General features: G+C 36.1%; 1 protein-coding gene across 4 annotated transcripts; it reads right to left on the reverse strand.

Moving 5' to 3' along the window:
• Positions 1 to 17,865: 17,865 nt before the first annotated feature.
• Positions 17,866 to 58,062, reverse strand: LOC110653458 (metal tolerance protein C4). 4 transcript variants are annotated; one of them, XM_021809111.2, is made up of 13 exons: positions 57,505 to 58,060; positions 57,376 to 57,430; positions 52,141 to 52,273; positions 51,958 to 52,013; positions 51,481 to 51,595; positions 51,295 to 51,352; positions 51,074 to 51,192; positions 45,141 to 45,260; positions 21,370 to 21,471; positions 21,178 to 21,292; positions 20,828 to 20,895; positions 18,341 to 18,401; positions 17,866 to 18,261 (listed from the first exon to the last, which is right to left on the reverse strand). In XM_021809111.2, the coding sequence occupies exons 1-13, from the start codon at positions 57,794 to 57,796 to the stop codon at positions 18,137 to 18,139; spliced, it is 1,419 nt and encodes a 472-aa protein (XP_021664803.1). In that variant the 5' UTR covers positions 57,797 to 58,060; the 3' UTR covers positions 17,866 to 18,136. The 4 variants fall into 4 exon arrangements, 2 of the variants coding, with proteins under 2 accessions (XP_021664803.1, XP_021664804.1); XM_021809112.2 differs by having other exon boundaries at positions 21,220 to 21,292; positions 57,505 to 58,058; XR_002494569.2 differs by lacking the exon at positions 17,866 to 18,261 and adding an exon at positions 19,542 to 19,707 and having other exon boundaries at positions 57,505 to 58,062.
• Between the last annotated feature and the right edge of the window lie 14,027 nt (positions 58,063 to 72,089).

Here is a 72,089-nt window from a genome sequence, read left to right on the forward strand (position 1 = left end):
GGAGATACATATGTGACCGATGGTGTGACAGCCCGAGGTACTTGATACCCAGTGCCAGTTTACTCGTTTATCCAGTCCAATCGTCCAGTATAGGTTACTTGGGCAACCGAACATAAAAGTGGCCAAATTTAATGAAATAATGAATATAACAAGTACAAAATAAGTAAGATTACAACTGCTCATCGAAAATTTATTTGAAATAAAACATCAATACATTCACTGCATATTTACTTTCTGTTATTTATTTTTATTTATTATTGCACCACTAAGCATTATTGCTTAGCGCGTTGCTTTTGCCACGCGTAGATTCTGGAAATACTGCCCGAGAGCCCAGTAGACCGCAGACTGGGTGAGATCTCCTGCAGCTCTGCATAGTGTTCGTGTCACCTCACCATCTACAGTGCATTGGTAGGACACTAGGTTTCATTTTGGTATTTTGTAACTAACTTTTATTTTCTCATATGTAATTGAACTTATGTAATGTATTTTGATGTTCATGTATATAATGAAAATTGTGGTTATGAATGGAAAATTCGAGTATTTATTTATTGTTTGTATATGAGTACCATGAGAAATGAATGTTTGAGTAATGGAAATATTGTTGAAAATCATATTGAGACTTTGTTGATCAAATGGAGTTGGGATTGTTTGGAAATGATTTTGGAAGTGTTTTTCACAGGTTCCGAAGAATTGTTTTCTCCATTTTTAGCCGATACTTTGCCGTATTTTCTATAAAATTTTCGGAACCTCAAATAAATTATAATTTCAATAAATGACTTAAATGAATTATATTTCACAAGTTATATTCAAAACTATGATAAAAATTAATTAAGAAAAAATAGAGTGTTCCGGTACACCATGCGACATAACTTACTCGGATATACTGTAGACGGGTAAGGGGTGTCACATTTCAGGTTTGGCATCCAAAGTTAACACTGGATAAAGTACTATCTGAATCCTAAGACTTTGGCAACCGAAGTGGGTTCTGTCTGAATTTTTCTCTCTTCTTTTCTAAGGTTCCAAAACATGGTTTCATGGTTCCTAAGGGCCTAGAATAAGATATTTATGATATGTATAAAGTTTTGGGCGAAGAGTATATCCTTCTTGGGACATGTAGTGTCAGAGAATGGAATTGAAGTGGATCCTAAGAAGGTAGAAGCAATAGCAGATTGGCCAAGGCCAACCATAGTGGCAGAGATGAAGAGTTTCCTAGGTTTGGCTGGCTATTATAAGAGATTTGTTCCTGTTTTCTCTAAGATAGTTACTCCAATGAGTAGGTTAACTCAGAAGAATAAGAAGTTTGAATGGAGTGACGAATGTGAGGAGAGCTTTAAGAAGCTTAAGGAGTGTCTGATTTTAGTGCCAGTACTGGTTTTGCCTACAGGCATTGAAGATTTTACTGTTTACTGTGATGCCTCTAAAGTGGGTTTGGGATGTGTTCTCATGCAGAAGGGAAGAGTAATAGCTTATGCTTCAAGACAATTGAAAAAGCATAAAGCTAATTATGCCATTCATAACTTAGAGATGGCGGTTGTAGTCTTTGCCCTAAAGATGTGGAAACATTGTCTTTATAGAGCAAAATGTGAGATTTTTATCGACTACAAAAGTCTCCTGTACATATTCAAGTAGAAAGAGTTAAACCTCAGACAGGGAAGATAGGTAAAACTACTCAGTGATTATGACTATACAATCTAGTACCATCTAGGAAAGGAAAATGTTGTAGATGCCTTCAGTCAAAAATCATTTAACAGTTTGGCTTATATATCTGTAAAAAAATGGCCCATCTTGAAGGAGTTGCACCAGCTGATTGGAGAAGGGTTGTAGCTGGAGTTATCAGCTAAGGGTACCTAGATAGCCTATATGAAGGTGATACCAGTGTACCTAAGACAAAAAAGCGAGGAAACAGCATAAAGACCTTGAGTTGATAAAGATAGCAAAAGCTATACAAAAAGATAAGATCAAGGAGTTATGTTTCAATAGAAAATGAGTGTTAAGGTATGATAATAGGTTGCATGTACCAAAAGACATCTAACTCAAGGGAGACATTATAAAGGAAACTCATAATGCCAAGTATAGTGTGCACCATGGAGCCACCAAAATGTATCAGAACATAAAGAAGGTGTATTGGTGGCCTTTCATGAAGAAAGAGATTGCGTAGTTTGTGACTGCTTATGAGGTTTGTTAGATAGTGAAGCTGGAGCATTAGAAGCTAGTAGTAATGCTTAACCCACTGCCCATTCTAGAGTGGAAATAGGAAAATATGGCCATGGTCTTTGTTGTGGGGTTAGCAATAGCCTCCAACAGACATGACTCAATATGGGTGATAGTGAACAAGTTTACTAAGATTGCTTATTTCATTCCTGTGAGATCTAACTATTCTATAGATAAATTGGCTTAGATTTATGATAGTAAGGTTGCATGAAGCTTCAGTGACAATAATCTCTGATAGAGGACCACAGTTCACATCAAGGTTTGGCACTGTCTTCAAAATGAGTTAGGCACTAGGCTAGACTTTAGCACGGCCTTTCACCTTCAAATAGATGGACTATTAGAAAGGACCATACAGACCTTGGAGGATATACTGACAATGTGTGTACTTGACTTTGGAGGATCATGGCAGAAGTATCTCCCCCTTATTAAGTTTGCATACAATAACAACTATCACTCTAGCATTGGAATGGCACTATATGAGGCTCTCTATGGAAGGAAATGTAGGTCTCCAGTATGTTAAGATAAAATAGTGAAAGAGCCTTAGCAAAAATGGAGTTGGTGGAAGTCACCAATCAAGCCATACTATTAATTAGGGCAAGGTTAAAGACAATAGCCAGTAGATAAAAGAGTTATGCAAACCTCCATCGGAGAGAAGTGGTTTTCCAGGAAGGGGACAGGGTGCTTCTAAAAAGTATCTCTAATGAAAGGTGTCATACGATTTGGAAAAAGAGTGTACATTAGATTATATAAAGTGTTATAAAGGGTTGGAAATATTTCTTATAAGCTAGCTTTGCCACCAGAAATGGAGAGAATCCTTCTAGTGCTCCATGTTTCTATGTTGAGAAAGTTCATGTTAGATCTGATCAAGGTTATAAGTGAACTAGACATGGAAATTTTGGAACACCTTTCTTATGTTGATAACTTATCTAGATCGTAAACACTCAAGTAAGGAAGCTGAGGAACAAAGAGATACCAAAGGTGAAGGTGTTATGGAATTGCTATAACATGGAGGAGTGCACGTGGTAAACCCGCGATTCCATGATACAACAATATCCCCACCTTTTCTAGGTGTGTTATGTTTGCTTTTTATGTGTTTGTTTTAAACATTTGAGGATGAATGTTTTTTTTTTTTTTTGGGGAGGGGAAGGAGAATGTAATACCCACCATTTTTTAATGTCGGAATGTCTATCCTTGATGGAATATTCTAGTGAAAATTAAAACTTCACTGACAAGGGAGTGGCGGTGATATATGAAAATATGTTCATGAATGTGTGTTGAGATGTACAAAATGCATTTAAGAATGAAAAATTGTTTAAAAAAGATTTTAAGCAAGTGTTTCTAGCAGAAGAAGTTTCAACAGCTGAAGTATGCACTTTCAGCAGTCGAAGCCCCATTTTTTTACTCAAACACTCTTTTGGGCAGAATAGACTCTGGCATCCAAAAGCTAGACTATCAGTAGCTAAAAGTCCCTTGACAAAGAGGGTATAAAAAGGAGTTCAAAGCCTATTTTACCACCAAAACACGTGGGGTTTTCTTCTTTTCTCTCTCTCAACTTTGGAGCATACAAGGAGCTCTTGGAAGAGTTTCCTTGTCACACCCTGTCCCTTATAAGGTAGACATGTTCCTGTAGCATACCTAATGAATTACCAAACTCCACCTACAGATAACCCATTAGTTATGCTACAAAGGATTTTAAAATAAACCATAACTTTTTATCTTATCAATTCTTTTGCGGAAAACTGCATGAGAATAGTTAAAATTCCATGTAAACATTCATTGGAAATAATGATAGACTAAATATTACAAAAGTTACATTTTCATAAGTCTCAAAGTAAAATACAAAATAGTTACAAACTCAAAATGACATAGCAATGCAATGCTTTTAAATACAAACTGCTCAATATCCGTACATCCATACATATAGGTACAAAATACATCCAAAAGAATCACAAGGGTATACCTGATGTAAATACCCGCAAACAATACCAAAATGTTGCTTTCAAGTCTCTCACTCGGCAATCTTCTCCTTTCCCTTACCTGCGACAGCATAAAGAAGCTATCGCTGAGTATATCACTCAGTGGTGCACAACTAATAACTTTAAAACTTAAGATAAAACACAATTTGTCAAAGCATAATAAATCACATTTTTCTTAAGCATGAAATCTTCACAAGAGTTCTAAGTTCATAAGAGCCATTTATTTGAATAACATTGCAAATGAGAAATCATACTTCATAAATCACAATTCACAAAGCATTAGTGTTGCCAACACCAACACACAGTTAAGGCCATGACACAAAATTTCACGATCAGTGCCGTGTTGTACACCACGACAAAGCAATCTCAATCTCACTAACCGTTATTAATGAGGGAAGGGCTAGCTAGCTAATGAGCACTTATATAGTCTTACCCCACTAACCGTTATTAATGGGAGACATAATCAATATCAATTACCAACCCCAAGTAGCCGTTACTACTGGAGAGTTCCGAAAGGAACTGTCATGCTAACTGTGATTTCAAAACAGTTTCCAAAAATTTTTCATTCAACAATCACAATTATAAACTAATAAACACATTTAAATTCATCATAATATCCAAATAAAGGTAGCAACACCTAAATTTCTTAAATGCAAGAGAAAAACCATATTTCAGTCAAAGTAAACTTGTTCAAAGCAAACTCATTCAATTTAGCACATTCCAAGCAATTTACAAATTTAAAAACGAAGAAAATGTTAGTTGTGCACAAACCTTCAATGCACTCCTTTATTGTTACCTACTTCTCCTTATCCGTTCCAACTTCTTTTTCTACTGAAAATACACAAATAGAATACCTCAATACCAATCTCAATTGCTGCCAAGAACTCATTATATGCATGTCTAATGCATCCCAAGTTAGTTTTGAAAATTTTTGAATATTTTGGTTTTGGGACAGCTTGGTGCCCCAATATTTGAACCCAATTTTTACCAAGTTTCGATCATAATTTGGTGAGGTGTTCTTCATGAAAATTTTTCATTTAGGTCTTAACTTTATTTTCCTTTTTGAATCCCCTAATTCGGAGCTGTGTAGTTCAAGTTATGCCCAAAACACCATTACTGTTCACGTCACTGTTCATGCTGCAGATTTTGTTCTGGCAGATTTATCGATCCAACTTCGTTTAGCAATTTGACCAAGTTAAGTCCATAATTTAGTCCAATGTTCTGCATATGAAATTTTTTACTATGTCTTAGGTTTCCATCAGTTTAAGAATCGCCTAAATCGGAGTTTTCTAGAGAGAGTTATAGCCTTGCAAAATTTACTATTCATTTGGTCAATTTTAGGTGCCCAGATTTTGGCAGATTCGGTGACCCGAATTCGTTTCACAATTTGATTGAGTTAAGTTCATAATTTGTCCTAAAATTCTTTATGAAATATTCTACTATGTCTTAGGTTTCCATCTGTTCAAGAATCGCCTAAATCGGAGTTTTCTAGAGAGAGTTATAGCCTTGCAAAGTTTACTGTTCATTTGGTCAATTTTAGGTGCCTAGATTCTGTCAGATTCGGTGACCCAAATTCATTTCACAATTTGATTGAGATAAGTTCATAATTTGGCCTAACATTCTTCATATGAAATATTCTACTATGTCTTAGGTTTCCATCGGTTCAAGAATCACCTAAATCAGAGTTTTCTAGAGAGAGTTATAGCCATTGAAACTTTAACTGCTCATATGGCAATTTTGCAGTTTTGCAGATTCAGTAACTCAATTTTGCTCAATAATTTGATTGGGTTAATGGCATAATTTGGGTTTATTTTCTCATGAAAGTTTTAGGACTATACCTCATCTAACTACTGCTAGAATTTCAGGTCATTTTGACCAGCTTAGCTCGAGTTATGACCCAAACACGATTACTGTTCATGTGTACTATTCATACTGCAGTTTTTCAAGTTTAGTCAGTTTGTTCACTAGGTTTTGGTCACTTTTTGGGCATGCTTCCTAAATGAAAATTGTGTCATTTAGTGCCTATTTTCAGTCCCAATTGGTCCCATACCAATTGGACTTGTAAAATTTTATTTTTGGTCCCTCAAAGTTGACTTTTGGTCATGCTTCATACCTAATCCGAATTTGGCTTTGATTTAAACACTTCTAACACACTTAATTGGGTCACAAATGGCCATTTCTTTCCTTAAACTATGTCAAAGACATCATTTAGCACTTCTTTACATTTTTTGTCTCTAAACCCTAATGTTCAAAACCCTAATTTTTCTCCCATTTGGCCAAAACTCTAGTTTAGGTTCCATATATGTTTTCTTTCATTTTCTTATGAAATTTCATCATAAATTAACTTCATTCCAAGCTTATACAACTAATCTAACATGAAAATAAAATTACCTCTAGTTGATTTCTTTCCAACTTCACTTTTCTTCCAATTCTTGTTCTCCTTGCTTTTAATCTCTCAATCAAAGATCTCTTTGATGTTTTCTTTTAGTGGGCTATGGAATTTATGAAGGGAATTTAAGGAAATTAAAACTTGGGAGGGGAAATGAATGAGGGGAAGAAGTGGAAGAAGAAGAGAAAAAGAGAGAGAGAGAGAGAAAGAGAGAGAAGAAGGTGGTGGCCTCTTATGAAAAAAAAAGAAATGAAGAAGACATTTGTCTTCTTATTTATATATATATATATATATCCCCAAAATTAGCTTATTAAAATTATAAATTTTAATTATGTCATAAGGATAATTAAACTTAAATTTTTATTCCTTTCTTTTTTTTTACATTTACACTTAATTTTTCCTTTTAATTAAATAATTAAATTTAACTATCAAAAGCCCATAAGTCTTTCATTTTAATTTTATCGTAATGGAAATGAAAGTTTAAGTTTTCATTTCTTAAATTTTCCCTTACATATTTTTACTTAAATTTTTCTTCAATTTTTATCCCATAATTCAATTCATTAATTTCATTTAATTTAATTGATATTTTGGTCAAAAGTCAACTCTTGAGGTGAATTGACCAAAATGCCCCTCATCGAGTCATAATCCTTCTTTTTATAATACCCGATGAGTCCTTAGTTTTTTTTATTCACTAGAATTTTTATTGTGTCTATGTCAATTAATTTTCTATTTATTTTTTATCCTCAAGGTGTCTTTGAATAGTATTAGTCACGGACCAAAAATGGTACTATTCATAACTCGGAGGTTCGGGGTGTTACAATCTCCCCTCCTTAAAAATAAATTTCGTCCTAGAAATTTACCTAGTCTCAGTCTCTGAATAGTTGTGGGTGCTGTCTCCTCATGTCCTCCTCACGCTCCCATGTAGCCTCCTGCTTGAATGATGGTTCCACAACACTTTGACTCGAGGTATCTGTTTGTTCCAAGATCTTTATGGGCTCTTCATCATATGTCAGGTCTGGATTCACCTCAATCTCCTCTATTGGAAAAATGTGAGAGGGGTCTGATCTGTACCTCCTTAACTTGGAGACATGGAAGACATTGTGAATCTTTTCCAACTATGAAGGCAATGCAAGTCTATATGCCAATGGACCCACTCTTTCCAGAACCTCATACGGCCCAATGAAGTGAGGACTTAGTTTCCCCTTTCCACCAAACCTCATGATCCTCTTCCATGGGGAAACTTTTAGGAACACCTTGTCACCCACACTATACCGAATATCTCTTCTCTTTAGGTCAATGTAGGACTTCTATCTATCCGTTGCAACTTTTAGTCGGTCTCTAATGAGCTTAACCTTTTCTTCTGTCTGTTGCACTAATTCTGGACCAATCAACTTCCTCTCGCCCACTTATTCCTAACACAAGGGAGTTCTACACTTCCTGCAATAAAGTGCTTCGTATGGAGGCATTCCGATGCTTGACTGATAACTGTTGTTGTAGGCAAATTCAATTAAAGGCAAGTGTGTGTCCCAACTCCCTTCAAACTCAATCACACAAGCCCGAAGCATATCCTCCAAAATCTGAATGATCCTTTCGGATTGGCCATCTGTCTGTGGATGGAATATTGTACTGAAGTTCAATCTAGTTCCTAGGGCTTTTTGGAGATTACCCCAAAATCTAGAAGTGAACTTTGGGTCTCTCTCTGACACAATAGACACTGGCACTCCATGTAACCTCACAACATCATCAATATACAGTTTGGCCAATCTTTCTAGGCTGTAATCCATTCTCATTGGCAAAAAGTGTGCAGACTTGGTCAATCTATCAATAATAACCCAAACTGCATCATGATTCTTTTGTGTACGTGGAAGTCCTGTCACAAAATCCATAGTGATTCTTTCCCATTTCCACTCGAGAATTGGCAATGGCTGTAGCAACCCTGCAGGCACTTAGTGTTCTGCCTTAACTTGCTGACAAGTTAGGCATTTGGCAACATATTCTGCAATGTCTTTCTTCATTCCTCTCCACCAATAGTGCTCTTTCACACTTCTATACATTTTGGTTCCACCAGGGTGCATTGCAAAAGGTGAATCATGTGCTTCCTTTAAAATAATCTGCCTCAGTTCAACATTCTTAAGAATGCACATTCTGCCCTTATATAACAACAAGCTCTCATCATTTACTGATAATTCTGGTTTCTTGCCATCCCGAGCCTCTTCCATCAACTTCACATACTTATCATCCTTCTGTGCAACTGCTTTAATTTGTTCTGCCAGCTTTGGCTTCACTTGCCAAGTAGCTACCATCTGCCCATCTTCATTAATCTCCAAATTAGCATGCAATGCCCTTAACTCATGCACCATGGACAATGGAGAAACCCTCAAAGCAGCCATAGTCTTGCAACTTAAAGCATCAGCTACAACATTAGCTTTTCCAGGCTGATAGTCTATCAAACAATCATAATCTTTTATCAGTTCTAACTAGCTCCTTTGCCTCAAATTTAACTCCTTTTATGTGCCCAAGTACTTCAAACTTTTATGATCTGTGTATATATAACATCTCTCCCCATACAAGTAATGTCTCCAGATCTTCAAGGCAAAGATAATGGCTGCTAGCTCCAAGTCATGCGTAGGATAATTCCTCTCATGCGATTTAAGCTAACGTGAAACATAGGCAATGACGTTTCTATCTTGCATCAACACACAGCCTAATCCGTTATGAGAAGCATCACTGTATATGGTATACTCCTTACCCAAAGTGGGCAAGGTTAAGACTGGAGCTTTAGTTAAATGCCTCTTTAACTCATCAAAACTTTCCTGGCATCGATCAGTCCACTGAAATTTTACATCCTTCCTAAGTAGCTTGGTCAGTGGAGATGCTAGTATGGAGAATCCCTTCACAAACCTTCGATAATACCCAGTTAAACCAAGGAAACTCCGAACTTCCGTGACATTTCTAGGTTGCTTCCAATTAAGAATGGCTTCTACTTTGCTGGGATCCACTTGGATACCTTCTGCAGATACAATATGCCCCAAAAATGAAATCTCCTTTAGCCAAAACTCACATTTCGACAGTTTGGCATACAACTGCTTCTCCCTCAAAGTCTGCAATACTATCCTCAAGTGCTTGTCGTGTTCCTCTGCATTATTTGAGTACACCAAAATATCATCAATGAACACCACAACAAACTGGTCCAAATATGGCCTGAAGATAGTGTTCATTAGGCCCATAAAAGCAGCTAGAGCATTAGTCAACCCGAATGGCATTACCAAGAACTCATAGTGGCCATACCGAGTCCTAAAGGCAGTTTTAGGAATACTTTGCTCCTGCACCCTCAACTGGTAGTAGCCCGATCTCAAGTCAATTTTGGAAAATACAGTTGCATCCTTCAACTGATCAAATAAATCATCGATCCGTGGCAGAGGATATCTATTCTTTATGGTCACCTTATTCAACTATCTGTAGTCTATGCATAGGCGGAGAGTACCATCCTTCTTCTTCACAAATAATACTGGTGCTCCCCAAGGTGACACGCTAGGGCGGATGAAACCCTTATCTAACAATTCCTGCAATTGTACCTTTAACTCTTTCAACTCAGCAGGTACCATCCTTTAAGGAGTGATGGAGATTAGCTCCACACCAGGCATAGTCTCAATTTCAAACTGCACCTCTCTTTCTGGAGGCAATCCCGGTAATTCTTCCGGAAAGACATCCGGAAAATCCCATACTGTAGGAATATCTTTAAGATCTGGACTCCCTACCTGGGTGTCTATCACATGAGCTAGATAAGCTTCACATCCCTTTCTAATCATCTTTCTAGCAAGTGCAGCTGAAATGATGTTGGATGGCAATAACTGCCTCTCCCCGTGTATCACTACATTTGCATACTCGAGAAGACCAAAAGTGACTGTCTTTAGTCTACAGTCGATCATGGCGTGATTCCTGGCTAACCAATCCATGCCCAAGATGATATCATAATCTCGGAAGGGCATGTCAATTAAGTCTGACAGGAATGTATGTCCTTGGATCACCAAAGGACAATCCTTATACAATTTGTTCACCCTAACCTCTTGTCCTAAAGGACTAGTCACTAGCACATCATAATCCAATTTCACACAAGGAATAGCAACAGAGAATGCAATACTGGCACTAGCATAAGAATGTGTAGAACTAGGGTCAAACAGCACATATACATCTCTATTAAAAATGGAGAAAGTACCAGCTACAACATCTGATGTCTCAGCTTCATCCTTCTAGCGCATGGTGTACACCCTGCCTGGTGCACCACTCTGCTCTGGTTGGCTCACTGTGCCCTGGCTGCCAGAAGTGTTACCTCTACCCCTGCCTCTGCCTCTACTAGTTGTCTATTGTCCTCTGGAAGCAGAACCTTGAATAGATCCCTGAGTGGTAGTAGGCGGTCCAGATTTGTGGGCACTAGTGCAATCTCTAGCAAAATGCCCACTTCCACCACAGTTGTAACAGGCTCCTATGGCCTTATAACATACTCCTCCATGAGTCCTACCACAAGTTTCACAAGCACGGGTAGGAAAGGAACCCCTAGATGTCTGCTATCCAGATCTAGGTGGCCTCTGCCCTGAGAATCTTCCCCTACTAGATCCTCTGTTACTTGATCCCCCAAAGCTCTTCCTCTTACCCGAATTGTTACTTGGACTTTGACCTGTAGGCTTACTGCTCTTCTCTTTTTCAGTGATTACCTTATCAAATGCCCCTTATAGTTCTATCCTTTCCAATTCAAGGGCCTGTGATATCAACCCAGAGAAGTTGTCATGTTGAAATCCAACCACTTGCAATCTCAAACTAGGCCTCAAACCGTTTGCATCTGTCTCTACTGGTAGTGAGTAGGCTTCCAGCATAGTGGCTGAGGCGAGAAAAGTCTCTCTCATACTCGGCTACAGTCTTGTTCCCTTGCTTCAAACTGAGAAACTCCTGTAGCTTCATATCCACATAGGTATCAGGAACATACTTCTTTCTAAACTCCCTTAGAAAGTCATCCCATGTCAGCACTGGTGGCTCAGCCAAACTGTGGGGAATGGTCTTCCACCCCTCATATGCATCTCCATGCAGCAAGGAAATTGAATATTCAAACTTCAACTCATCTGTGCAGTGCAATTTCTTGAAGACCCTCTCCATCCGTTCTAACCATTGCTCAGCTTCCAATGGGTCCACTGTACCTTTGAACTCTGTTGCCCCATACTTCATTAACTTGTCATATTGTCTGGCTGGGGTTGGTGGTTGCACTAGAGGTGCTTGCACAGGAGCTTGGACTTGTATATTGCCAGCCATTTGCTGAAATAGTGCAGCCATCTGCTGAGCGAACTGAGCAGGAAACTGCATGGGTGGGATGGGTGCAGCCGATCCACTGGCATTCAAAGGAGCTGGGGCTTCCCCTTGTACCTCAGCTGCTACTGATTGCTCTACTGTGTGATCCCCCTCTTCCATATTGAATCACAAGGAATTCTACTCCCTGAGCAACCAACACAAGGAGATTTCCTTCAATTAGTCCATATTTATGATATAATGCACTATATGTATCAATAATGACAATTGAGCAGTTGTACTTATCAAAAATTTTCAAACATGCAATTTCAAAACTTGTATAAAAACCAAAGCTCTGATACCACTAAAACATGTCACACCCTACCCCTTATAAGGCACGACATATTCCCGTAGCATACCTAATGAATTACCAAACTCCACCTACAGATAACCCATTAGTTATGCTACAAAGGATTTTAAAACAAACCATAACTTTTTATCTTATCAATTCTTTTGCGGAAAACTACATGAGAATAGTTAAAATTCCATGTAAACATTCATTGGAAATAATGATAGACTAAATATTACAAAAGTTACATTTTCATAAGTCTCAAAGTAAAATACAAAATAGTTACAAACTCAAAATGACATAGCAATGCAATGCTTTTAAATACAAACTACTCAATATCCGTACATCCATACATATAGGTACAAAATACATCCAAAGGAATCACAAGGGTATACCTAACGTAAATACCCGCAAACAATACCAAAATGCTGCTTTCAAGTCTCTCACTCGGCAGCCTTTTCCTTTCCCTTACCTGCGACAACATAAAGAAGCTATCGCTGAGTATATCACTCAGTGGTGCACAACTAATAACTTTAAAACTTAAGATAAAACACAATTTGTCAAAGTATAATAAATCACATTTTTCTTAAGCATGAAAACGTCATAAGAGTTCTAAGTTCATAAGAACCATTTATTTGAATAACATTGCAAATGAGAAATCATACTTCATAAATCACAATTCATAAAGCATTAGTGTTGCCAACACCAACACACAGTTAAGGCCATAACACAAAATTTCACGATCAATGCCGTGTTGTACACCACGACAAAGCAATGTCAACCTCACTAACCGTTATTAATGAGGGAAGGGCTAGCTAGCTAATGAGTACTCATATAGTCTTACCCCACTAACCGTTATTAATGGGAGACATAATCAATATCAATTACCAACCCCAAGTAGTCGTTTCTACAGGAGAGTTCCGAAAGGGACTGTCATGCTAACTGTGGTTTCAAAATAGTTTCCAAAAATTTTTCATTCAACAATCACATTTATAAACCAATAAACACATTTAAATTCATCATAATATCTAAATAAAGGTAGCAACACCTAAATTTCTTAAATGCAAGAGAAAAATCATATTTCAGTCAAAGTAAACTTGTTCAAAGCAAACTCATTCAATTTAACACATTCCAAGCAATTTACAAATTTAAAAACGAAGAAAATGTTAGTTGTGCACAAACCTTCAATGCTCTCCTTTATTGTTACCTACTTCTCCTTGTCTGTTCCAATTTCTTTTTCTACTGAAAATATACAAATAGAATACCTCAATACCAATCTCAATTGCTGCCAAGAACTCATTATATGCATGTCTAACACATCCCAAGTTAGCTTTGAAAATTTTAGAATATTTTGGTTTTGGCACAACTTGGTGCCCCAATCATTGAACCCAATTTTTACCTAGTTTTGATCATAATTTGGTGAGCTGTTCTTCATGAAAATTGTTCATTTAGGTCTTAACTTTATTTTCCTTTTTGAATCGCCTAATTCGGAGCTATGTAGCTCAAGTTATGCCCAAAACACCATTACTGTTCACGTCACTATTCATGCTGCAGATTTTGTTCTGGTAGATTTATCGATCCAACTTCGTTCAGTAATTTGACCAAGTTAAGTCCATAATTTAGTCTAATGTTCTTCATATGAAATGTTCTACTATGTCTTAGGTTTCGATCGGTTTAAAAATCGCCTAAATCGGAGTTTTCTAGCGAGAGTTATAGCCTTGCAAAATTTACTATTTATTTGGTTAATTTTAGGTGCCCAGATTCTGGCAGATTCGGTGATCCGAATTCGTTTCGCAATTTGATTGAGTTAAGTTCATAATTTAACCTAACATTCTTCATATAAAATATTCTACTATGTCTTAGGTTTCCATCGGTTTAAGAATTGCCTAAATCGGAATTTTCTAGAGAGAGTTATAGCCTTGCAAAGTTTACTGTTCATTTGGTCAATTTTAGGTGCCCAGATTCTGGCAGATTCGGTGACGCGAATTCGTTTCGCAATTTGATTGAGTTAAGTTCATAATTTGGCCTAACATTCTTCATATGAAATATTCTACTATGTCTTAGGTTTCCATCGGTTCAAGAATCACCTAAATCAGAGTTTTCTAGAGAGAGTTATAGCCATTAAAACTTTACTGCTCATATGGCAATTCTGCAGTTTTGCAGATTCAGTAACTCAATTTTGCTTAATAATTTGATTGGGTTAATGGCATAATTTGGGTTTGTATTCTTCATGAAAGTTTTAGGTCTATATCTCATCTAACTACTGATAAAATTTCAGGTCATTTTGACCTGCCTAGCTCGAGTTATGACCCAAACACAATTATTGTTCATGTGTACTGTTTATACTGCAGTTTTTTAAGTTTGGTCAGTTTGTTCACTAGGTTTTTGTGACTTTTTGGGCATGCTTCCTAAATGACAATTGTGTCATTTAGTGCCTATTTTCAGTCCCAATTGGTCCCATACCAATTGGACTTGTAAAATTTCATTTTTGGTCCCTCGAAGTTGACTTTTGGTCATGCTTCATACCCAATCCGAATTTGGCTTTGATTTAAACACTTCTAACACACTTAATTAGGTCAAAAATGGCCATTTATTTCCTTAAACTATGTCAAAGACATCATTTAGCACTTCTTCACATTTTTTATCTTTAAACCCTAATGTTCAAAACCCTAATTTTTCTCCCATTTGGCCAAAACCCTAGTTTAGGTTCCATATATGTTTTCTTTCATTTTCTTATGAAATTTCATCATAAATTAACTTCATTCCAAGCTTATACAACTAATCTAACATGAAAAGAAAATTACCTCTTGTTGATTTCTTTCCAACTTCACTTTTCTTCCAATTCTTGTTCTCCTTGCTTTTAATCTCTCAATCAAAGATCTCTTTGATGTTTTCTTTTAGTGGGCTATGGAATTTATGAAGTGAATTTAAGGGAATGAAAACTTGGGAGGGGAAATGAATGAGGGGAAGAAGTGGAAGAAGAAGAGAAAAAGAGAGAGAGAGAGAGAGAAAGAGAGAGAGAAAGAGAGGGTGGTGGCCTCTTATGAAAAAAAAGAAATGAAGAAGACATTTGTCTTCTTATATATATATATATATATATATATATATATATATATATATATATATATATATATATATATATATATATATATATATATATTTATCCCCAAAATTAGCTTATTAAAATTATAAATTTTAATTGTCATAAGGATAATTAAACTTAAATTTTTATTCCCTTTTTTTTTTACATTTACACTTAATTTTTCCTTTTAATTAAATAATTAAATTTAACTATCAAATGCCCATACGTCTTTCATTTTAATTTTGTCATAATGGAAATGAAAGTTTAAGTTTTCATTTCTTAAATTTTCCCTTACATATTTTTACTTGAATTTTTCTTCAATTTTTATCCCATAATTCAATTCATTAATTTCATTTAATTTAATTGACATTTTGGTCAAAAGTCAACTCTTGAGGTGAATTGACCAAAATGCCCCTCATCGGGTCATAATCCTTCTTTTTATAATACCCGATGAGTCCTTAGTTTTTTTTTTTTTTGGTTCATTAGAATTTTTATTGTATCTATCTCAATTAATTTTCTATTTATTTTTTGTCCTCAAGGTGTCTTTGAATAGTATTAGTCACGGATAAAAAATGGTACTATTCATAACTCGGAGATTCGGGGTGTTACATTCCTTGAGTTTTTGAAGATTTGGAGTTGGATTCTTTCATTTAGAAGTGTGAAAGAGTAGTTTTAAGCTTTGAAGATTTGGTTTCCTCACCTCTAAGCACAAGAAAAGAGGTAACTTTCTTTCCTCCTTGATCTAATGGGTAAATCTAAGAAAGTTGATGAGGGATGAGGTTTCTATAACTTTAACTTCATGAAAAGTTGTTCTAAGTTGAGTTTTAGGGGAAATTTATGCATGTTAGAGTTGGTTTGTGATTTATGAGGAAATCTCATGTTTTGTTGTTAGAATAGTTATATTTAAGTGTTATGGGCCTTAAATGGCTAGATTTCTATGATGGATTTGAAGAAATCTATGTACATGCTATGTTGGATTTGGGAAAAACCTAGTATTTGAGTTTTGATTAATGATATGTAGGTTTTAAGCATGATTCCAAGTTATTTTAGACTCTAAAGATGTGTATATGTAAGGGGATTGTGTTTTGAAACTTTGAAATGAGTTTTGAGGCTATTGGGTGAAGGAATCTATAGGCTTTTGACTTGAGAATTCTGAAAATTCCTAGGTTTGACTTTCAAAAGCCAAAGGTTTGGTAGCTGAAGCTTGCGGTTTCTCAAAAAATCTGCAAAAATTTCTAAGTTTGGCAGCTAAAGTCAACACTAAATAAAAGTTTTGTTTGAAGCCTAAGACTTCGGTAGTGAAAGTGGGTTCTGTCTGACTTTTTCTCCTTTCTTTTTTAAGGTCTCAAAACATGGTTTCATGGTTCCTAAGGGCCTAGAATAAGATTTTTATGATATGTATAAAGTTTTAGAACCTTGTATAACACTTTAGGATTTGATTTTATAGGATCAGGCTGGAGGAACTTAGAAGGTTGAGAATCTGAAGACAGCTTCCATTTGAGTTGTATTCTGATGCCTCCTTGGCCTGGTAATGCAATTGTGCAATTAAAAAAAATATGTGAGATTTGGTGGAACATCTTCCATCCAAATTAAAATCTCACTCAAATAAAAGTAAAGCCTCATACTGGAACTTAACACAACCTAAACTAGATACCATGTCCAAAACGTCATCAATACGGAAAGCATAGAAGGGTGAAACAATTGCTCCACCTCTCAAGGCATAATTGTGCACTGCCCGTCACTTTCCACTTCAAAAGAGCGAATCTCATTCCAAACGGAAAAGACCCATGAACCCAATATTCTCAACGGATCAACCATTAGCTTCTGTCCTCCCTTGTGTCGACCTAGATAATTCTCCAGTATTAGCTTCAATCAACCATTAGCTTCAGATGATTTTGCAAATTGAATAACAACCAAAAGTTTAATTCTTCGATCAACCTTTCTAGTAAGACCGTTACTTAGTAGATGAGGCCTAAGGGGCTCCCGGCGTCCTTATTCATAGGTACACCAATTCTCGATGGGTGAGATAGGTTACGGTAAAATGGGTTGTCGGTGTTTAAACATAATGGAGAATGTGGAGAATGAGAGGGTTTGGAGTTGAGAATTGATTCAGTGAGAATTGAGCAAACAAAGGCTTGAGCATTAAATTCGAAGCATCAACCAGCCTTCTTCGAAAACAAGTGCTACAAGAAGAACGACTAACAATTATAGAGAGAAATAGGGATTAAACAAGAAGATAGGAAAGAGAGAAATAGGGATAAATGAGTGCTCTGTAGATTCTATGATAGAGAAAGTCAAGAAGAGAGACAAAAAGGGGAGAGGGAGAAATAGGGATTAAACAGGGTATGGGGAAGGGAATGAGAGTGGAGGGTACTTTAGTCTTTATAGTTAATTGGATGGAAGGACCTTCAATTTTAACATAATTAAATCTAAGGGACTAAATCATTCAGTTTCCAAAATGTAAGAACCCAATTGTAATTAGTGCTAAAACTCAAGAACCAAATTGTAATTTCCCATTGATTATTGATCCAACTGCAACCAAATTGACTAAACATTCCACGATTTTGTATTCAACACATGCAACTTACGAACAAAATTAATTCATTTCATGAAAACCAAAGGCAGCTCAACTGTCTAGAAAATTCCAATCAATTTGCTCAAGGCAAATTCTTAAAATATACCAATTCCAGGAAAACTATCCATATATTAACAGATTGGGAATCTCCCTATAAATATTTGCATAGTATGTTACTTGGCGCAAATATGCAAAAAGCCATTTATCTGCCATTTCTTGTTGCATGCATGATATTCATCCATGCATTATGTAACATAGAAATGCCGTATGAACATTATAATCAAGGGGTTGGTCCTGTTGGATTGTGAGCTTCTATATCAACATGCCGAATACCAGGAACAAGCTCCTGGATCTCCTTTTCAAGCCTATCAACTTCACTTCCTAAAGCGGTAACTACTTCCTCGCCTGCAAAATGAGCACAGTTATTGAAACATCTGCAAGTACAACTCAAGGAAATATCATAAGCCATAAAAGTGTAAAATACCATAGTTTGACATGATCTTGAGCAATGCAGTATCATCCTTCTCCTTTGCAGCTTCACGAAACTGCACAGCAGCAACTCCAGTTAGTTACATATGCATATACTAACATATGCACAAACACATCTACCATGTTAGAAATTCATCATTCGCAGTTCAATAACAGAATAGAATGGATAAATTGGTTCTGCCTTTCATTGTCAGACCACCCAATAGAAGTAGGGGCGGCCAGGGGCCAGTTCTAGGCCTGAACCGCCTAAACTGACAGTTCCAATTCAAGGTTCTGGAGGACAACTGGCCATCCAGAGTTCCCCCAATTTCAGTTTGGTTCTGGTTTCAGTCTAATTCCAGTCTGGTTCCGGTTTTGGTTTGGCTCTAGTTTGTTTCTGATTCTAATCAAATCCAATGGTTGACTTTCTTTAAATTTCTTTAATTTTTAAAAAAGAAGAAAAACAAAAGGATTGATCCGGAATGAACCTGCCAGCTCCAGTCCTATTTCACTCAGTTCAATGCCGGTTTTGGTCATTCCAGTTTTGACCAATCCAGTTTCAACTGGTCCAGTTCCAATTTGATTCCGGTTCCAAACTGGTGCTTGGTTAGGTCTAACTAGAAGCCAGTACATGCAAACATAAAAGTAGGATCAACCTCAGAAGACAATACATGAATTGTCTACAAGGACAGCATTAGAAATGTGATACCCCAGTTGATGTAAGACTTGCAAATTAAAAGTTTCGGCTTGTTTAAGGGATTATGTTATGCAGGCAGCTAGGGTTGCAAATGCGTACAAATATGGACAAAATAAAATGAGAAAAGACCATAACCTAGGTGGTTCATAATGCAGATTTGCAAGTGTTACCTGTGATTGTGAATAGTAATTTGGGAAAAATTTAGGGTTCTTTTGAGGCAATCTAATAGGGAAGCAAATTCCGATACTTCTAGGATTCAATAAGAATTTCAAATCTCAATTATATCGACACGTGCATCTGGTAAGAATATTTCAACTTGACAAATCTAGTCAGTCAGCTATACTAGTTGCCAACAGAAATGTTGCAACTGTTTTTAAGCCTTAGCTGCCAATGAGTTACTTAGATGTTACTATAATTTTGACAGTAAAGTAAACAGTGGAGAGAGAAAAAGGGAGCTATTTGATGTAATCCAATTCAGTCTTGAATAAACAAATCATTTCTTCTCGATGCTTTAACTCGCCTCTAGTTCCTCTTCTCCTTTCTCCCGCAACCAAACTCTTTTCTTGTGATTATCTTCTTCTTCTTCTTTTTTTTCCCTTACAAAATTAAGCCTCCTGAAGCCTCTTGATAAGCATCATTGATCTTAGATGAGCTTGGGACCGAAAAGCATCACACCTAAGGTTGAACTGCATCAATCAATCCAAGGCAGAAATCAACTCTTTTAAAATAATAACTCAACTGAACTAAACTTTTATCCCAATTCCCAAACTAAATGGATCAGCTATATGGCAAAGTCTTGGCCATGTTGAGACTGAATAAAACAAGGAAATTCAAGTTTAAGTGTCAGAGACCTCTTAATTCCACTAAAAGGTCAAGTGGGGAATGAGAATGATTATTTTAGCAGCCTTACTACTAGAAAAATAGGTGAAGCAGGACAGATTGACCACAAACCTACTAATGCTTTGTGATGAGCAAATTGAAGCAATTGATTAGTCTTAGGGAGTTACGGTTTGTTAGTTTTGAGGCTGAAATTTGTACGCATGTAACGATTGAGGGAGTACAAAGAGGGAATAAAAAGTTACAACTTGGATGGGAATAGGAATCCCAAACCCAAACTAAGAAAAATCTAAACCAATATTAAATAGGGAACCAAACAACTATATATACATTCCTAAGATAACAAAATCTGCAAGAGATATTAATCCTCATTTCTAAATAAAAATGTTACAAGAAAATTTTGAATTTCCTAATAAAGATTTATATCAAAATAATCCCTAAATCCAGTTTTCCCTGACTGCATCAACTGGATTCAAAATTTTTGGCTGCATTGACTATCTGACTCCACTGATGTTGGTGGTCTAAAGATTTGCATCAGGCATTACACAAAAACTTTTGAGGTATAAAATGCTAGAGAGAAACTTAAAAATTAAGCTAACCAAGAAAAATTAGATTGGACTTGGAATTGTAATGTAGAAATTTATGGGGAAAATGGACTCGAAATACTGATATATAGAACAAAATTGAATGAGAACTCAACAAGAGAGAGAAAATCAGTGGACTCGGCAAACTTGTCTCCATGCATGGGTAACAACAGCTATAAAAACAATATTAATACACATTCAGTTCTGAAGAAATGCATTATAAAAGAAAAATGTAAGCATCAAGTTTCAAGAAGAGTGTGCAGGAATTGCTTACTATAGAGAGGGCAGATTATAAGGTACTTCCTAAGTTACAAAAGCAAGTAAATGAAATTGAACATTCTTGACAAAGATTATTTATAATGAAAAGTTTGACTATTAAGTTAACCTGTCTGGCCCACTCTGCACGTCCAGTCCTATTTAGATAATTCCGCACCACCACCACTCCATTAAAATCTGTTGCATATAAACAGCCAAATCAAATCAAATTGATATCCCAGTAATGCCCTTATAAAAGAATATCCCAATAATGCCAATGATAAGATTAATTTTTTGTTCCATTCTCAAGCTGTAAACAGAACAGAATTTTCATTAAAGCCCACTGGTCATATGCATCCAAGGAAAAAAAAAAAAAAAAAAAAAAAACTATATGTTATCATCTCTATAACATGTAAATAATACGTTCAATAATAATTGGTTAAATTGATAGCACATAGAGATCAACAATAAGAAACTTACACTGAGATGAAATGGCAAAGACTGGAAAGAGCATGACAATACCTATTTCTGCTTTAAATCTAAAGAATCCAGGTCCAATCACCTCACTTTTGCAATCATATAGAGCATCTACAACCTACAAAGAGAAACACATCGAACTTCCAAAAGGGGGAAAAACCAAATTATTGAAGCAAAGTTGGGTAACTATTATACCGGGTCATTTTTCAGCAAACAGAGAACCTTCTCCATATCATGGTCATCCATTGCTCTACCAATCAAAGCATGCCGATTCCTCTGGATAAGAAATATAGCCACCTGTAGATGATTCGATTAGATTTGAATACTAATAACAAGCCAACTATGTAAGCTTCCTGCTGTGAACACAACATTGTCTGCAGTCATCAAATTAAAAACAAGGGTCTGCAGCCACATCAATGTTTATTGAACCAAGTATTTTTCCTATTCAGAAATCCATAGCACATGGATTATTTTGACAACATTATTTTGACAGCAAACATAGAGTGAAATAAGAAATGAGATACTAACTAGGCCCAAAAAAAAAAAACACTAGTCATTGGGTTAAAGGAATTTTGTTTCATTTATTTTGTTTTGTTTTCTGTGCCTTCTTGTGGAAAAAGGTGACATCAAAGGATTTACAAGTTTTGAATATTGATGTGGACTTGGTGTCTAATAGAGCTAACAGGTGAAAAATGATCTATATAGCCAACCCCAATTACTTTGGAATTAAGGCTTAGTTGTTGTTGTTTTTGTGTCTTCTTATTTTTACAGGAATCCTAAGACCTTCTGTAAAAAATAATGGAACAAAAATTCATGGCTTATGATGGTGATGGTGATGGTGATGGTGATGGTGTTGGTGGTGGTAATAGTAGAAATAAAGATGGTGATGGTAAATGAGACTAAGAAGAGAGACATATTCAATCCGTAGGCCGAACATAACTCAATATTCTAGGGGCTAGCACCTATGAAACCAAACATGAAGACAAAAGATTTTTGTATAAACTTGAAAGGCTGAGCCCAATCAAAATCTCTAATTACAACATCACATATATCATTATGACAAAAAAGACATTAAAAGCAAACAAAAATCACAAAATGGAGGAAAAGATAAACCCTCATTTTCCAGCAGAAAGGAGTAAGCCATGGCCATAATTCTCTTCCTTTTTTTTACTGACATTTCCTGTGCAGATTCACAAGCCATTGCTTAAGTACAGCAATACAATATCACACAATAACTCATGCTAGCTACGTGAAAATTGATATCATTTTCATTAGGAATGGAGGTTATAGTTTTGGAAACATGAACGAAGAAGGATAAATTATTTGGAGTTTGCTTTGGTTGATAATCCTCTAGCACACATCTGTTTTATAAAGAGAGAATTAAACTTGATTGCTTTAATAGTAGGTACAAGTGCAATAAAATAGATTTTTGCCTCATTAGAAGAGCCAATCAAGCTTTATATATGGATCGCAAAGCAAAAGGCACTCATTGCTCAACATAATAGGTAGTTTTGGATGATAATATTAAAAGACGAGCAAGGAATCAAAGAACTATAAATACATGAACAAGGTGGCGGGATATAAAAAGTGAAAAGGGGGACACTCAAGATTCAGTTCGCAAGGCATGTAGCATGGAATTCTAACACATGGGCAAATAATATATGGATGAATATAGCAGCTAAGATAAGACAGGTGGATATAGAAGTACTAGGTGAATTGAAAGACAATGGACCCCATTAAAGTTGTTTGGTGGTGGAATGAGAAAGTGCATAGATCAATCAAGGCGAAAAAGGGAATGATACAAGAGGCTGCTTAAATGCAAGAAATGAAATGCCAACAAACAATATAAGCTAGGTGAAAAGGAAGGGGAGAAGGAAATAAGGAAGAGAAACCTTATGATAAGCTTGGTACCAAGAAGGATATGGGAAAAGAAAAGTCTAGACTTGAATCAAGTTAAGTCCACAAAAGATGATGACAACAATATTTTGACAACAATATTTTGGTAAAGGAAGAGGACGCTAAAGAAAAGTGAAGTTTCTTTGATGGACTCTTTATTGGTAGTCACAAAGAAAACCTTGGGGATCCTAACGTAAAATGGAAAAAAAATAAGTCATTACACTCAACAAAACCCGTTCCAGAAATATTGATCAAGGATCCATCAGCTATGCAGACTTTTTCTTTTTCTGAACATGGGGAATAGGTTATCAACTTATTTGAAGAGCCTGCCATGTGCCTATTTGCTCTAGAATCTATAACCCAAAAGAATTTTTCAAGATTTACAAGAAAAGCATTACCTGATTTGACAAAATTAGAAAAAGCAACTGTGGTAACTTGAGATTCCAACTGTGACAGCAAACACCTTAGGGCTGTACTTTTTCATTAGAGAAGATCCTAGTGGTATTTGTGTTTTCTATTAGAATCCCTTAATTAGTGTAAATCCCTTAATCAGTGTAAATTAGCTGTAAATTAGAATATAATTTGGAATCATTGTATTTATTGGCTATTATTATTTTCCTAATTAGTCCTAACCTTTGTATATAAATTAGAATGCTTGTAAATCATTTTAGTATGAATAAATATAAAAGAAAATTTTTCAAATTCTCTGTTTTCTACATAGTATCAGAGCAGTGCTAAAATTTATTGGCGTGAACAGGATAATTCCAGGTTTTTTTTTTTTTTTGGTCAAGCTTCAACGTCATTCTAGGAAGGAAGGTGACTGTCACCACCCACTTGAGGAGAAAGGACACCAGCTGATCGGCCTACGCCCAGAGTCCCACCGTCGTCCAGTGAAGTGCGTGAGCTCACGCGCCTCCAGAAGCCTTGCGTCATTCTTCACGCGTCGCCGTGTGCACCCTTTTCTCCTACGATTTCTCCGACCGCGCCTCTTGCCGACGACCTTCCCTGTCAAGCGTGCCTTTCACCAACGTGTTTCCATACCTGGTTTGCACATTTATTTTTTTGAGTACCTTCTGTTGTCCAGTTTCTTGCTTTCTGTCTCAGTTCCTATTTCTTTAATTGAAAAATTACTGATGAAAAGAAGAAAGCCTCTAAAACAAAGGCTGGATTTGTTGGTGATAATCCCTCTTTACAAATTAGTCCTGCGAAGTTGGATGAAACTAATTATTTGGCATGGTCTAGATCTTGTCTACTGTTCATTCAGGCTAGAGGACTGCAGAGGTATATCACCGGAGATAGGAAAAAGCCAAAAAGTATTAGTTCTACCTACAGCTAGTGAGAGTCAGAGAACTCTCTTGTTATGTCATGGCTCATCAATTCTATGCAACCTCATATAGCTTGTGAGTATTTACTGTTGGACAGTGCTGTTACCATTTGGAGTGCTGTTTCTCAGACTTATTCTCAAGTTGAGAATGATGCATAAGTTTATGAGCTTAGGAACAAGGTTCATGGAATAAAACAAGGTGAGTTGACTGTTGCTCAGTATTATGCGGAACTGAGTGATCTATGGCAAGAGTTGGATTTCTATCGGGACTTTCAGGCTTCATGTCCGGCTGATGCAGTTAAGTTCCAGAAATTGATTGAGAAGGAGCGCATATATGATTTTCTTGCTAGGCTAAATGTGGAGTATGATCAGATTCGAGTTCAAGTGCTTGGTAAGAATCCTTTGCCCACCTTAAAGCAGACACTCTTATGTTCAGCAGGAGGAGAGTAGAAGGAGTGTCATGATCAATTCCACAGATGTTGATAAGACTGGACTGGCTGCTAACTCCTTACGAGAACAGTCATATGGTCCATCAGATAAGGATCACTTGCATTGTGACTACTGTGGAAAATCTCGACACACCAAAGAACAATGTTGAAAGCTGCACGGCCGCCCAACTAAAGGGCGTGGAGGAAAAAGGATGGGCTCTGCTAGATCACAAGCAAATGTATTTGAGGTTGTGAGTGTTTCTGAAGATACTCCTATCACTGGGATGTTTTCCAATGAAGAGGTACAGACTCTCAGACGATTCCTATAACAGCTTGAATTACAATCCACTACAGTTGCCTCTTCTAACTTCGTCAACTCAGGTAATGCTTTTCTTGACAATCATAATAATTCATTTTGGGTTATAGATTCTGGAGCAAACAAACATATGACAAGCTCTTCTAATAAATTCATATCCTATTCTCCATGTTTAGGCAAAGAAAAAATCCGCATTGCGGATGGATCCTTATCTAATGTTTCTAGAACAGGTTCTGTTAAATGCACTCCTACTATAAGTATTAGTTCTATCTTACATGTGCCTAGCTTTCCTATTAACCTTTTGTCTATCAATTCTATCACAAAAGCTCTCAACTGTAAAATTGAATTTTTTTTCCACTCACTGTGTGTTTCAGGAGTTGATAACGGGGAGAACGATTGGCAGTGATAGACTGCAAGATGGGCTATATCTATTGAATGATTGTGTTGATCAAGCCATGTTGGGACAGTCTATGGGTGCTGAGGAAGAAATTATTCAGTGGCATAGGAGACTTGGACATCCTTCATTTACTATTTTAGAGAAACTTTATCGTCTTTTGTTTAAGCAATGCAAAACTGAATTGTTAGTATGTGATGCTTGTGAGTTTGCCAAACATACTAGACAATCTTATTCTGTAATAAATAATAAGACTTCAATTCCTTTTATGACTATCCATTCTGATGTGTGGGGGCCTACTCAAACTGTCTTTATCAGGTTATAGAAGGTTTGTGACCTTTATTGATTGTTGCAGTATGTTAACTTGGGTATATCTGATGAAAGAGAAAAATGAAGTATTTTTATGTTTTCAATAGTTTCACAAAATGATTAGCACCCAGTTTGATGCTAATGTTAAAATACTGAGAACTGATAATGGCACAGAGTATATGAATGGAGTTTTTCAGAAATATTTAAAGTCACACGAAATTTTGCAATCAGACTAGTTGTGTTAACACTAGTGCTCAAAATGAAATATACTCAACTCAACTCAACTCAACTAAGCCTTTATCCCAAAAAAATTGGGGGGCGGCATATGATTCGCTTTTTTTCCACTCGCGATTTTTTTTTTAAAAATCAAAAATGTGTATGCTTCTAAGTCAGTCATCTCTACTCTCTCCCTCCAAGTCAATTTAGGTCTTTTTTTTTTTTCTCTCTATCCTAGCCTAATGTGCTCTCACTTGTCTAAAGCTGCCCTCCGTGTTATGTCTCATCACATGACCAAACCACCCAATCTCTCTTCTTCTCAACTTATCTTCTCATTGCACACTCTACTTTTCTTTTTTTACTTTCATTATCTACTTTATCTAGTCTAGTTATGGCCACTCATCCACCTTACTCATCTCTCTCTCTTACTCTTATCTTTTAGATGATGCATACTTTTCACTTTCAACTCACTCACTACTACCATATAATGGCATTGTTTTCATGCGGTAAAATTTTCTTTTTTTTTTTTATTAATTTCTACATCACATAAAACAAAACTAAAACTCCACTCAACCATCCATCCTTTCTTTCCCCCTACTAACATCCTCCTCCTCCCATCCCATCCATCCCCCCATACTAGAAGGATTTTAGATAGATATTTTTTTACTTTAAACTACTCCTCTTCAACCACTCCTCCTCTCCTTCCTTTTTTTGCTTCTTCTCATGCCTTCTTGCTTTGCAATTCTTAACCCTTAACTCTACTTAAACTAAAACCCTTTAAGTTCTAGAGTCCTATCTTCTCTCCTTCTATTCTATCCTATCCATCTCTTCGTATCATCATCATCACATCATCATCAAAACATCATTATCCAATATATGTTCTCTTGTTATCTAAAAAAAAAAAATCTAAAAAAAAAAAAAAAAAAAAAGGTATTGGTGTAATCCAATTGAGATCGGAAAATGTCCCAATCCAATCAATCTCATAAAATCCCTTGTCCTTCATACTGCTCTTTCAATACTATATATATATATACCTACTATATATTTATACTGTTCTAATAACTATTTTCTCTCTCCTTTCTTCTACTCTCTCTTTAAAATCAAATCAATCATAAAAAATCTCCTCTCTCATCTCTCTCCTTCTCTCCATTTCTTCTTCTCTCCATCTCTATATTTCCTTCCAACGATGATGAATGAAACCAAATTGATTGATGATGAGAGAAGTATCATGAGAAAGATGATGAGAGATAGTCCTCAACTCTCTCCCACCACTTTCTCTCTCTCTCCCTCAGTATAGTTTGAGTCTTAGATTCCTTAATTCTTTGTTTTAAATTCTTTTTAAAAAATTTTCTTAAAAAAAATCCTCCATTTATCTAAGAGAAAAAATAGACATTTACTTGAGGTTGGTAGGTCTCTTATGCTTACAATGAATATTCCCTAACTTTACTGGGGGGATGCAATTCTTTCTGCTACATATCTTATCAACAGGATGCCACTCCGGACTTTAGAGTTTAAGAGTCCTTTAGAGATTTTGCAAGGTAAAAATTCATATACTGTTCCTCCAAAGGTTTTTTGTTGTGTTTGCTTTGTTCATCAGCCTAATAGAAGGAAGTTAGAACTACGAGCCCTCAAATGTCTTTGTTGGTTATTCCAGTACTCAAAAGGGATATAGGTGTCACCATCCTCCTACACGAAAATATTTTGTGAGCATAGATGTTACCTTTAGGAAATCTGAATCTTATTTCCATCCACCTCTTCAGGGGGAGCATAGGAAGGAAGAAGAGGTATCTTTCCCTTCTTCTTTGTGCTCTCCCAACTTTCAACTTCAAAGGGAAAATCTGGGTCTAAAGCCTATACCTAATAATAATACTCAAGGGAAGTCACCCAAATCTCGAGGGAGACTGAATGGACCAAATTTAAGAATCTATACTCAGCGAAACAAGACAGATATAGCCATCAAGCAGGAGACTGCTGATCAACCGGAATCTCTAGATTCAATTCCTGAACATCCTGAGGTGTGTGAGGAGTCTTCTTTGATTCCTGAAGAGTCTAATTTTAATTCTCAGTCTACTCTTCCTTCTGCTAATATTGATCTTGATATTCTTATTGCTCTCAGAAAAGGTGTTAGAACCTGTACTAAACATCCCATCTCTAACTTCATTTCCTATCATTCTTTGTCTCCATCTTGTAGAACCTTTCTATTGTCTGTTTTCTCTGTTTCTATTCCATAGGATTAGAAGAAAGTATATCTTGCTCCAAAATGGGAATACCAAAGAAAAAGTTTGCAGATTGAAGAAAGCACTATATAGTTTAAAACAGTCACCAGGGCATGGTTTGACAGGTTTAGTAAGGCTATGGCTTCTTTTGAATACTGCCAAAGTAATGCTGATCACAACTTGTTTATAAAATACTATAGGGGTAAGATCACTCTGCTTATTGTCTATGTGAATGATATTGTGGCAACTGGTGATGATCGGGAAGAAATGATTCATCTAAAGGAACAACTAGCACAGGAGTTTGAAATCAAAGATTTGAAAAGGCTAAAGTACTGAATCTTTATTTCTCAAAGGAAGTACATACTAGATCTGTTAGAGAAAACAGGAATATAAGGTTGTAAACCAGCAGAGTCTTCCATTGAGGCAAATCACAAATTGCAAGCTGGAGTTGGGGAATCCGTGGATATTGGGAGATATCAGAGGTTAGTTGGCAGACTGATTTACCTTTCGCATACCAGACCAGATATAGCATATGTAGTGGATCTAGTGAGTTAGTATATGCATGATCCTCGTAAACCTCATTTGGAGACTGTTTTCCGCATCTTGCAATACTTAAAATCTGCACCTGGAAAAGGACTTATTTTCTCAAAGCATGGCCCTTTTCAAATTAAGGCCTTTATAGATGCAGATTAGGGTGGATCTCTTGATAATAGGAGATCAACATTTGGTTACTGTACTTTTGTTGGTGGTAATCTAGTCACTTGGAGAAGCAAAAAGCAAAATGTAACACCTAGATCCAGTGCAGAGGCTGAGTTTAGAGTAATGGCTCAAGGTATTTGTGAACTATTGTAGTTACAAAAGTTTATGGAGAAATTAAAATTGCTGGAAACTAGTGGTTTGTTCCTGTTCTGTGATAACAAAGTTGCCATCAGTATAGTTCACAATCCAATTCAGCATGATCAGACCAAGCATATAGAGATTGACAAACACTTCATAAAAGAAAAGTTGTCAATGGTTCTTTAAGTATCTTTTACGTAGGGTTGAAAGACCAGTTAGCTGATATGTTCAATAAGGGATTCAGTTGTAAGGGGTTTCATACCCTAGTTTGCAAGTTGGGCATGTGCAACATACATGAACCAACTTGAGGGGGAGTGTTAGAATCCCTCAATTAGTGAAAATCCCTTAATCAGTGTAAATTAGCCCTAAATTAGAATATAATTAGGAATCATTATATTTATTGGCCATTATTAGTTTCTTAGTTAGTCCTAGCCTTTGTATATAAATTAGAATACTTGTAAATCATTTTAGTATGAAGAAGAAAAATAAAAGAAACTTTTCAAATTCTCTGTTTTCTACATTTTCAAAACAATTCATTGTCCTAGATTGAGGTCTTGCTGAGCCCATCCGTTTACCACCACGTCCTTGAGTTAGGCAGTCATGCAGTTTCTAGCAATGCTCCTTTGTATGCCGAGATTTCCTACAGTAGTCACAATGTAGATGATCTTTGTCCAATGGACCATCATAAGAGGCAGGTGACTGTTCTCGGGAAGAAGTAGTAGCTAACCCAGCCTTATCAGTAGGTATAGAGTGGATCATGACACTTCTACGACTTTCTTCCAGTTGTGCATAAGAAAAGGTTTGCCTTAGGGAGGGCATCGGATCCTTACCAAGTACTTGGAACTGAATCTAATCATACTCTATGTTCAACCCAATAAGAAAGTCATAAATTCGTTATTTTTCAATCAATTTCTGGAACTTAACAGAATCAATAGTACATGTTGCCTAAAAATCCTAATAATAATCCGATTCTTGCCATAAACCACTCAATTCAGCAAAATACTGAACAATAGTCTTCTCACCTTGTTTCGTATTGTGAACCTTGCTCAAAAGCTCATAAATCTATGCATTACTGCCCATCTGAGAGTAGGTTTGGGAAACTGCATTTCAAATAGCTGCTGCACTATTCAACAGCAAATATCTATGAACTATATAAGGTTGCATCAAATTAATAAGCCAAGAGATAACAAGGGAATTCTCCGATTCCCATTGGCTATGTGGTTCTTTCAGTTTTTTATTTTCATTTATCCTCAGTGACATATCCTTGCATTCCTCTAGCTTGAATGAACAATAAATAGGATCTTGACCATGCAAGATAATTAGTACCGTCATGCTTTACGGGACTAATTTGTAAAGAACGATTGTCAATTATAGTACCCATCTTAATTTCTAAAATCTCTTCTTTTTCCCTTGACCATTTTTTATTAAAAAACAAAAAGCATACTGGTACTGAAAAAAGTTACAGAGTAGCAGTACGAAAAAAAATTGCAAAACTTGTTAAATAATGATAGGTCTAGTTAACAAAGAGCTAACCAGATGCAGAAAACTTGCTGGGTAGAGGCGCAATTCTCAAGGAAGGATGTCAGAAAAGAGAACAGCTAGAAAAAATCAAAGGAAAATGCTTTACCCACCGGCGCGTGGGAACGATGCCGGAACTTGCAGTGGTGAGTAGGGTCACGCGCGTCACCGGACGACGACAAATCTTCAAGGACAGGCCGATCAGTGGGTGGCCATCCTTCTGAAGTCGGTTGTGTACTTCAACTCCCCTTGCAGACGTCGCTTAGAAGTTTGACCCAAGCAAACCCTAATCCTAGCTCTAATTGCTCACGCCAATGAAGGATGTTAGAGCTCTGATACCATGTTGAACAAACTAGGTTTTGAGAAAAATCAGTATATATTATTGTATTGTTCAATATGAATATGCTTTACACACTCTTCCTATTTATACACAAGAAATCTAGATGTTATGGAAAGTCAATCACTATATTATTTCTTTGTATATTCTGTATTATGTATTCCTATTTAGGATTTCTTATTTAGGATTTCTTCCTAATTAGTAGAACACAATTATAGGAATCAATTGTATATATATACCCATGTACAAATTAATTGAAATTAAGGAGAATCATATCTTTCTACATGGTATTAGAGCAGGTCATCTATCAAGGGTGACTATTTGTTCTCACCACCCAGCTCAGGAGAGACCTTGGCCGCCAACCAGCTGTTTTGACTCCGATCAACATCGCCGGCGTCGCCTCAACCCCCTCATTCCACCACTGTGTGCTGTTGCCTGATCCAATACACCATTAAAGGACTTCTTAAGTTTGGCTCTCAGATCCTATTTCAATATTTGCTTGATTTGTGATTTTGGGTTATTTTGCTGCTGTAAACACTTTGGATTAGCGTTTCGGTTAGTTTTCTTTGTCTCAACAAATGGCAGACAATAAGAATATTATTTCTGATGTGATTCCGGTGATGACTAAGATCACGGAACACAAACTTAATGGTTCGAATTATCTGAAGTGGAGTAAGACTGTTCGGGTCTATTTGCGTAGAATTGATAAGGATGATCACCTTACTAAAGATCCACCTACTAATGATACACGACAAGCTTGGCTAAGAGAGGATGCTCGGTTGTTTTTGCAGCTTCGGAACTCGATTCACAGTGAGGTAATTAGTTTAATTAATCACTGTGAATTTGTTAAGGAATTGATGGATTACTTAGATTTTTTGTATTCTGATAAAGGGAATATCTTAAGTATTTATGATGTTTGTAAGGCATTCTACCATGCTGAGAAAGGATAAGTCTCTCACGGCTTATTTTATGGATTTTAAACGGGTATATGAGAAACTTAATGTATTGTTGCCTTTTAGTCCTGATGTGAAAGTTCAGCAGGCCCAACGGGAGTAACTGGTTGTTATGAGTTTTCTTGCAGGCCTTCCTTCACAGTATGAGACTGCTAAATCTCATATTCTCTCCAGTTCTGAGATTTCCTCTTTGCATGAAACGTTCACACTGGTCCTTCGTATAAAAAGTACCTAATCTTCACAATCTGCCAGTAGTGCTCTTATTAGCCGTAATCCAAATGGACAATAGGGTAATATAAGAGAAAGTAGAGGAGGAATTACAGGCAACAGAAGTAATCAGCGTAATGGAGAGGCTAGTTCTAATCAGGACTCAAGATGAGTCATTTGTTATTATTGCCATGAGCCTGGCCATATAAAATATAATTGTCTGCAACTTCAGAGGAAAAATCAGCGATCACAGATGGCAAATAAGACAGCAGAGGATTCTACAGTATCTTCCTCTGAGAAAACTATTTGAGTATCTGCAGAGGATTTTACACAGTTTTCCCAATATCAGGCATCTCTAAAGCCTACCAGTTCCCCTGTCACTGCGATCGCTGAGTCAGGTAAATCCACTGCGTGCCTTGTGTCTTCCTCATCCAAATGGGTTATTGATTCTGGTGCGACAGATCACATGACAGGTAATTCTAGTCTTTTATCTGCTTTTCAGTCTAATCTCACTTCCTCTACGGTTACTTTAGCTGATGGTTCTACATCTTGTATCATGGGTTCTGAAACTGCGAACCCAACTTCGTCAATTTCTTTGTCATCTGTTTTGTATCTACCAAAATTCTCTTTTAATCTACTTTCTGTTAGTAAACTTACTCGTACCTTAAATTGTTATATTTCCTTTTTTCCTGACTAATGTTTGTTTCAGGATCTTACGACGAAGCAGATTATTGGTAGAGGACGTGACTCAAGTGGTCTCTACATTCTGGAAAATCATGTACCGCGGTCGCTTGTTTGCTCCAGTACCTTAACACCTCTTGAAGCTCATTGTAGATTGGGCCATCCTTCTTTGTCTACCATGAAGAAGTCAGATCCTCGATTGATCTTTATCGCATCTAGAATGTGAGTCGTGTCAGTTTATAAAACATCATCGTTTGCCTTCTGTGTCTAGAGTCAATAAACGGGCTTTATCCCCTTTTGAGTTAGTTCATTCTGATGTTTGGGGTCCTTGTTCTGTTACTTCTAAAACTAGATTTCGTTATTCTGTTACTTTTGTTGATGATTACTCTCGTGTTACCTGGTTATATTTAATGAAGAATCGTTCTGAGTTGTTTTCTATCTTTTATGCCTTTTGTAATGAAATCAAAGCTCAATTTAATATTTCTGTGCGCATATTAAGAAGTGACAATGCCAAAGAATACTTTTCAGCACAATTTCAGTCTTATATGACACAAAATGGCATTCTTCATCAGTCTTCCTCTGTGGATACTCCATCCCAAAATGGCGTGGCGGAAAGAAAAAATCGGCATCTTCTTGAGGTAATTCGTGCTCTTCTTTTTCAGATGAAAGTTCCTAAACACTTTTTGGCTGATGCAGTTTCTACGGCATATTTTTTGATCAATCGTATGCCGTCTTCTATCCTTAATGGGGATATTCCTTATACTGCTTTGTTTCCTACAAAATCTTTGTTCCCTGTTGAACCCCGTATTTTTTATTGTACCTGTTTTGTGCTTGATGTTCGTCCACAGATTACTAAATTGGATCCAAAGTCTCTCAAATGTGTCTTCCCTGGGTACTTCTGACTCCAAAAAGGGTACCGTTGTTTCTCTCCTACTCTTAATCGTTATCTTGTTTCTGCAGATGTCACATTTTTTGAGTCCACTCCATTTTTTCCTCCATCATCTGTGTATGAGAGCCAGGGGGAGGAGGATGATCTCTTAATATATACTGTCCAACCAATGTCTAGTCCTCTCCCACAGCTTGATCTTTCTGTCTCTAGACCTACTCGACCTCCCGTTGTTCATGTTTATTCCAGGAGATTGGAGATTCCTGACTCAGATCCTCCACCAGCTACTTCGTTGGGAGATCTTGTACCTCATACTGATCATAATTCTGATCTAGACTTACCCATTGCTCTTCGTAAAGGTAAACGTTCATGTACTTACCCTATCTCTTCTTTTGTTTCTTATAACCCATTGTGTTCTTGTTCTCGGTGTCTTGATACTTCTTTAGACTCTGTTCCTATCCCTAATACTGTTGGTGAGGCACTGTCTCATCCTGGCTGGTGTGCTGCTATGAAAGAGGAAATGGAAGCTTTAGATGCTAATGGTACATGGCAACTGTTGCCTTTGCCTACTGGTAAGAAAGCTATTGGTTGCAAATGGGTATTTACAGTAAAGGTAAATCCTGATGATTTCGTGGCTAGGTTAAAAGCACGCCTTGTAGCAAAAGGATATGCTCAGACATATTGGGTTGACTACTCTGACACTTTTTCTCCTGTAGCTAAACTTATGTTCGCTTGTTTATCTCTTTAGCAGCTACATATGATTGGCCCCTGCACCAATTGGATATCAAGAATGCTTTCCTTCATAGTGATCTTCAGGTGGAGGTGTATATGGAGAAACACCTGAGTTTGTTGCTCAGGGGGAGTTGGGTAAAGTTTGTAGGCTTCGAAAGTCTCTTTACGGATTGAAACAAAGTCCTAGGGCCTGGTTTGGGAGATTCAGTGAAGCAGTACAGGAATTTGGTATGCAAAAAAGTAAGTGTGATCACTCAGTATTTTATAGGCAATCTGAGACTGGTCTAATTCTCCTGGTAGTCTATGTGGATGACATTGTCATCACTGGGAGTGACTCTGCAGGTATTTCATCTGTTAAAACCTTCCTCCAAACCCAGTTTCAGACTAAACACTTGGGATTGTTAAAGTATTTATTGGGTATTGAAGTTATGAGAAGTAAGAAGGGTATTTTCTTGTCTCAAAGAAAATATGTCCTCGATTTATTGACAGAGACAGGAAAATTAGATGCTAAGCCTTGTAGTGCACCAATGACTCCAAATTTACAACTCTTAGCAGGGGATAGTGCGTTGTTTAAAGATCCAGAGAGATACAGGAGATTGGTAGGAAAATTAAACTACCTTACAGTCACTCGTCCAGACATTGCTTATGCCACTAGTGTGGTAAGTCAATTTATGTCTTCCCCAACCGTTGCTCATTGGGAAGCGTTTGGACAAATCTTGTATTCTCTGAAGGGCGCTCCAGGAAGAGGTTTGTTATATGGTAATCATGAGCATTTGAATGTTGAATGTTTTTCAGATGCCGACTAGGCTAGATCTAAGGTTGACAAGAGGTCAACTACTAGATATTGCGTTTTTGTTGGAGGAAATTTGGTGTCTTGGAGAAGCAAGAAGCAGAGTGTAGTCTCTCGATCTAGTGCTGAATCCAAATACAGAGCCATGACACAATCAGTATGTGAGGTAATGTGGATATTTCAATTACTAGATGAGACAGGTTTTAAGACCTCCCTGCCTACGAAATTGTGATGTGATAATCAAGCTGCTCTCCATATTGCTTCTAATCCAGTGTTTCATGAGCGAACCAAACATATTGAGATTGATTGTCACTTTGTTCATGAAAAGATTCAACAACAGATCATCTCAACAGGACACATCAAAACTGGAGAGCAGTTAGGAGATATTTTTACAAAAGCTCTGAATGGAGCTAGGATTAACTACATTTGTAACAAGTTGGGCATGATTAACATATATGCTCCAACTCGAGGGGGAGTGTTATGAAAAGTCAATCACTATATTATTTTTTTGTATATTCTGTATTCTATATTCCTATTTAGAATTTCTTATTTAGGATTTCTTCCTAATTAGTAAAACACAATTATAGGAATCAATTGTATATATATACCCATGTACAGATTAATTGAAATTAAGGAGAATCATCTCTTTCTACACTAGATAAAACAGGAATTCTAGTCTAACTAGGAAACTAAAAGAAGAGGATAACTGAAAGAAATAAGCCTTCTACAAAAACAGGGACTTTAACAAACGTATTCCAACAAGTCCCAATTAATTTAAAAAAAAAAAAGTAAAAAAAGGGGTTGCCTTTTTAATCATCATTTTCTAGGAGGAGGTAGACTACACCACCACTCTAGGAAGTTTCCCTAGCCACTAGTGAGTTAGTCCCCAGAAGGTCGGCACTATAATCCTCACCGTCAACCCACACGCGCCGCCACAGGAATTCCGATACTAGTACACGCACCAACGTGTGAGCAAGATTCTGGCTACGTCGATTGCCAAATCAAATGCCGGGCGACTTCTCTCCTTCTGACAAGTCTCCTTAGCCACACCCAGTCCTGGTCTTCTCCCTTTCTTGCATCCAAAGCTTAACAGTAACTTGGATCTTATTCTTTTTGTGTCCAACTCGGATTTGCTGCATATTTTTCTGGTTTTCATCTCTTCAACATGACGAAGAAAGGAGATTCCTCAAACACAGGTGCACTTAAGCCACTTTTCTCTTCTATTTCCAGCTCTCCAGTTATTACTACTGTGAAATTACAGGGTAGTAACAATTATATATCATGGTCTACATCAGTAGAGTTATGGTTTATGGGTCAGGGTTATGATGATCATTTAATTAAGAATGCTACTGACATTACCGCAACTGATAGAACAAACTAGACTAAAATTGATACACAATTATGTAGTCTTTTATGACATTCACTTGACCCTAAACTACTTCCCTTGTTCCAATCATGTAAGACTTGCAATAAGGTCTAGAATAAGGCCAAGACTCTATACTAACAATGTTCAGCATATATACAAAGTAGTCTCCGATATTGTCCATTTACAGCAAAACCACCAAGATATGGCCTAGGACAAGTAGAGACACTAAAAGATGAGTTCAACTCTCTTAAGCCCTTCTCTGACAATGTTACCCAACAAGAACAACAGGACAAATTCTTTATGGTCTCGACTTTGATAGGACTTCGATTTGATCTTGGCTCTGTTTGGATTAGATACTGATAAGTTCTGTTATCCCTTCTATCTATATGCAGTTGATACCAATGAAATTGAGACAACTGTTTTAGCTGTACATATTGAAAATCAGCAGGGTAGCTATCGAAAAGGAAAAGGGAAAAACTCTAGGTCACATCACACTTACTGTAACAAGAGTGATCGTACTCGAGACATTTGTTGGACTTTACATGGTCAACCATAACACAATAATCAGTCTACCAATACTAGTCGACCTGCTGCTCATATTGCTCATACCAATAGAGATGGTCTTCTTCTATTACCTGATGCATGCGACTGTCCAACAATATAATTCCATTACCTTAACTGGAGCTGATTACAATGAGTACCTGCAATACCAAGCTACAAAACAACAATCATCCTCATCTGGTGCTGTTCACTCTGGTAATTCCTTTTCTTGTCTGACAAAGTCTTCATCCATGGCCCATGGATACTAGATTCTGGTGCATCTGACCACATTTCTAGTAATAAGGCTCACAGACTGTGGTTAAAGGAATAAGAGCAATTCAACCTTTTCCTTTTGTTTCTTTAAACTCTGTCTTATTTGCCCCAGAATGCCCATACAATTTGATTTCCATTAGCAAATTAACCAAAAATCTAAATTGTTCTATCACTTTTATGGCTGACTTCGTTATTGTGCAAGACCAGGGTACGAGAAAGATGATTAGAACAGGACATGAGGCACAAGGACTGTATCACCTATCCAATCCAAGTCTCACCAAACTTCAAAAATTAGTACCTAGTCTTTCTTCTTTGTCTTCTTTAGAGTGTGAGTCATGTCAACTTGGAAAACAAACTCGAGCTTCATTTCCAAAGCGAGTCAATAATAAAGCTACCTCTATATTTGAAATTGTTCACTCAGACATATGGGGTCCTAATCGTGTCTGTTCAAACTTTGGGATTTCATTATTTTATTACTTTCATTAATGATTATTCTCCTTGCACCTGAGTATTTTTAATGAAAAATCATTCTGAATTGTTTCCTATATTTCAAAAATTCTATGTTGAGATTCATAATCAATTTGATGTTTCAATAAAAGTGTTACACAATGATAATGCAAAAGAGTACTTATCTTCTCCTCTTAACAATTTTCTTTCCTCCTAGGGGATCACTCATCAGACTACTTGTGCATATACTCCTCAACAAAATAGAGTTGCTAAACGAAAAAATCGACATCTTGTTGAAACTGCCCATACCTTATTGATACACTATCATGTTCTTCTCCATTCCTAAGGGGATGCTATTCTAACAGCATGTTATTTAATTAATTGAATGCTTTCTTCTGTCTTGCAGCACCAAAATCCTCACTCAATTCTATTTCCAAAAGAAAATTCTCACCATTTGTCATTGCGCATGTTTAGTTGTATTTGTTTTGTTCACAATCACTCCTAAAAAAGACGAACTTCAACCTAAATCTATTAAGTGGGTCTTTTTAGGATACTCTCGTCTTAAAAAATGTTACAAGTGCTATGATCCAACAACAAATAAATATTTTTTCTCAGCCAGTGTAACCTTCTCTAAAACCTCCCCATATTTTTCACCAAGCACCACAAACAAAAATATCATCTTTGAAGCTCTTCCTGTTCCTATTTTCCATCTCCACAAGTCAATCATGCTCCACCGCTCCGAATTTATTCCCGTCATCCACACACTCCTAATAACATCAATGATACTACTATTCATGATACAGGTGTTAATGACTCTTCTGTTCCTTCGTCACCTACTCCAATCATGTCTTCAGTAGAAGTAACAACTCCCCTCATTGCCATTCAAAAATATATTCGTTCATCTCGTAACCCACATCCCATTTATAATTTTTTGAGTTATCATCATTTATCCCCATCATATTATACCTTTGTTTCTACCTTATCTAATGGTCCCATACTAAGACTTTTAGAGAAGTATTGGAACATCTAAGGTGGCAAGATGCAATGATAGAAAAAATGACTGCTCTTTATGATAATGAAACTTGGGAGTTGGTTCTATTACCACAAAGCAAATCTACTATTGGATGTTGCTGGATCGATAACGTGAAAATGGGTTTTGATGGCAAAATTGATCAATTGAAAGCCTGTCTTGTTACCAAATGATACATTCAAATTTATGAACTGAACTACAGTGATACATTCTCCCTAGTGGCTAAAATTGCCTCAGTCCGTCTTCTTATATCTTTAGCAACAATGCATCACTAAACACTACATCAACTGGATATTAAAAATGCCTTTTTACATGGGGAACTCGCCAAAGAGGTATACATGGAGCAACCACCAGAGTTTCTTGCTCAGAGGGAGTCTTAACTTGGTGTGCTGTCTACATCGGTCACTATATGGTTTAAAGCAGTCCCTAAGAGCATGGTTTGGACAATTCAATAATATAGTACAACAGTTTGGAATGTCTCAAAGTGAAGCTGATCATTAAGTATTTTTTCGTCATGACAAGCATGGTCAGAAGAAATAGTGTAGCTCGAACAAAGTGGTGGGAGTTCAAAGGAGTAAAGCAAGTGAAGTTCAAAAATGAGCTTCTCGAGTCCGAAGTATGGAAACTAGATATGAAGGCTAATGATATGTGGATACAGATGGCATCAAAGATTAGAGAAGTAGCTAGAAAAGTACTTGGAGAGTCTAAAGGACATGGACCACCCTCAAAAGAGAGATGGTGGTGGAACGAGGAAGTACAAAAGGCAGTGAAGAGAAAAAGGGAATGGTATAAGAAATTACCTAAATGTGATAATAATGAGGCGTATGAGCAGTACAAGATAGCAAAGAAAGAGGCAAAAAAGGCAGTTAGTCAAGCAAGAGCACAGGCCTTTGAAAAGTTATATGAGAAACTTGGAACTAAAGAAGGGGAGAATGATATTTATAGCTTAGCAAGGAGTAGAGAAAGGAAATGTCAAGATCTCAATCAAGTTAGGTGCATTAAGGATAAAGAAGGAAAAGTGTTGGTGAAAGATGAGGACATTAAAGAAAGATGGAGAAATTATTTTAATGATCTCTTTAATAATAGTCAAAATGGAAATAGCGTGAATATAAATTTTAGAACAATAGAAAAGAATGTAAATTATACTAGAAGGATTAGATCTTTAGAAGTAAAGGAAGCACTTAAGAGAATGAAAGTGGGCAAAGCCTGTGGACCCGATGAAATACCAATTGAAGTGTGGAAGTATTTAGGAGATATGGGAGTGGCATGGTTAACTAAATTATTTAATAAGATTCTAAACTCAAAGAAAATGCCTGATGAATGGAAGAAGAGTATTTTAGTACCTATTTTTAAAAATAAGGGAGACATACAGAGTTGCTCAAACTATAGGGGAATTAAACTCATAAGCCATACTATGAAGTTGTGGGAGAGAGTTGTGGAGCATCGATTACTACATGATACTTATATCTATATCAATCAATTTTGTTTCATGCCCATTGCTCAACTATGGAAGCGATCTTTCTCATTAGAAGCTTGATGGAGAAATATAGAGATGTGAAGAAAGATCTACACATGGTTTTTATTGATTTGGAGAAGGCTTATGATAGTGTTCCAAGAGAGGTCTTATGGAATGTGTTAGAACAAAAGAGGGTATCTATTAAGTACATACAAGTATTGAAAGATATGTATGAAGGAGTAACTACTATTGTGCGCACAGTGGGAGGGGACACAAGAGATTTTCCGATGTCAATTGGATTACACCAAGGATCAGCTATAAGCCCTTACCTTTTTACATTAGTTTTAGATGAATTGACGAAACATATACAAGAGAGTATTCCTTGGTGCATAATGTTTGCGGATGATATTGTTCTGATAGATGAGACACGAGAAGGAGTCAATAGGAAGCTAGAACTTTGGAAAAGTACTCTAGAGTCAAAGGGTTTTAAGTTAAGTAGAACGAAGACAGAATACATGCATTGCAAGTTCAGTGAAGGCCAAACTGGTGATAGGGAAGGAGTTAGTTTGAATGGAGTGGTACTGTTCCAAAGTAATCACTTTAAATATCTAGGCTCAGTCCTTCAAGTAGATGGGGGATGTGAGGAGGAGTTTACTCATAGGATTAAAGCCGGATGGTTGAAGTGGAGACGTGCCACTGGAGTTTTATGTGATCGTAAGATTCCCAATAAATTAAAAGGAAAATTTTACCGTACAGCCATACGACCGGCTATGTTATAAGGTAGTGAGTGTTGGGCACTGAAAGAGTCGTATGCATCTAAATTAAGAGTTGTAGAGATGAGAATGTTAAGGTGGATGAGTGGCCATACTAGACTAGATAAAGTCCGTAATGAAATTATTAGAGAAAAGGTAGGAGTGGTGCCAATTGAAGATAAGTTGAGAGAAGGGAGATTAAGGTGGTTTGGTCATGTGAAGCGTAGACATACGGAGGCTCCAGTTAGACAAGTAGAGCACATTAGGTTAGAGGATAGAAAGAAAAAGAGGTAGACCTAAATTGACTTGGAGGAGAGTAGTACAACATGACTTAGAAGTATTACACATTTCTGATGATTTAACTCAAAATCGTTCAGAGTGGAAAAAGCGAATCCATATAGCCGACCCCAAATTTTTGGGATAAAGGCTTAGTTGAGTTGAGTTGATAAGCATGGCAAAAGCATATTTCTGGCAGTCTATATTGATGATATTGTCACAATAGGCAATGATAATGATGGCATTTCTCAACTCAAGCAAAACTTATTGAGTCATTTTCATAATAAAGATTTGGGAAATTGAAGTATTTTCCAGGAATTGAGGTAGCACAGTCCAAAACAGGCATAGCTATTTCACAAAGGAAATATGCTTTAGATATACTTGAAGAAACGAGTATGATGGACTACAAACATGGGGATACCCCTATGGATCCAAATGTTAAACTTGTCCATGGACAGGAAAGCCCTTGGAAAACCCCGGTAGATATCGAAGATTGACTGAAAAACTAAATTATCTCATAATAACATGCCCAAACATTTCATTCGCTGTGAGTGTAGTTAGTCAATTTCTCCAAGTTCCATGCAATAATCATTGAGATGTAGCAACACGCATTCTCAGATATATCAAAAGGGCTCCAAGACAAGGTCTGCTATATGAAAATAAGGGTCACTCACAAGTTGTTGGGTACTCTAATATAGATTAGGCAGGATCTCCTACAGATAGGTGATCTATTTCAGGATACTGTGTCATGATTGGAGAAAATTTAATATCCTGGAAAATTAAAAAGCAAAATGTAGTCGCCAGATCAAATATAGAAGTAGAATATCGAGCCATAACCCTAGCTACATGTGAACTTATTTGGTTAAAACAACTTCTCCAAGAATTGAGGTATGGAAAAGTTAAGCAAATGAAGTTAATATGTGACAACCAAGCTGCCCTTCATATTGCCTCAAATCTAGTTTTTCATAAAAGAAATATAAAGGTAACAAAAGATTGAATCAGGGTGCATTGCTACCAATTTCGTCAATTCAAATGACCAGCTAGCAAATGTACTCACTAAGTCTCTAGAAGGTGCTAGGATTGAATACATTTGTAACAAGCTTGGAGCTTATGACATGTACACTCCAGCTTGGGGGGGAGTGTTAAGATATTACTGTGATTTAGCCTTAACTAGTTCCTGTAATTAAGTAGGATTTGTTGTGATACTATATTGCTATTAGTTAGGCTAAGATCTGTAAATCTTCCTATTTTGTATTCTTGTAAAATCCTATAAATTCCAGTCAAGCTTGAGGAAAATTATCAAGCTTTTCATAACTATTTCTCCTCTTTCTATTTTATTTCAATATTGAAGAAAATAAATATTTCTGAGGATTCAACTCAAAATCGTTTAGAGTGGAGAAAACGAATTCATATAGCCAACCCCAAATTTTTGGGATAAAAGCTGAGTTGAGTTGAGTATTGAAGAAATAATTAGAAAATAAGGAAATACCCTTATTCCTATATTTAACAATAAAAGTTGCATCCAAAATTGCTCATAAAAGATATTAAGCTCATGAGTCATATAATGAAACCATCGCAAGGAGTAATGGAACATAAATTAAGTGACACAACAATCTCTAAAACCCTTCTTGTCATAAAACCAATTTGGTTTTATGACAAGAAGATAGATATATGGAGGCAGTTTATATATACATATATATACTCAGATTGTTGAAAGTGATACAAAATATTTTACTATCACAATTAGATTAAGTCAAATATTAGCCTTGAGCCTTTAATTTTCCCCTTTACTAATGGTCATATATGAGTTAACAAATCACATCCAGAAGGGTATCATTGCGCGTATAATGTTTGCATAAGCCAGTTTTAATAGATGAACCAAATAGGTGCAAATAAGTAGTTGGAGATATGGAGAAGCATCATAGAGTCTAAGCCTCTAAGGGCTTCAAATTAAGTAGAACTAAAACAAAGTATTTGCATTTCAATTTTAGCAATTGAAGGAGAAGTGATAAAAGTGGAGTTAGCTTAAATAATATACAAACCCATAAAAGCACACAATTCAGATGATTTATTATACAAACATACATTAGATGTGAGGAAGATGTCAACCACAGGATAAAGAAGGGTGAAGTGGAGAACTGTGACAAAAGTCCAAAATGATCACAAAATACAAATTAAATTGAAGAGGAAGCTTTACAAGACTGCAATTCAACTAACTATGATTCATATGACGAGCATTGAGCGGTGAAGAAACAACACATTCCCCAGATTAGCATGAAAAAACAAGAGAACTAAAATGGATGTGTGAACATACAAAGATAAACTCAGTAAGGAATTAATGTGTGGCACGCATTGAGAAATAGTTGAGAGAAGGAAAAATGAGATAGTTTGAATTACATTATCTAAGAGTGCATTTTTTGGTTTAAAACAAATCGAACAGAACCAATTTCGTTTAATCGGTTCAGCTTTCTGCTCCAATCAGTTTGATTCGGTTATATATTTTTGAAAATTTTGGTTTTTTTTTTGTTTGGTTCGGTTAATTTAGGAAAAAAAAAAACAAAGTAAACAAACCAAACCGAACTAATTTGAACCTTAGATAAAGTGCTGCGTTTAACCCAAGCAATAGGTATACTAAACATTAAACCTAAACTAGACAGCCCTCCTCTCAAAACTCATAGCAGCCGCCACCCAGGTCTTCTTCATCATCTTCTAATCTTCTTCTTCTTCTTCTCATTCTTTGATTTCTTCTTCTTTGAACTGTTGCTGACAGGCAATCCACTTTGCATGTGGTTTCAACTTATGCTTCCAAGTCTAAGATTCAATTCAATTTAATCTAACCCTGAATCAAAGATGCTAGATGGTTTCTTCCGTTTGATTCACTTTGCATGTAGATTGTCTCCCTTCACTGTGATTCGACAACCACAAAAAAGGCACTGCGTTTGATTTGTTCTTGCTTCGATTGATGGTTTGCTCAAATTCCCTCTTCAAGCTTGCAATGGAGATGGTTTGCATTATTCTACTTCTTAAAAATTAGAGATTTTTTTTTGTTATATGCTTGATTTTGTTGTCAGATTGTTAATGTAAATTTGTTTGATATATTGAGATTATGTAAGTTTGGGATTGTTCCTCTCTAAATTTGTTTGAATTGCAGAGATTTATTTATGGGTTAATGTAAATGAATTTGTTGATGGGATTTATTTATGGGTTAATGTAAATTTGTTAACGTAAATGAATTTATTTACGGGTTCTCGATCCTTCTGTTTATGTTTATTGTTTATTTTTTGATGTCCTGCATTTATCATTTTATGTTTGGCATTTTTTTTTCTAGGCATTCTGTGAAAAACCAACGTTCCAAATTTTTCTCCCAATTTGGTTCGATTTCAATTGACATTTTAGGTGAAATCAGTTTTCAGTTTTTCACATTCGGATGGTTTAGAACCGAACCAACTGAATGCTCTCCCCTAACATTATCAACCAACAAATGCAACAGCACGAGGGAATGAGCATATTGAAGTGGCAGGAAATAAAATAGTGCAGGACAGGATTAAGATTACATACTTGCAAATGATAAGACAGAATTCACAGCTCTACATCACCACAAAGACATCTTTCTCAAAAATATAGACTTAAAAAAAATGTAGAATGGAGGAAATATCCATGTAGCCATAACTAACTACTTAGGGTTTAAGCAGAGTTCAGTAGAGTTGAGTAATTGAGGACAGTTGAAAATCTTCTTGCACATATAAATTTAAACTATTTAAATAGTAAGTAAAATAAATAACATACCATCCCAAGCAGGCTGCCCACAATAATTGAACCTATAGAATCATAAATTGCATTCCCTGTGGTATTTACTGCAACCAAAGATGCAGCAGCAATAGCAAGTCCAGTTACTGCAGCACCATCCTACAAATTTGAGATCATTTATTAAGAGATAGAAAAACTATTTTATGGCATTACTAGCAAATACCAAACAAACATCCACCAAGTAGCTAAAATTGTAGTAATCTTAATATATATGGTATAGGATCAACTTACATGTGTTAGTTACATAGACTAATATTTTTTTTTTCTGAGATTTACATTTTTGCGAACTGATAGTGGATTTGTTGCTTCAGTCCATAGATCATGCATCTCAAAATTCACAGCAATTGGATAATTAAAGATTTGTCATCTACATAGTTCTCAATACTGAATGCAATTAAACATAAGCCAAGGCCAAACTGTGAAATCACAGATGAAACACTTATTCATATCCAATTGACTTGAAATTTAGCATGCATGATCTAAATAGATGGAACAATAAATCCAACAGTCAATCTGTAGAAAAACTAATCATAAAGAAAATTATGGGAAAATGTAAAAGATTGTGTAATTTACACATTAAATGTAAGTTGATTCCATATACATACAAAGGTTCATAATTACAACGAGGACATATGTACACATAAGCAAACTGTTATGGAAAGTCAATCACTATATTATTTCTCTGTATATTTTGTATTATGCATTCCTATTTAGGATTTCTTATTTAGTATTCCTTCCTAATTAGTAGAACACAATTATAGGAATCAATTGTATATATATACCCATGTATAGATTAATTGAAATCAAGAAGAATCATCTCTTTCTACCTAGTATCAGAGCAAGTCATCTATCTAGGGTGACTATTTGTTCTCACCACCCAGCTCAGGAGAGACATTGGCCGCCGACCGGCCGTCCCCTCTGATCCGGTCACCGGAATCCAAGCGCGCGTGAGGCTCACGCGCCCAATTCAGGTTCTCACCGTTTCTTCACTCGCCGACACGTGGAGGCCAGTCTGCCGGCGGTTTCGACTCCGATCAGCAATGCCGGCGTCGCCTCAACCCCTTCATTCCACCACTGTGTGCTGTTGCCTGATCCAGTACATCATTAAAGGACTTCTGAAGTTTGGCTCTCAGATCCTATTTCGGTATTTGCTTGATTTGTGATTTTTGGTTATTTTGCGGCTGTAAGCACTTTGAATTAGCATTTCAGTTAGTTTTCTTTGTCTCAACAAATGGCAGACAATAAGAATGTTATTTCCAATGTGATTCCGGTGAAGACTAAGATCACAGAACACAAACTTAATGTTTGAATTACCTGGAGTGGAGTAAGACTGTTAGGATCTATTTACATAGCATTGATAAGGATGATCACTTTACTAAAGACCCACCTAATGATGATACACGGCAAACTTGGCTAAGGGAGAATACTAGGTTGTTTTTGCAGTTTCAGAACTCGATTCACAGTGAGGTAATTAATTCAATTAATCACTGTAAATTTGTTAAGGAATTGGTGGATTACTTAGATTTTCTGTATTCTAGTAAAGAGAATATCTCCCGTATTTATGATGTTTGTAAGGCATTCTACCGTGCTGAGAAAGAGGACAAGTCTCTCACGGCTTATTTTATGAATTTTAAACGGGTATATGAGGAACTTAATATATTGTTGCCTTTTAGTTCTGATGTGAAAGCTCAACAGGCCCAACGGGAGCAACTGGCTGTTATGAGTTTTCTTGCAGGCCTTCCTTCAGAGTATGAGACTACAAAATCTCAAATTCTCTCCAGTTCTGAGATTTCCTCTTCGCATGAAACATTCACACGGGTCCTTCATACAGAGAGTACTCAATCTTCACAGCCTGCCAGTAGTGCTCTTATTAGCTGTAATCCAAATGGACAACAGGGTAATAGAAGAGGAAGCAGAGGAGGAATTACAGGCGACAGAGGTAATCAGCGCAATGGGGAGGCTAGTTCTAATCAGGACTCAAAAGGAGTCATTTGTTATTATTGCCATGAGCCTGGCCATACAAAATATAATTGTTTGCAACATCAGAGGAAAAATTAGCGATCACATATGACAAATATGACAGCAGAGTATTCTACAGTATCTTCCTCTGAGAAAACTATTTTAGTATCTACTGAGGATTTTGTACAGTTTTCCCAGTATCAGGCATCTCTAAAGCCTACCAATTCCCCTGTCACTGCGATTGCTGAGTCAGGTAAATCCACTACATGCCTTGTGCCTTGCTCATCCAAATGGGTTATTGATTATGGTGCGACAAATCACATGACAGGTAATTCTAGTCTTCTATCTGCTTTTCAGTCTAATCTCACTTCCTCTACTATTATTTTAGCAGATGGTTCTACTTCTTGTGTCATGGGTTTTGGAACTGCGAACCCGACTTCGTCAATTTTTTGTCATCTGTTTTGTGTCTACCAAAATTCTCTTTTAAACTACTTTCTGTTAATAAACTTACTCGCACCTTAAATTATTCTGTTTCCTTTTTTCCTGACCAGTGTTTGTTTCAGGATCTTACGACGAAGCAGATTATTGGTAGAGGACGTGAGTCAAGTGGTCTCTACATTCTGAAAAATCATGTACCGTAGTCACTTGTTTGCTCCAGTACCTTAACACCTCTTGAAGCTCATTGTAGATTGAGCCATCTTCTTTGTCTACCATGAAGAAGTTGTGTCCTCAGTTTCAGTCTTTATCAGTACTAGAATGTGAGTCGTGTCATTTTGCAAAACATCATCGTTTGCCTTCTGTGTCTAGAGTCAATAAACGGGCTTCATCCCCTTTTGAATTAGTTCATTCTGATGTTTGGGGTCTTTGTTCTGTTACTTCTAAAACTGAATTTCGTTATTTTGTTACTTTTATTGATGATTACTCTCATGTTACCTGGTTATATTTAATGAATAATCGTTCTGAGTTGTTTTCTATCTTTTGTGCCTTTTGTAATGAAATCAAAACTCAATTTAATATTTCTGTGCGTATACTAAGAAGTGACAATGCCAAAGAATATTTTTCAGCACAATTTCAGTCTTATATGACACAAAATGGCATTTTTCATCAGTCTTCCTATGTTGATACCCCATCTCAAAATGGCGTGACCGAAAGAAAAAATCGACTTCTTGAGGTAACTCGTGCTCTTCTTTTTCATATGAAAGTTCATAAACACTTTTGGGCGGATGCAGTTTCTACGGCATGCTTTTTGATCAATCGTATGTCGTCTTCTGTCCTTAATAGGGATATTCCTTATACTGTTTTGTTTCCTACAAAATATTTGCTCCCTGTTGAACCCCGTATTTTTTGTTATACTTGTTTTGTGCGTGATGTTCGTCCACCGGTTACTAAATTAGATTCAAAGTCTCTAAAATGTGTCTTCCTTGGGTACAGAACCATGGCACAATCAGTATGTGAGGCAATGTGGATACTTCAATTACTAGATAAGACAGGTTTTAAGACCTCTCTGTCTGCGAAATTGTGGTGTGATAATCAAGCTACTCTCCATATTGCTTCTAATCCGGTGTTTCATGAGCGGACCAAATATATTGAAATTGATTGTCACTTTGTTCATGAAAAGATTCAACAACAGATTATCTCAACAGGACACATCAAAACTGGAGAGCAGTTAGAAGATATTTTCACAAAAGCTCTGAATAGAGCTAGAATTGACTACATTTGTAACAAGTTAGGCATGATTAACATCTATGCTCCAACTCGAGGGGGAATGTTATGGAAAGTCAATCACTATATTATTTCTCTGTATGTTTTCTATTCTATATTCCTATTTAGGATTTCTTCCTAATTAGTAGAACACAATTATAGGAATCAATTGTATATATATACCTATGTACAAATTAATTGAAATCAAGGAGAATCATCTCTTTCTACACAAAGAAAACTTTTAACAATAAATATCTTCCCTTTCCCATGTCAACAATCCTAATCTTTATAAAATAATATAATGCAAAATAGTTACAGTAAAGTTTATGGAAAAAGAAGGGGAGACAGAGGCAACAAAGCAAGGGAAAATAAAAATAAAAAGAAAATATATAAAAGGGTGTTTCTCTAATTTATGTCACTAATTTGATGCATAATCTATGTGATCTTCCATCCATATTCTTAAGGTGCGAAATTACGAGGTAAAACTTTTATAAAAAAAAAATTGCTATACCAGAGTATAATGCTCCAATGTTATAGAGATTATTTTTTAGATGAAATATAAAATTTATTTACTTTTAAAATTGAATTTTTTTTTGAAAATTTTCTTAATTATATTATTAATTTATAATTTTATTTATATATAACATATTAATTTATTATATTTAATACATTATTAATTCAACACAATTAATTTGTCTTGTCCTAAATGGACCATACGCATGACAGGATAAGTCTTGTCTTATCCCATGTCTTGTCTCTCACACCAAAGGTGGTGTGAAAAATCTATTATTATGAAATCTCTTCTAAAGAATCTAATTTTCAAATGAAAAAGTCAAGCCTTGAGAAAGGTATCAATAAAATGATCAATCACCTTAATATGATTTGAAAAAAAAGTTCAAACTCGTACCAATGCTCCAGCATTTCTTATTAATGTAAAATGTGCTAGAGCTAGGAAAGTCTTACATCTTAAAGTGCTCATAATAGATACTAGATTATGATATTGTATAACTAACAGCTATGCAACCTTATCCTAGTATCCTCCACAATCCAATAAATCAAACAACTAAGAATATCATATGAGAAATAATGGTAACATTACTTTTCTGAAAAGAAAGTACTCATTGATTTCAGAAAATTTTGAGTACAAATATATACACTCCTTCCTATAATTATGCTATACATTTCCTCAATTATGTTCTACTAATTAGAAATACAATCTAATTCAGAATACAAATATACAGCTAATTAGGTTAGATCAATTTCCATAACACTTTCAAATTGAAAAATCTGAATACATTTTTCAATCTTTAGCCTGTGCAAGCATAGAAAGGAAAAGAAACCAAACATCCGATTCTAGGTTGTGATAATTATTTGTAGTAACTGCTCAGAAGCCCACAACTTTTGCTAACACGACTTAGAAAAGGATACATTGTTAGTAAGTTGTGGAATGGAAATATACGATATCATTCAAGATCACAGCTTGTGATCCCTTTTCTCTTGATTTTCTTTTCTCTCTCTAATCTGAAAGAAAGTTAAATGCAATTCTTAGCTTAGCCAAGAGTAGACTTTTACATGAAGTTGATAGTTCAGTTTATTAACAAGCTCTTCGCCAATGTAGGATAAGTTACATTCCTGATCATGAATCATCAACGCTGAAATTCCCAGAAACAATTATCAATAATTTCACAAACTAAATGATGCAGTGTGAATCTCAAAATACACAACATACACAAGTGTTTGAGAGAAAATCTCTGCTGAAATTTTGTTAACTGAAAAACTAAGCTGAATTACATGTATTTTTGATGTTTATATAGGCAGTAGACTCCTAAACTAACTAGGAAAATAAAAATCTACTATTTAGGAATTTTAGATAAACTAAATTACCGTAGGAATCATAGATAAAACAGGAAAAAAACTAAATTCTAATTAAAAGAGGAAACTTGAACAACTAATCCGAGGTAGAATAGGAAAACTAAAATAAGTCCCATTTGGAACAGGTAACACCTAAAACTACTCCTGCATCTTTAACTAAACAAAATAGGAAGTCAGAATGAATTCGGGAAGGCTGGACAAGCAATTTGGACTGGAAAACGAAGATCCCACAAGCTGGTCCAGAGGAATACACACCCTGCGCATGTGTCTGATCCTTGGTACACGCCTAGGGCGAGTACTTAACTGCCTTCCAGCATTTGTTCCCAAAGCCCAAAATAGCTCCACGTCACTAAAGGAGAAAAAAGGGAGTGATAAATTACCTCTGTCATGACTGCAACAGATGTGGGATCATGACCACGCCAAACATAATCTCTCACTTTCATTCCCTCTGCAGCTGCACCTTTCTTCACAGCTTGTATGGCAACAAGAAGAGAAGCACCTGCAATAAGGATGTAGGGAAAAGGACAAAGCTACAATTACATGAGAAGCTAGGGACAATCCATTAGCCTTAATTAATGAATAAAAGATATATGAGCTGTACCTTCAATGATAAATGAACCACCAATCACTAGAGCTGCATATTGAATGTTTGCAGGGGGCTGAAGAAAACATGCAAGTCAATAAACCTTGAAGCCTTTACCAAGGCAATGGATGAAAAAAAAAAAGAGGTAGAGCATTAGGAGTTTTACAAACGAAATTGCCATTGGGAATTGACTAGTTCACTTACATGTGAAGTCCACAAGTTCTGAACTCCATGAACAATTGTAGCTCCAGAACCAAGACAAAATATACCAACAGCAGATATCAAGGACCACACAAACCTTTCCTTGGAATAGCCATAGCTGTGCAACATAAATGAAATAAATTCAGCATCTCCATAAATCATAAATAATAATAATGTAAAAGTTTGTTATTTATCCCAGATGACATGCAATATTGAAATGGGTCAGAAAAGCTAGTAACAAGTTTTAGCTTGTGTACATATAAAGAAAAGAAAAACAGGAAGGTGGCACAGATTAAGGATTAATTAGGTTTAAATAAAGTTTTCACCATTACAACCCCTTCCTCTCAAAGGGAAAAAATGACAAATGAACAGGCATGTAAATGCACAGTTGTACACTGGTAGCTGTGGACAGTTGCAACTCAAAGAAGAAAGACAATGCAATGAAGATATCATAAATAACAAAAAAGGCTGCTAACTCACGGATGAAGAGCATCTGGTGCGCGTCTTGAGCTACTCAAACCATATGCAAGGAGAGCCTACAACGTTAACATGAATTAGTTTCTTTGCATTCAATAATCAGTTGATTAAGTTAACTATTGCATTATGAAAGCAAAAACATGATATTCATTCTAGAATGAGGACCAACAGCATTAGCAAAGGCACCTGGTTTGCAAAATCTGCAACTGAATGCACAACTTCAGCCAACATCACATGACTAGAGCTTGCTAACCAGACCCCAAACTTGAGAGAGAAAACAAGGAAGTTGCACCATAATGCAATTGTGACTGCTCTTTGACTGCCAAAGTATTAAAAGACTTAGCGAAAAAGAGCATTGTTGAGGCAAGCATTTAGGAAAAACAATTTCCAATACAAGACCGGTACAGAAGTGCAATAATTTAAACTATGTTCAACTTAATATACCATAAGTACATGTACATTGAGAGGTGAAATTATGCCTCGCAAATGTTAGAATGGCCTTTTAAGTGGCTTTCTTTCAACATATTGACAAATCAAAGCTGCAAGTACAATACACACAATAGATTGTTGTTGAAAAAATGAGGAATCCCAAGCAACAAGCTATCCTATTCCTATGTCATTGATAATCCAGTATAAGTGTTAGAATCCCTCAATTAGTGTAAATCCCTTAATCAGTGTAAATTAGCTGTAAATTAGAATATAATTAGGAATCATTATATTTATTGGCTATTATTAAATAATCACGAGACTCTAGGCGGCGCATCGGTCAACGAAAAATTTAATTGTATCTCAATTTTCGATGTGCACCAAGAGAAAATCAATGGAGAGGGGCTGGATGAAAGACATCAGTTGAAAAGGGTATGACTAGAGATCAGATAAGAAAGGGTCCGGACGAAAGAGATCGGCTGAAGAGGGTATTAGATAGGAAAGGGATCGGAAGGATGATCAGAGCAATGCAAATAATAAATAACATAATAAATAAATAAAAACAGAATAAATAAATAAATAAATAAAATAAAATCGAGCTTAAATAAAAGTCTATTTCATTTCCAAAAGATCAAATTATATCGTTGGGCAATCCTCCCCAACTCGATCATTAATTACAAATGTACCTACATTATACTCTACATTCTACCCATCTTGCTCCCACGGTTCGGACTCCTCCCAATCTCAAGTTGACGTTTAAGAGATACATGGAGATCGGGAAGGTAGCTCTCGTCAACTATAGTAAAGACTACAGAAAGCTCGTTGTCATCGTCATCGACCAGAACCGAGCTTTAATCGAAACCCCTAAGATGGTTAGGAGACAAATGAACTTCAAGAGGCAGTCACCGATATCAAGATTGAAATTAGCAGTCCGCTTGCTAGTGATCGAATTTTGGCTCGGACTAGGAGGCTAACTAGAGATCAGAATAGTGATTATTTTAGTCCCAGATCAGCCATTTGGTCTGATCTCCCCACTTTCGTCAAATAAGGCCCTCGTGACTTTCTGACTGTCGGTGTCGTCCATTTTTGGGTGAAAGACAAGGGAAGTTGACGGAAAAAGATCAAAACGGTCGTCATAGTGAAAATCAGCGCCAGAAAGGTAAGGCATGGGGGGAAGAACAAGCCGGAGATTGTCTGGAGACGAAAAGTGCAAATGTGAAAATGACAGCCTTTCCCCTGGTATATAGAGGCCCGAGCATTTAATGCTCGCGGAACTCGAAGCAGCATATCGGTTAGCGAGGAATTTATTGCCTTCCTGATATTCGATGCGCAAAGAAGAGAATGGGTAGAAAAGAGGTCGAAGAGGCAATAGGAGATCGGAAGTGAAAGGGGAATGTACAGAGGTTAGGTAGGTAAACTTTAAGATAAGCGACTATTAAGAGATTGGATGTGAAGGGGGAAAACAGAGACCGGACTGCTAAGTTTTAAGATATGAGAGATCAGTAAAAGAGATCAGGAGATCGTATAGATCAAGGAGATGACCGATAAAGATTGGAAGGTTGGGAAAATCAACTTCAGAAGTTACTTTTGGATCATGACCCTTGATTTACAAGGTCAACTTCCCCACTGTCAGATCTGTGTTTGTTAAAGCATTTGGAGTATGATCCAATATCTACCATCCACCCATTTGTAAGGAAGGATCTAAATCACTGGATTTGAGGCAGTTAAAGCATTTTGGTACGCCCCAATCCGCACCTTTTATCTCATTTATAAGCATCGATTTTGGGCCGTTCGACTAAAAGTAATAAACAGATTCAGCACCTTTCATTCCCAGCCCTTTGATCAATTCTGTAAGGTAGAATCCCCAGCCATTAGATTAGAGAGAAAAGGACAAAAAAGTTTTGAGCTAAATCTCGGCCTTCAATTCTTGGTCTCTTTAATTCTTAACCCTCAGATTTTGTTCTCCGAAATCCGCACCTTTCAATCTTGCCATCAAAAATCTTAGCCATCCATTTGAAGACCCCCGTTCCCTATAAATACCTAAAATCTTCATTGTAGAAGGGGTCTTTGGGGCTTCAGTTTAGAGTTCTTGATCTTTGTTTATTGGAGATTTCTTTTGGTCTTTGACCTTTAGTCTTTAAGCTCCAATCCTAAATTCTTTTATTTTTCTCCTGAATATAGAGTCGCTAAAGAGGGGCTTTAGAAACGTTTTTTCTAAAGAATCTTGACTTTACAAATCCCAACACACCCTGGTCCCCATCTTCAATAGATTTTTTCAACAACTCAGTGGTCCATTTTGGGGGTTTTAGTCATCAAGATCCGTCCCCGTCGCTCTCGTCACTTCAAAAGGTGCTTTGGTCGGTCCAGCCCCCAATGGTCCCATTGTGACACAAGATATCAACATCTGCTCTCCCATCACTTCTAGAGTTCTTCGCAGGTAAATACTTTAAAATAGTTCTTCATATTGGGTATAATTAGGCCACGTTAGTGGCGTAAGCTAGAATCTGGATGTTTAAAACGTCTAATCATGCCGAACTTTCAGAATAGATTAGGGTTAGACTGGCATACCTCACAAATTTTACTGTTTTCTATTATAATAGCATTTATGTCATTTCATTATCTTGAAAAACATGTGTTTCTTTTTAGTAGTGTAGAAATAAAGTTCGGATGATAATAAATGGTGTTTAGAGTTCCAAGGGAAAGAGGAGAGCTCAGTTAGGATGGATGAGAGGTCGGAAATAATGAGTGAAAAGAGATATTGATATGGAGAGTTCGGATCGGTTTCGAAAAGGTCGAAAATAATGTGTGAAAAGCGATGTTGATATCGCGAGTTCAATTTGAGTAGAGAGATCAAAAGTAATAAGAGGGTGTCTTGGCATAAAGTATTCGGATCTGTTTAGAGATCAAAAATGGTGAGTACGAGGGTTTTGACAAGTCAGGATGAACATGAAGAGTTTGGGTGATTAGTAAGAGATTGAAAATAAAGAGAGCAGGAAAGGAGTTCGGATAATGGGAAAGAGATCGAAAAATAACACATACAATTTGCCATTCACATATTCACATAGAAATTAGAAAGTAGAACCGTCCTATTCTTTACATCATTTTATAAATATTCATGTCTATTATCCGCCTGCAGTATTCAAAATAACGAGAGTTCGAGAGAGAGTTCTCTCCTGGAGCTTATATTTACAAGAATTAGCATCCGTTAACGTTCTCTAAAAATTTCTCAAAAAGAGGGAGAGTCCTTCATCTAAAATTTTCTAACGATTTTTAAGAACTTTGCAATTCAACATTATGGGTTCATAGGAGAGTCCTTACGTGAGCTTCATGCTTTATAAATTTTTGTTTGGGTCCAATGGAGAGTCCTTCTTGGTGCCCTTGCATTTGTGATCTATCTAAATATGAGGGAGAGTCCTCTCATAAAGAACATCCAAAATTAACCAACTATTTTATAAACACGTAAATAATTTAGAAGTGGATTAATGCCGGTAATACCTTATGAATAATTATGCCGATAATGGGACATTTCTTCATTAACAGAGAGTCCTCATTAATAAAGAAAACTCTCTAGGTTATAATTAACACATCTCTTTTAAATTAGAGTCCCAATTGAAAGGAATGAAAGTCTTTACCCATATTAATCCAATTTCCTTACACACGTCTCACGCCCCCTATCATTTGGACGCCAATGACAAGGTAAATAATGAGTAAGATGAGAGTCTTCCTCACTCATTATGAATCTCTAGGGACCAAGTGATACCTTTTCGGATTTAGAGCTCTAATTCAGTGAGAAAGGGGGTGAACTCAGTCCAAAAAAAAATAAAATAAAATATAAAATCGTAATAAGAATTACAACCCACCTTAGAGTCTCCCCATTTACCCCCGTATTTGGGATTACTCTAATTAGTGAAAAATTAAATGTTCTTGTGATAGATATGGGAATCAACATGGTAGTTTGAAAACCCCAGTAATATAAAGAGCACACCTTTGAATCTACTTGCCCTCATTGAAGGACGATGTGTGCCTAACACCTTCCCCACACATATACGGATCTCGAACCCAGAATCTCTGTTTTTAAAATAGTTAAATTCTTTTAAAACAATAAGTGGTTTTCTTTAATTTTCCTCAAAATTAAAATGGCGACTCCTCACTTTTCCACTTCAGTGAGAATCGTCTAGCGATCGCATAACCCTTGCGACATTATGCATGGAGTGTGTTTCTATTTGAACTTCACTCAGCGTAAAGGTGTTAAGTACCTACCTCAATGTCCTTACCAAATTTTTGCATTGTATTATGCCTACAACCCAACTACTCCATCATCATCTAAAAAATTCTTAAATTAGTGCATTTGACTTTTGTAACTACATCATACAGAACTCTTCCAGAACTGGGGAAAATGAATTAAATATAAATGCATCATTTCGCATTATTTTTGTAGAGACTACTTGCTGGTCTTTGTAGTGTAAGAATTGGGTGTTACTGTTTCATTACATTGAAGTGAACTAAACAATTTTCCCCCTTCACAGTGTAATTAAACTATCCTCCACTCTCTGCTCTTATTAAGGCCAATAAAATCCATTCCTTATAGTTTTTTTTCTTCCACCATTGATACTATTTTCTAATCATGGCTAGCTCTCATAATTCCTTCTCATCATCCACTGGGGCTTTGATACTTTACAACAGAGTATTCTCATCATTATAGCTGGTCTTGTGGTAAGAACAGAATGCTCTTTCATTATCTCTCTCATTTTTATAAGACAATCAACCACATGACTTACCATTATACAAGAATGTTATGCGAACAAATACATTTAGTTTGGACGAAGACAGATAATTCCCATATTTCAACAATTAATCCATTTCAATTTTTCAGCAAATATTGTGGTACAAAATGTACATGACTTAAACGTAAGAACCCAAATTTCCCCCAAATTACCCAGAAATAAAAAGTGCAGAAATAGAATGAAAAATGAAAAATAAGGTAAAATACCAAACCTATGTTTATCATTGATTTCGATCTTCTTCACTTGTTTAGCCCTCCTGAAAAAATCTGCATTAATATCAGAGAAATTATTAGTAAAAGAAATGAATTCCCATCTGAGGGAAAAGCAAAATGAAACTTACTACGACGAATTGAGTAGTTATGATAATTCTGATTATCCAACGAAACCAAACCCAAGAATAAGAACCTATTAGAAGTGAAAGAACCACGAGACTGAGCAAAGGAACCAAAGCTCAAAACTTGTTTGGCAAAATTAGGGTCTAAACAAGAGTTAGTGTTGCAATTTTCATTGTTGGAATTGTACTGGGTTAATGAGAGGATCAAGTCCTTGTTCCATAAAATGGAAGAAGAAACGGATGAAGTGTGCTTCTGGGAATAGTGAAGGCGAGAGAGAAAACGATATGACGCTTGCATTAAAAAGAAAAAGAAGAAGGTTAACAGGACTTTCAATCGCTGTATGTTTCTCTTCAAAGTTTAAAATTCTTTGGACATGGAAAAAATTTGACTCGATGTGTATTAGAAATTTAAGGGTTTTTGGGTTTAAGGAGGTACTAAACTATAGAGTATAGCTGATTCATCATGGCGCGAGGTAGGAGCGCGTATCTCTCTCTCTCTCTCTCTCTCTCTCTCTGTGTGCCTGAGCCATCTTGTTTGTAATATTTTCTCTCTCTCTCTCTCTCTCTCTCTCTCTCTCTCTGCCCGAGCCATCTTGTTTGTAATATTTTTTGGGGAGGTGCCATTTGGCACTTGGTACTTACAAGACTCGTTGAGTTGAATTTCAAAACATAAAAATTTTGTAGGATTCAATTAAATTTTTTGTGTTTAATTAAAAAAAATAGAATTCAATTTCATTAAATCAATTCTAGGAATTAGTTATGAAATTAGTTATAAATAAAACTAATTCCTATTAAATTTTACATAATGAGAAATAAATTTTTCACAATGCTTAGATAACAATATTTTTAGATTAAAATACCCTTACCAAAACTCTTCCATCCAATCAAAACTCTTTTTAGCTTAAAGAAAGATAGAGAAACCATAAATTGATTTTTATTTATTTACTATTAATATATTTGGACAGCCATATAAGATATTTATATTTGTTTTAACTTTTTAATATTTAGATTTATTATGCACTTAGTAATAATAATATATATTTTATTATATAATTATAAGACATGTAAGTTATTTTATATTTAGTTGGTTTATATGTTTGTTAATTATTATAAATTTATTAGGTATAAGATTTTTTTCTTAATCTTATAGAAAATTATAATTTTTTTAATTACTTTTACTTTTGAATGTAGTTTAAGAAATGAGAATAAATGAAATTTTACGAGTTGTATACTTAAAATTGGCTTAACTCCAAATCTCATCATTTATTAAATATAGTCATTCTTTTTTGTCAATTTTAGCCTATTTTTGAATGTTAGCGTTAATTGTAGCCAGAGCTCAAAATAAAGGCTAAAATTTGGTGATGTGGCATCCTAATTAAAATAAATAATTTTATAATTATAGGTCCCACATTAATTAATCCTGATCTCACCATGGTTAACACATAAGAAATAGTTCCGCTTTGGCTAAAATCAAAATGTAATTGTTTCCATCTTCTTCATAAATAGCACCTATCCCCTCTCGTTGACAACTCTAGCACCTAATGTGAGCCACTTCATAGCTCATCAAAATACGACTCGCCTCTTCACCCAACTCCATATTACAAAAGCCATCAACTCCTCACCCTAGCAAACCCATAATTCCAACTTATAATTCCACCACCTGAAACAGAACACAACTTCTCTTCTCCAACATATAAGCCTCATTTTTCAATCACTGGATCGAAGACCCATGGCTCCCCCTATTTTTGACATCCTCTCCACCTGCTTGCCTCGCACTCTTCCCTCTCCTTAGGCCATATTCACCATATGTTCCAAACCACATCACACCCATTTAGTACTGATAGAATCAACTCACTCATTCCCATCACCCCAATCAAGATCCATTTCATATCACAGATGAAGAGGCCAAGAAGATGACCAGAAACTCATCCTACTGTAACATGGCAAAGATGACCTAAAGCTTAGGAGGAAAAGGTGAGTGAATAGCTAGGTTTTCCTTTTGCATAAAATGTAAAAAAACACAGCTGTTTACATCTCTTTAAACCATAATTAACTCAAGTGGGATCTTAATAAAAAAATAATTTTTTTGTTGACTAAGATGCTGTAGTGACCTAAATCTACGATTGTTACTAGTGTAAGGGAACAGTTAGGTAAGGTGTCACCATAACTCATAGTAAAACTTAAAGTCACTTTCATTATCATTGGTGGGGGCTTATTTCCATCATAAAACACTTTTAGACATATAAATTCATTTACTTATATCACAAAACTTCTGGCTACAAGCATAGTAAACCTTAATGCAATCACATGTCATAAAAGAATTTCATAAAATTTACATCTACCTTTTAAAAAACATAATGAGGCAATAACCTCTGGAACTCATAGCCTGAATATGCTGATTATATCCTCAACTATTGTCTCTGAAAGAGGAAGGCAGAAAAAGGAAGTGAGCTTGGGGCTCAATGAATAAATGCTTACTTAAGAGAAAGAAAACATATAATGAAACATTTATATTCAAGCAAATGTAATTCAACAATTACATGGGGTTCATAACACAACCAATTCACATCAAGGTAATTTATGTCACTAGTGATTCCCTATCCATTTCATTATCACAAACATATATTCAATATGTCCGGCTTATTATAAGAGCTGCTCAGGACTTCCTTTTAACATATAATATCAAACAATGGGACTGGAGACACAAAATTACCTTACCCAGTTACCCAGGATACCAGAAACACAAATTGCCTTACTAGGACATGCTTTTCCTTTCTTTCACATGTGAGCTCATAATGCTTGCATGCTCTTTCCTTTCCTTTATCACATCATATCTAATTGAAACCAATGGGTTGTCCACGAACTACCAGCATAACACAAGTAATTGATACCTATTTTCTTAGAGCTTGGAGGTGAGAGAACAAAAACCTCAAGGCTTGAATTTACTCTTTCAAACTTCTAAGTGGAAGAATCCACCTCTAAATCTTAAAAAACTCAAGAAAATCTCTTCAAAGAGCTCCTTGTATGCTCGAGTATTTGAGAGAGAGAAAAGGAAAGGAAACCCAAGTGTTTTGGGTAGAAAAACGAGTTGTGGTACCTTTTTATACCCTCTATAGTCAAGGGACTTTCGGCTATTAAAAGAGGTACTTTTAACTGCCGGAGTTTGTTCTGTCCAAATGGACATTTGAACTATAAACAGGACTTCAGCTACTTAAGTTCCTTCTGCCCAAAATAACAATTTAAAAGTTATTTTAAAAATTTTAAGAAATAAAAATTTTAAAACATTTTTCATTCTTAAATATATTTTAAACACATCACCCACACATAAACCATTTTCACATCTCAATGCCACTTCCTTGCTAGCGAAGTTTTAATTTTCACTAGAATATTCCATAAAGGACATATATTTCGATGTCAAAAAGTGGTGCGTATTACATTCTCCTCCCTTTAAGAATATTCATCCTCAAATGTTTAAACAAACACATAAAAATATAACATAACAAACATAACATACATATTCTATAGAACACACCTAGAAAGGTTATATTGTTATATCATGGAATCACGGTTTTTGCACGTGCACTCTTTCATATTGTGGTGATTCTACAACACCTCGACCATAGGTACCTCTTTGTTCCTCAGTTTTCTTACTTCAGTGTCTATAATCTGAACAGGTTATTCAAAATAAGAAAGATCTTTAGAAATTTTCATGTCTAGCTCACTTATAACCTTGTTTGGATTTGACACGAACTTCCTCAACATAGAAACATAGAACACAGGATGGATTGTCTCCATTTCTAGTGTCAAAGGTAATGTATAAGATATATTTTTTACCGTTTGCAACACTTCATATAGTCTAATGTACCTTCGAGTTAGTTTGCCTCTTTTTCCAAACTGAACAACACCCTTTATTGGAGATACCATCAGAAGTACCATGTCTCTTTCCTGAAAAATTGCTTCTCTTTTATGGAGATCTACATAACTCTTATGTCTACTGGCTGCTGTCTTCAACCTTACCCTAATTAAGGGCATGGCTTGATTAGTGACTTTCATGAACTCTATTCTCGCTAAGGCTCTTTCTCCTACTTCTTTTCAATACACAAGAGACCTATACTACCTCCCATATAGAGCTTCATATGGTGCCATTCCAATGCTAGAGTGATTGTTATTATTGTATACACACTCAACTAGGGGAAAGTACTTTTTTCATGATCCTCCGAAGTCAAGTACACATATTCTCAACACATCTTCCAAATATAGTCCTTTCTGACTGTCCATTTATCTGAGGGTGAAAAGCCATGTTGAAGTCTAACCTAGTGCCTAACTCATTTTGAAGACAACGCTAAAACCTTAATATGAATTGCAATCCTTTATTGGAGACTATTATTACTGGAGCTCCATGCAACCTTATTATCTTTACCACATAGACCTGAGCTAACTTATCCACAAAATGGTTAGCTTTAGCAAGAATGAAGCGAGCAGTCTTGGTCAACCTGTCCACTATAACTCATATCGAGTCATGTTCGTTGGAGGCTACTAGTAACCCCACAACAAAGTTCATGGCCACATTTTCCCATTTCTACTTTGGAATGGGTAGTGGGTTGAGCTTTCTTACTGGCTTTTAAGCTCTAGCTTCACGCTTTAACAAACCTCACAAGTAGTCATAAACTGTGTAATCTCCTTCTTCATGGAAGGCTATCAATACACCTTATTTAAGTCTTGATACATTTTGGTGGCTCTAAGATGCACACTATACTTAGCATTATGAGCTTTCCTCATAATGTCTCCTTTGAGTTAGATGTCATTTGGTACACACAAACTATTGCTATACCTTAACACTTCTTTTCCGTCAAAATGGAATCACTAATCTTACCTTTTTGTACCACTTGTACTATTCTTACTAACTTAGGGTCTTAATGCTATTTCTCTTCTATTTGCCTTAGGTATACTAATGCCACCTTCATCTAAGCTATCCAGGTATCCTTAGCTAATAACTCTAGCTGTAACCCTTCTCTAATAAGCTAGTATAACTCCTTTAAGATGGGCCATCTTTCTACGAATATATGAGATAAACTACCAAATGATTTCAGACTTAGGGCATTTGTAATAATATTTGCCTTTCCTAGATGGTACTGAATTGCACAGTTATAATCACTGAGCAGTTTTACCCATCTCCGCTATTTGAGATTCAGCTCTTTCTACTTGAAAATATACTGGAGACTCTTGTGATCCATGAAGATCTCACATTTTGCTCCATAAAGATAATGTCTCCACATCTTTCAAGCAAAGACTACACCCTTCATCTCTAAGTCATGAGTTAGATAATTATCTTTATGCTTCTTCAACTATCTTGAAGCATAGGCTATTACTCTTCCCTTCTGCATAAAAATAAATATTCCCTTCTGCATAAGAATACATCCCAAACTCACTTTGGAGGCATTGCAATAAACAGCAAAATCTTCATTGCCTGTAAGTAAGGCTAGTACTGGTGCTAAAATCAGACACTCCTTAAGCTTCCGAAAGTTCTCTTCACATTCATCACTCCATTCAAACTTTTTATTCCTTTGAGGTAATTAGTTATTGGAGTAGCTATCTTGGAGAAATTAGGATCAAATCTTCTATAATAGTCAGTTAAACCTAGGAAACTCTTAATCTTTATTACTGTGCCTGGCCTTGGCCAATCTGCCACTGCTTCTACCTTCTTAGGATCCACTTCTATTCCATTCTTTAACACTACATGTCCCAAGAAGGATATACTCTTTAGCCAAAATTCACACTTAGAGAACTTGGCATATAATTGATGCTCCCTCAATGCCTGACGAACTATTCTTAGATGCTTTGCATGCTCTTCTGGACTTCTGCAATATACTAAGATATCATCAATAAAGATGATTATAAAGTGATCTAGATATTGTGTGAATAACCTGTTCATGAGATCCATGAATGTAGCTAAGGCATTTGTTAACTCGAATGACATCACAAGAAACTCATAATGCCCATATCTGGTTCAAAAGGTAGTCTTTGGAATATCTGACTCCTTAATCCTCAACTGATGATATTTGAGCCTCAAATCTATCTTTAAAAGGCAACTAGCTCTAGCCAGCTGATCAAACAAATCTCAAATATGGGGCAGAGGGTACTTGTTCTTCGTAGTTACCTTATTCAACTGCCTATATTCAATGTACAGCTCAAGGATCTATCATTCTTTTTTACAAATAGTATTAGAGTACTCCAAGGAGAGGTACTTGTTTACTAGTTTTACAACCTCGCAAGTGCACGAATCGCTAACAAATAATAAAGTAGTAAGTAGAGTATCGTCCCATGAGGAATTTAATTAGCATGTACTAAACCACATAGCAATTATGACTGCCTAGGCTACCGAATATAATGGGAGAGTGAATCTAATTTATTTTGAGTGCTAAAAACTAAGAGAACAATGAACTTAAAATGAAACAATTTGTTAAAACAATTCCAGAATTAAGATTTCACACTTTAACCTTATTATGGATTCAATCTTGTCTATTCATTAGATGGAGGATCGTTGCTTTGATGGAAATTAATCCTAAGATATCCTAAGTCCTCTCTCAAGGCACCTAAAGTGTATTTCAATTAGAGCTAAACCCTACTTTCATTGGTGATTAGTCCTAATAAAAACTCTTTAAGATCTATGATTAATTATGGAATTCCACGAAAGATTTCAGCCTATTTCTAGGTCAGATTTCTTGAGTTTAATACTCCAAATTTCCAATACTAACCTTTGCCTTTTAGTTCTTCAATTAGTATCTTATATCATGTCTAAGTGGGTACTGGCACATAGCATACATTAAGAATACAGAATATTAAATCAAAGAACAAAACTCAAATCCAATAGATAAAACTCAACATTTATCCATAATAATGATTATAAGCGTTACTCTCCTAATTCCAAAATAAAAAAACTACTCACTCATTGTGAGTTTAACAAGCATAACAAAAGTAAAACAAAAGAACATAAAAAGCAGCCTAAAGAAATAGAACAAAAGAACCGAAGAGAATTCTTTGTAGCTTTGAACTTGTGAAACTTCGGCTGAGGACTCCCCCTTGATGCTAATGCACTGTTCTTCAAGACAACTTAGAGAGAATGATGAAGATGTATGTATATAAGGATGTGTGCATGAAGATAGGGATCTCCTTCTCTATTTTTTGCTGCTTTTATTTATATTTAATGTCCTAGGGTTAAGTTTTTAGAGTCTCAAAGTCATCAGAAGTCTGTTCTGAGTGTAAAAACTGGAGCTGGAATCAAATCAGGAAACTAGTTATCGACTGATACATGACCTTAACTTACTGGAACTTGAAGGTTATATATCGTATTTGGGCAGAAGGTTACATGGGTCTTAGCTAGTTACACGAGTCCAATTACACAGCTCGTGTTCTGTTGTTCTCCTGGAAATTCTTCAAGCTTTGCCAGGCAGAAACTTACACGGGTCTCCGCAGGTTACAAGGGTCCAATTACATGGCTCGTGTACTGTGTCTCCTCTTTGACATCATTGGTTTTCTCCTGACAGTAAGTTACATGGGTCTGTGGTATGTTTACACAATCCGTGTAAAGTGTGTCAGCAACAATGCTCTTCTTCTTGAGTTTTTCCAAGCTTCCTTCTGTACTCCTATGCTTTGGAATTCCCTCAAAACACCTAAAAATATATAGAAAACATAGAATTTAGTGCAAAGTAATGAAATTTACAAAAGTTAATGAATTTATTGATTATGCATGAAATTACCTATCTAAATGCAATGAAATGCTGTACAAATGTGCTTAAGAACATATATATAATACAAGTGTATCAGTACTCGGTCGGATGAATCCCTTATCACTAATTCCTACAGTTATTCTTTCAAATCTTTTAACTCTATAGGAGCCATCCTATAAGGAGGAATAGATATGAGTCTAGTACCAAGTATTAGATCAATTTCAAAATTTATCTCCCTCTCAGGTGGCAGACCAGGTAATTCCTTAGGAAACATATTTGGAAACTCTTTTACCACATGAATTAATTTTAGTCCATTTTTGTTCTCCATAACCTCTCTAACATGGGCTAGAAATCCTTTACATCCTTTTTGGAGCATCTTCCTGGCTGGCATGGTGGAGATCACCCCCTTCATTGATAATGCCTGATCTCCCTTAAAAACTAACTCTGACCATTATGTCCTCTGAACCTTACTACCTTGTTCTTATAGTCTAAGGTGGCATAATTAGCTAAGAGCCAATCCATCCCTAGAATAACATCAAAATCCCTCAATTCTAGGACCACCAAGTCAGTTAGAAAGCATTCATCCCCCACTATCACTAGACAAGCATAACAGATCATCTCTATCACTGAAGGATCACACTTAGGCCCACTAACAAGCAACGGACGTTGTAGACTTAAAACTATTAAACCTAATCTTAGAACCATTTTGGGGTTAATGAAAGAATGAGATGCACCAAGATCAATCAAAATATGCACATTGGAACTCTTAAAGCAAAGGTTACTTGACACCACAGTATTGGAGGTATTGACTTCCTATTATGTTATGATAAAGATCTTCACTGGTGTTATCGAACCTCTCCCTTGTAAGCCTACCATAGAGGAAGAAAAACCTCATCCTCTACCCTATCCCCTTCCTAATGTGGGACCCATAGAAGTCTGTCTCATTATCAGTTGAGTCATACTGCCTGACCCAATCTGCTGTTGTGAAGCCACCCTTTCCGTGTAAGGACACTCCCTAGACATGTGTCCCTCCTGACCACTATAGCATTGGGAGGTTCTAAACCTACAAACTCCTCGATGGGGCTTCTCACATCTTAGACAACCAGAGGTATCCAAACTTAAACTAGATTCGTCTCCCATCCCGAAGCCTAACCTGATTCTGTTTTAGAACTTATTCTTCTCTTTCTTCTTGCCTAACTTCCCTCCTTTATCTTTCTTAATTTTGGATGAGGAAATGGTCTTGGTTAAGTGATCAAACTCCTTGCATCCATAGCCTAAGAACTTACAGATTGCTTGGCTTTTGTACTTTTCAACTTAAAACTCCCTTCAATGATAGTTGTTATGATTTTGTCAATATATAGTGTATTATATTTTAAATTATAGTTGTGTACCACTGAGTTTACCGCTCAGAAACAGTTTTATATGCTGTCGTAGGTGAAAGAAATGATAGAGCAGCTAAGTGAGATCACTTGAAACTGTGCCTTGAAGACAGACTGGGATTAATTTTGGGTATATTATAGGTATACCTCGAGACATTAGATTTTGATATAAGTATGTAATTATGTTTATGTAAGTACATTCGAGCAGTTGTACAAAAACTCTTGTAATATTATTTTGGTATGTAATCAAATGCAAATTTTTGTAATATTAATTTTATTACCCTAATGAATGTAGTATTCAAATTTCTTTCTGAATTTTGTAAATAATGAATTAATTTATTTATAATGGGTTCTATTGAGAATAAATTGAGTTGATGGCTTAAAATGAATTATGAAATGTTGAAATTTGGACTGGAATATTTCTGTATAAAATTTATTTTTCAGATAAATTGAAGAACTGTTTTTATCTAGTTTTAGCCGTAACCAAGTAAATTTTCCACAAAATTTTATGTAACACCCCTATTTGTATAGTCTGGTATATTTCACTATTCCAGTGACCGGAGTCGGTCCGGACAATTAAGGGGATTAGAGTCACACTTAGGACAACTAGAGAAGCCATAAATACAAATAATTAGTAATTGCCAATTAGTTAAGTATAAATAAGAAAAACGGAATATAAGAAGTTAAACGAGCCGAGAGTCACAGCGATGGGTGACCTTCTCGGGAACGACTGCGAAGTCATTTTAAACTCAAATTTCGAACCGTAAAATGTGACGCTGCAGTCCTTAGGACCCTTATGAACACAGTGGAAAAGAGAAAATCACGAAAAAGACCTGTTAAGTCAGACAAATAATTAGGTCAGGAAGCCAGAAGAAATATTGAATTATTTACAAACCGGGATGAACTGGCGAGGGGCAATTTGGTCAATTGACCCCGAGAGCTGACTCCTGACCTAACTGTCAAATAAAATCAGAGAAAAGAAAATTTTGGGATCAAGAATAAAATTAAAGAGCTAATAGAAAAATATATAAAAAAGAAAAAGAAAAAAATTTGGAAAAGGTGAAAAAGCTTATTACATCATGCATGATGCAATAAACTTAATAATTAAAAATTTAAATTTTAGGATAATTTTGTCTTACTAAATATTTAAAAAAAAACACATAAAAGAAAAAAAAAAGAAAATTGAATAATGACATCACCAAATGACATAAAATATGACATCAAAATTAATTTTAATTTAATTAACCAATTTGACTAAGTCAAATTTTGCATAAATACACATTAAATGAAAAAAAAAATAAAGAAGAGATCCATCTTCTTCTTTCCCGTAGCTCTCTTTCTCTCTTTCTCCCAAAGCTCTCTCACCCTTAAAACCTCCATGAAAGCTCATCTTTGAGCTTGAAAACCAAAAATCTCACCATAGAAAATTACTCTACCATGGTTAAAGCTTGTTTTGGCAACTAGAAGAGGTGATTGAAGAATAAAGAAAGAAGAAAGGAAGAGGTTTGAAGGGAAAGAAAATTCTGCACTAAGGTTAGTAAACTAAATTTGATTTTCTAGTTGAATTAGTTGTGTTATAGCTTAATTAACTTAGAAATAAACTTATAATGAAAAGAAATTAATTATTGGAGGACTAGATGGAAATTCTGGCAGCTAGGATTTGTGATGAAAAGCATGTGTTTTGATTGAATTTATTATGTTAGGCAAGCTTATGTGAATGTGGTAATGAGATTGAAATGTTTAGATTTGGTTAAATGCAAAGAAATTGTGAACTAGGGTTTTGGGACTTAGGGTTTATGAACCAAAAATATGAGAAATGAGTAAATAATGTCTTTGACCTATTATGAAGTGAAAAATGGTCATTTGTGACTAAATGAGTTAGGTTGGAATGGTTGGAATTAAAGTTAAATTCGGAGGGAGTGTGGTCATGCTGCTGGCAGCATGACCAAGTCAACTTTGAAGGACCAAAAATGAAATTTTACAAGTCCAATTGATATGGCACCAATTGGGGATGAAAATAGACATAAAATGACACAATTTTTATTTAGGAACTATGCCCAAAAAGTGACCAAAACCTAGTGAACAAATTGACCAAAGTTGGATAAGTGCAGTCTGCTCCTGTACAAACTGACCAAATGAACAGTGTTTGTTCATTTGGTCATAACTCGAGCTAGGCAGGTCCAAATGACCTGAAATTTTACCAGTGGTTAGATAAGATATAGACCTAAAACTTTTATGAAGAACACAAGTCCAAATTTTGCCAGCAACCAAGCCATTTGGCCACCCCAATTTGGCGACCCAAAACTGCCAGCACCATAATTTGCCCAGAAAATCTGGGTTGTGTCTAACCCGGTAGCCCTGGTTCAAATGGCCTTAACTTGAGCTACAAAACTCCAATTGGGGTGATCCAAAAATGAGAATAAACTTAAGACAATAAAGAACATTTTCTTTGAAGGAAGTTTTATCAAATTCCAACAGTAGATTTACCAATGGAACAGTGCAATTAGGGACACCAAAACTGAAAATTTGACAATTTTGCCAAAAGGACTTAAGTTTTGAGAAAATGACCAAAACCAACAAATTTAATGACCAAAATATGGTATGTGGGTGAAGTTGGAGTTCTCATACCTATTAAGCCTTAAAAAGTCAATAATTTGACTTGAATAGTATAGTGAATAGTAACCCGAAACACAAAAACTTCGAGAACGTCGAAATTAGCACATTAAAGCTAGGTAAAAATGAAGTGAAATTTATTTTTGGATTTATGCTAAGTTATGGTACTGAAACAATGTGAAATTGTGTGTTTCAGCTGAAAAAGACTTGAAAGCTCTGAGAGACTGAGTCAAGGCCTAGAGGCGACTCACGTCAGGTCTGTGCACAGTAATTTTTGTTTAAATATATGATTCTTGAAAATTTGATTTTTTTTTTAGTTAAATATGAATTGTGTTGCCATTTATGATTGTGGATATGACTTTGAAAAATTTACTAGATTTCTCATAAATTATTTGAATAAATTATTTCGAATTGATTTTGTGTTCACACTTAGCATGACAGTATCACATTATTCCTCCTCCATTTATGGGGTTGAGATCGTTCATTTTCCTCCCTCTCTGGCTTGCCAGTTAAGGTTGAGATCGGATGAGTACTCATTAGTTAGCTAGCCACCTCCCTCATTGATTTCGATTAATAGGGTTGTAGATTGCTTTGTCGTGGTGTACAACACGGCATTGATCGGAAATTTTGTGTCATGGCTTAAGTTGTGTATGATTTTGGCAACACTGTGTTTATGAAATTATTTGACTAAATTGTATTATTATGAGCTCTGATAGTTTGCGAAATGTGATTGAGAAATATTTAAACTGTGTTTTGATAATGAATGATTTATGTATTGCATTTTAAATTTTTATTGTGTACCACTGAGTATTTTTATACTCAGCGATAACTTATTTTGCTGTCACAGATAAGAGCAAGAAGAAAGCAGCAGAGTGAGCTGCTATTGAATTGAGAACTACATCGGTCTTTTTGTACAGGTATTATTTTATACCTTTGTAGTTAATTTTGATGTAAATATAGTAATATTGTATGTATCAATGTAAAGTTGAGCAGTTGTAAATAAATTGTAATAATATTATTTTTGGATTTCCTTTTGTAAATTAATACTTGTACCTGTGAATTTCATACTTTATGCCTTGTGAATGATGTATTAAATATTTTGAGATGATAAATTTTAATTTGGATTGTGGAATAATTTTGAAGTGAATTGAATTGAGTTGATTTGAGATTTATTGGAGGTTGGGAGTTGAGAAAATTATTGGAAGTGTTTTTTCAGGTATTTGAAGAACTGTTTTCTCCAAATACAAATGGAACTCTGTCAAAATTTTTATAAAATTTATAGCAAAATTTAAATGGACAAAATTTTTTACTAATATTTAAACTTTAAATAAATAGTTTTTAATTCCTGCCAAAATGCTCACCACTTCCATAATGTAAGAAAATTGTTTTAAAATCTCTTGTAAGGTACTTAATGAGTTATCGGTAGGTGAAGTTCGGTAGTTCATTAAGTATTCTACGGGATCATGTTATGCCTTACAGAGGGGTAAGGTGTGACATGTTTTAGTGGTATCAGAGCATGGTTTTTAATAAATTTTGACTATGTGTATGAATATTTCTTTGATAAGTATAACTGCTCAAGTGTCTTTAATTGATACATATGACGTATTTACATCATGAATATGCACTAACGGAGGTCAACCTCCTTGTGTTTAATCTTAGGAAGTAGAAAATTTAGGGAAACGGAATGGAAGGAGGAGATCATTCCGAAGAACAATCTGTTGAGGCTGAGGTTCAAAGGGAAGCCACAGCACTCCAGAATGTGAGTGGGTCAGCCACTCCAGCTCCTACTCCGACCGCAGCTTCCACCTTTCGGTTTATGCAGATGGCTGCGTTTTTCTAGCAAATGGCGGAAATGTGCCACCCCAAGCTCGGATGCAAGTACTGCAGAGCACAACCACATTTCACTCGGCAATATGAAAAATTGTTGAAATTTGGGGCCACCGAGTTTAAAGGCACTGTGGATCCACTGGAAGCAGAACAGTGGTTGGAAAGAATGGAACGGGTTTTCAGGAAGCTACAGTGTATGGAAGAGCTAAATTTCGAGTATTCTGTTTCCTTGTTGCAAGGGGATGCATATGAATGGTGGAAGACCATCCCCCACAGCCTGGTTGAGCCACCTGTGCTGACATGGACAGACTTCCTGAGGGAATTCAGGCAGAAATGGTTCCTGATGCGTATGTAGATATGAAATTACAAGAATTCTTGAGTTTGAAACAAGGGGACCGAACCATAGCAGAGTATGAGAGAGACTTCTCAAGGCTAAGCCACTATGCTGGAAGCATAGTCTCCACCCCCAGAGATAGATGTAAGAGGTTTGAGTCCGGGTTAAGGCCGAATTTGAGGATGCAAGTTGTGGGTTTCCGACATCAGAATTTTGCTGAGTTGATCTCACAGGCCCTAGAACTGAAAAGGATAGAATCAGAAGGGGTAGTAAAGAAGGGTATACAAGAGAAAGAGAAGACTGAAAAGACTACTGGACAAGCACTTGAGAGTGGTTCTAGGAAGAGGAAACAGTTTGGGGGATCTAGCTCCCGTAGATCTGGCAGAGGCAGATTTTCTGGCCAAAGACCACCTCGATCTGGTCAGCAGACCCAGCAAGCACCCCGAGGAGCTCTATCAGTACGGCAGTGTGAAACTTGTGGTAGAACTCATGGTGGGATTTGTTTCAAAGCTACCGGTGCATGTTTTAACTGTGGAGGGAGCGGACATTTCGCTAAGGATTGCACTAGTCCGCGTTGGTCTGGACCTTCTGCTACATCTGAGGGATCAGCCCAAGTCTCTGTACCTAGAGGGTCACAGTCAGCTGCTAGAGGTAGAGGCAGAGGTAGGGGTCCTGGTAACACTCCTGGAAGTCGAAGCACTGTTAACCAGC

This window comes from Hevea brasiliensis, chromosome 4, assembly GCF_030052815.1.
Source record: "Hevea brasiliensis isolate MT/VB/25A 57/8 chromosome 4, ASM3005281v1, whole genome shotgun sequence".
NCBI classification, from domain to species: domain Eukaryota; kingdom Viridiplantae; phylum Streptophyta; class Magnoliopsida; order Malpighiales; family Euphorbiaceae; genus Hevea; species Hevea brasiliensis.

Excerpts from the sequence above, each read along its gene's own strand:
- LOC110653458 (XM_021809111.2), bottom strand. The coding sequence starts at position 57,796 with ATGCAAGCGTCATATCGTTTTCTCTCTCGCCTTCACTATTCCCAGAAG. Across the intron at positions 52,014-52,140 it reads TTGCAGATTTTGCAAACCAG|GCTCTCCTTGCATATGGTTT; the intron begins GTGCCTTTGCTA and ends TTAACGTTGTAG. Across the intron at positions 51,353-51,480 it reads AGAACTTGTGGACTTCACAT|CCCCCTGCAAACATTCAATA; the intron begins GTAAGTGAACTA and ends TGTTTTCTTCAG.